The sequence below is a fragment of the Cornus florida genome, unplaced genomic scaffold (assembly GCF_030987335.1).
Source record: "Cornus florida cultivar Cherokee Brave unplaced genomic scaffold, ASM3098733v1 CherokeeBrave_3.0.0_Hap2_Chr03, whole genome shotgun sequence".
Classification (NCBI taxonomy): domain Eukaryota; kingdom Viridiplantae; phylum Streptophyta; class Magnoliopsida; order Cornales; family Cornaceae; genus Cornus; species Cornus florida.
In genome coordinates this window covers 59,995,177-60,067,265 of record NW_026775573.1, presented here as the reverse complement: position 1 = coordinate 60,067,265, position 72,089 = coordinate 59,995,177, and the positions used below count along the sequence as shown (strand labels likewise).

The window sequence follows — 72,089 nt, the reverse complement described above, 5'->3', positions numbered from 1 at the left end:
ATTTGTGACGAAGAAGGATGGTTCGCTTCGCCTGTGTATAGATTACAGGGAGTTGAACAAGGTTACTATTCGTAACAAGTACCCTCTACCCAGGATCGATGATTTGTTTGATCAGTTACGGGGAGCTACATACTTCTCCAAGTTTGATTTGCGTTCTGGATATCATCAGCTGAGGGTTAGGGAACAGGATGTTCCTAAGACAGCATTTCTCACGAGATATGGTTCTTATGAGTTTCGTGTCATGCCGCTTGGGATGACTAACACACCAGCAGTGTTCATGGACTTAATGAACAGAGTCTTCCGGGCTTATTTGGATCAGTTTGTTATTGTCTTTATTGATGACATTTTGATCTATTCTCGGTTGGAGGACGATCATGCTAGGCATCTACGGATAGTGTTGCAGACGCTTCGTGAGCACCAGTTATATGCTAAGTTCGAGAAGTGTGAATTTTGGCAGCGGGAAGTGAAGTTTCTGGGTTACATGGTGTCAGAAGGGGGGATAGTGGTGGATCCAGCCAAGGTTTCAGCTGTGATTGAGTGGGGACAGCCTACTTCACCTACCGAGATTCAGAGTTTTCTCGGATTGGTAGGATACTATTGGAGGTTCATTCAGGGGTTCTCCAAGATAGCAGGACCACTCACTTATCTGACCAAGAAGGGTGTACAATTCATATGGGATGACCACTGTCAGCGACCTTTTGATGGGCTGAAATGGAAGTTGACTTCTGCACCAGTTCTGGCTACTCCACAGAAGGGGATAGAGTATCTTGTCTACACGGATGCTTCGTTGCAGGGTCTTGGATGTGTTTTGATGTAAGAGGAGCAACCAATTTCTTATGGATCTCGGGAACTTAAGCCTCATGAGCTTAATTATCCAACACATGATTTGGAGTTGGCAGCAGTGGTCTTTGCCTTGCGTATTTGGAGGCATTGTCTGTTGGGTGAGTCCTTTCGATTATTTAGTGATCACAAGAGTCTACAGTACTTGTTCACTCAGCGGGAGCTGAATATGAGGCAGCACAGATGGTTGGAGTTTGTAAAAGACTATCATTTTTTTATACAGTACCATCCAGGGAAAGCGAATGTGGTGGCGAATGCACTCAGTCGCCGACCTGTTGGTAGTCTTTCTGCTCTATTCACTACTAAGTGGAATGCTTGGAAGAGTGTGGATGAGTTATCGGATGCTTTTATGGCTTGCATGGTGGTTACACCTTCCATCATTCGCAAGGTTTTACAAGCACAACTCACGGATCAGTAGTGCATTGACAAGGTTACAGAGATAGCTTTTGGAGAGGTTTCATTTTACTATGTTGGGGTTGACGGAAGTTTGAGGTATAAGGGACGTTTAGTAGTACCTTCTGCTGATGGTTTGAGGAAGGATGTGATGACTGAGACTCACCACTTTGAATTCTCTATTCATCCAGGAGGCGATAAGATGTATCAGGATATGAAGCGGCAGTTTTAGTGGGCAGGTATGAAGAGGGACATTGCTCTTTTTATTTCTCAGTGTAGTACTTGTCAGATGGTTAAGATTGATCATCAGTGGCCGCTAGGAGCTCTACAGCCACTACCGATTCCGGAATGGAAAAGGGAGAGCATATCAATGGATTTTGTGGAAGGATTGCCGAATTCTTTCAAGGGGCATAATTCCATATGGGTCATTGTGGATAGGTTGACCAAGTCAGCTCATTTTTTGCCTATTTGCACTGATTTCACTTCGGAGCAGTTGGCAAGGCTTTACATCTCAGAGATTATGAAGTTGTACGGCATTCCATTGTCTATTATATCGGACAGGGATTTGAGCTTTGTGTCTGGCTTTTGGAAAAGTTTTTAGCTGGCTTTGGGTACGGAATTGCACCTTAGCACTGCCTATCATCCTCAGACTGATGGACAAACTGAGAGGGTTAATCAGATCATGGAAGACATGCTACGGTCGTATGTTCTTGACTTCAAGGGATACTGGGAGGATTATTTGCCACTTGTGGAGTTTGCTTATAACAATAGTTTCTAGAAGACTATTGGGATGGCACCTTTTGAGGCGTTATACGGCCGACCGTGTCGATCGCCCGTTTGTTGGATGGAGGTTGGCGAGAGCCGATTCTTGGGTCCTGAGTTCATCAAGGATACTTATGAGAAGATAGCTCTTATACGAGATCGCATGCGTACTGCCCAAAGTAGGCAGAAGAGCTATGCGGATCGTCGCACTCGTGCTTTGGAGTTTCGGGTTGGGGATCAGGTTCCTCTCAAAGTATCTCCTATGAAGGGTGTTATGCGCTTTGGGAAGAAACGGAAGTTGTCTCCGCGGTTTGTCGGTCCATTCATGATTACGGGTCGAGATGGAGCTGTGGCTTATCGGTTGGCACTTCCGGATTACTTGGATCGCGTTCACAACGTGTTTCATGTTTCCATGTTGCAAAAATTTCTGCGCAATGAGGATCAGTCTCAGCATATCGATGTTGGGGAGATTGAGTTGCAGTCGGATGTAACTTATTTAGAGCCACCGTGTCGGATTGTCGACCGGCGGGATCAAATTCTTCGTAACAAGGTTATTCCATTGGTTCGTGTTCAGTGGAGTCATCACAATGAGGTTGAGTCTACTTGGGAACGGGAGGATGTCATTCACTCACAGTTTCCTGAAATATTGGAAAAAGGTAAGAGCGAATTCCGAGGACGGAATTCCTTTTGTTAGGGGGGAAGAATGTAATACCCCTAATTTTAAAAGGATAGTTCTAACATTTATTTAATTGTTTAATCCTTTATTTAATTGTTTAATTGGTTTTTATTTGATTTAATTAGTTTAAATTGGTTATTTTAATTGTGTGTTTATTTCATGGTTATATTAAATTTGGGTTTTGTTTTACTTAATTGATTAATTGTTTTGTTTAATTAGTTGTCTTAATTGTGGATTTAATTGTTTTAATTTAATTTTTTTTAATTGTGTTAATTTTAGGGGTTTTACTAATTTAATTGTCTTAAGTTAATTGTTTTAAGTGACTGGTTTAGTTAATTTAAATTAGTGTTCATCATGACTGTCTTATAGCTTTATGTGCCGACAGTGAGTATAACCTAGGTTTTTATGGGCCGAGTTATACATGGATTAAGGTTTAATCACTAAGCCTATAAGTATGTGTGTCACGGTGGTTTAGGGTTTTAGAATAATTAAACGTAATTTTTTTGTAAAAGCAGAGACTGTGGGATACAGAGGGAGAATGGAGAGAGATAGGCGAGGAAGGATAGGTGGGAGCAAGGTAGAAGGAACGTGGGTTTGTGGAACAGCAGTGGGGAATTGAACGGGTAATACAGAAACTGGGAATTTAGAGTTTCAAGTCTGAAAGTCAAAGGCAAATTCTTTTCTTTCTCCTTCCCTTTGCCTGTGTTCTGTGCACCTAGATAGCCTTTAGGGGATTAATTGGACAATAATTGAACCATGTATAATTGTTGTATGATATATTTGATTTCCTGTTGTCGATGAAATTAATCTGAAATTGTTCTGTCATATATGGTTTTGTATGTCTCTGATTCTGCATAACAACGTCCATCGGTTTTAAATCTTTTGTTGAACCTTCTGCACTAAACCAAGAACTTAATCATCACTAGATGTAAATTAAGACCTGTTAGCTCAAAGTAGAGGAAGAACAGGGAGGTTCAAGTAGTCGGAGATGGAGGGGATAAGCTGAAACGAAGCAACAGGAGGCCGGAAGCTCTCAAAGAAGGGTGAGAGCCGGCTCCTTAGATGTGGGAGCCGGCTCCCACATAAGTAGAGCTGGCTCCAAGGACTTTGGAGCCGGCTCCAAGCATTCTAGAGCCTGCTCCCACAATTTAGAGCAGGCTCTCTCTCAAATACACTTTCTGAAAAAAAAATTTACGAGTAATTTGAGACTGTAGGTGTTGGGGACTGTTTAGACTATGTCTGGGACTTCACAGAATGTTTAAAAAGGTAGTCTTAGGTTTTAATAAGACCTTTAATTAATGAAAGTTTAATTCTAGACAATGGAACAACAGCATAAAATTTATTGGGTTGTCTATACTGTTAACGGAGGAAGGATGGATTAAATTGTTGAATTAAATTTTAGCAATGTATTAGGAGACTGGATGTTTATAAAACCTGTTTTAAATGCATTATAAGGTCCCTTATTTATTCCTTATGATCTATACATGCTTTGGGATGCTACTTGTCAAAATAGTAAGTCTTTTCTACAATTAAGTGGATTACGGTTGAATTTTAATTGCTAGATTGTTAATCTTCTTACTGCAATTATTTGGATATTAGTTTTGGATTGTAAATTACTAAATTGTTATATATATGATGTAATTTACAAGGATATGGAGGATGGTATGCGCCGGTATGGGACGGTGACATACTAGGGACGGTTTAGCTCAAAATGCCTAAACCTAAACTAACGGATTAAAGGAATGGATTAAAAATATATTGAATCCTAATTGGAATTAAGTCAAATCAACTGCAACTAAGTTGAGTGGCTTCTTGGATTAATGGACGGTAGTTAAGTCACATCGACTGAATAAGTTGAGTGACTAACTAGTGGGTTTGTTGTATGTCAGTTTATTAATTATTTGAACTACATACCATGGATTTAGACGGACTTTATGTATATGTTTATGGTACCATGAGTGGAGCTTGAGTCTCAGACTCGTCGGTTAGGGTGCGTATATGCATTGGATGTGTAGCTGGTTATAATAGGTTGAGGTGTACCCTGTTAGGTCTAGGTACTCATGCCCACCTTTGGGTACGTATTCGCATGTTGCCTTCTATTCAGGTTGAGACCCCTATTATAGACTAGTGAATGTCCCTTAGTGTGGATATATTTATACGTATGGACTAGATAGATATTGTGAGGTGTCTATGATGTATCTGCGTATCGGGTCATTGTATGGATTACAGTTAGATTAGAACTTGCTCGTGGGTTTGACCCACTCATTTATTATTCTTTTCAAGTACAAGATGGCTCCAGCCTTAGAGCTTGATCGTGCTTGTCGAGGACAGTCTCACATTCATCTGATTACGTAGGACTTTTTTCGATGTTTCTAGCATTTTCTATTTTTAGTTTTCAGTTTCAGTTGAACTTTTAGTTAGGGGTCCACCAGTTGATTCCCAAGTTGTAACCTTGAAGGTTTTGAGCTGGATTATTGGATCTTTAGTATTTGAGAATTTTATTTTAGTTTCTATCAGCATAAACTTTATTTTTCTTCTTTTGGTTTGTATCATGTGTTCATTATAAAATATTAATTGTTTGATATCCCTCGGGTTTGGGCCTGGGCCTGATCAACCCGTGTCTTGGATCCGAGGGGTATCACATGCATGTCTATGTGTATTAGTGCTATAGATCTAGAGATTATCAAGACATAGTGCTTAATGGAATTGCCTTGTGGTTTATTTGATGGTTCATACTTATTTCTTGATGGATTGTGCCTCTCCCTTAGTTTAATTAGTTTAATTTCATGTCATTAGCTTAGTTGTAGTGTAGTGGTAGCTAGATGTTAAATGGGAGGACAATCCATGCTTGTTGTTTGATGTTCCATACTCATGAATGCAAGTGGCATATTTCTCTAATTTTGTGATGTGTTTGGTTGTGAGCTTAAAGAAAGGATTAATGGCTTACTTTGATATGTTGTGCTATCCACTATGTTGCTTAGACAATGTATGCTTAATTTGTCATCCGTACTTATTGAAATAGCCACACACACACATCATTGTTACAATATATGCCTTTCCCCTCATTAATCATTCATTAAGGGTGTAGAAGAGCTATGCTTAGTGGTGATCTCTAAACCCCAAGATTTCTCTCTCTCCTATTTTTCCTCTATTGCATTATTGTTTACTTTAGTTAAATTGCATCTTAGCTTAATTCAACCACCAACCAATCTTTTGATCACTCGACCTACTAACTCTAATCTTGATTCCGCACCCTTTTATAACCCTCACAATCCCTTGGGACGATTCCTACTTGCCCTAACTATATTTTTAGTGAAAGGTAGTAGTGACAAATTATAAATGTAGAACTTAGCCACACTCATCTTAGTCCTCTTTTTGCACAAATTTGGTTGCACCGTGACGAGCAACACCACACATCGAACAAATTCACTATGAAAAAGATGAAGAATTACAAGGAGAATTCTCTCTCAATCTCTCTCAATTGCTCTCTTTTGTATTGGCACACCTTTATCTCTAACTTTCACCCCTATTTATAGAGTCCCAAACTTGTCTACAAGAACTTTCCTTTTGTAGAATCCAAAACCAATAAGGAAATTAAATCAAATCTAGAAATTGAATTTTCCTTAAACCAATAAGAAAGTCAAATCAAATTAGGAAACTGAATTTTCCCTAACAGATTAGGAAACTGAATTTTCCCTAAAATTCAGTACTCTTGAAGTTTCCATATAATTAAATCTTCCTAAAAATCTTCCACGTAATCAAACTCTATAAAAACCACAACAATGTTCTCCCCCTTTTTAGAACAAAATTAGCAAAAAGTAGTAAAATAACCGAACAGAGATAAAATTAAAATAGAGTCATCCAAAGTATAGTTTCATACATGTCAGAGAGCAAAAATAATATCCAAAAGAACAAGTCAAGACAATGTATAAACAAAGAAAAAAAAACACTAGATGCATGAATGATATGACTATAGAATTAAGCATCAGGATCATCTCCAGCAAACAGAACTGTAGATGTCGGAATGTTCATATCATCACCATCAGTGTCACTCCCACTACTATCCTCATCCTCCTCATCATCCCCCTCTGTCTCATCCTCCTCATCCTGATCATCCTCAGCTACAAGTGACGGATCTGGAGGAGCTAGCTTATAAACGTCCTCAGATGTAGTGCCTGTCCTATGCTCCTTAAGCAAACGAACTTCTTCTTGAAGATTCAAGACAGCATCAATTAACACCTTCTGATTATGAAGAAGCAAGGAGTAGAGAAGGTTGGCATCCGAAGTATTAAACGCTCTCTTGGTAGGAAAGAGCTGAATAACCTCCGGAAGAGATGATGTAGAAACAGAGGTACCCCTGCTAGTTTGCCTTGAAGAAGCTCATGCAGTTTTAGATTTGTTGAACGCCCTTACATCCATCTCAGACATAATCTCAACCTGGTGAGCACGGGGTGGAAGAGTAATCTCAAAGTGCTGATATAACCCCATAATGATCATAGGGAATGGAGATGGCTTCTTCTTGGTGTTGTTCTTGTAGTGCGCAACCATCAGTCGATATATAGACGAATCAAGATATATCTCTGCATCGATAGATAATAGATAAAGTACTTCAGCACGATCTGAAGAGATAACATCTTTATTCCCAAAGTATCCCAAATTGGAGATAGCAAACAAATTCAGAAAGGTAACCTCATCTGTGAGATAGCGATTAGGAATGTAATCAGGAAATCTTGGTGAATCCGGCACACATAGCGCATTACAAACATCATCCCACTTCAACCCAGAATGATCCAGTGGAAGACGATAGCTAGTGTTGGAGATATTCTTGGGAAGGCCAAGAACTTTTCCGATCACCTCCTTATCCACAACATAATCTTTTCCAAACAAGAAGACCTCAAAATATCCCGAATCATGAATGTAACGACCCAGTCATTTGCCTTCCTTTCCTTTTTCCTGAAATTTTACGAATGAAATTTTTTCGTTTAATTTTCTTTTCTGAGCTCTATTTCGTGTCGCTTAGTGTCATCTTGAGTGCTCAGAATTAGTTCCTGAGACTCTTTTTTGTGGATTGATAACTTCCTTTGAGGACCGAGTCATTTTCACATTTTTCATTTTTCGACACTATTCATTTTTCGTCATTTTCCCTATTTCGTCCTTTTCCCTATTTTGTCTTTTCCCCGTTTGACACTTTGTTGGCGTAACCACACTTCTTGCGTTCGGAGTTGGTTTTTGACTTCATGTATCTCCATCTTGAGTGGTTTCCACAAAATACGTATCTTTACTTTTGCAAGAAGGTATTCTGGTAGCTCCCGGTGTCCATAGGGGCATGGATGCAAAGTTCTTTGAAATTATTTTCTTTTCTTGGGGTATTTTTCGTAAATATCTTTTGAAGATATTTTATTTCAGGGGTTTTTAAGAAAATATTTTTGGAAGATATTTTTATTCTGGGCCATAAGTGCAGTTTTCACTTTTTGGAGGGGCCATTGTGCAATTAATGAAAGTTATTGCAAAATGTCTTGTTTGAGCCTGGATCCTCATATGGGATTCATTTTCACATTTCGTCGAGTTGTGTACTCTTGGAATTTCCTCCTGGTCGATGTTTTCCAGTTTCAGGGTTTATAGCCCCAGTTTGCGCCAAACTTGTTTTAGGCATAACTTTCTGCTCGGGACTCATTTTTTGACGTTGTTTCTTCTGTTATTCATATTTTATCAGTTTGAATCTTTTTCATTCACAAAGTTTTGCCATTTGAGCGCGTCTGCTCAAATTTTACTTTTTCGGACCCGACGGGGCCCGTTCGGGGCACTTTTTGAGATTTCTATAAAAGGGGGGTGAGATATTTCATTTTTCATCTCCTTCCCTCTTCATGCACGACCTGGAGCTCCCATGGCAGCCCAAGGGGTGCTGCCATCTTCTCTCTCCTCTTTTGGTTCACTTTTTCTTGATGGAAAGTCTTCGGCCTTAACGTTTGTTATTCCCCTCGCCGTGCTCTACCTTTCCCCCTTATTAGAATTCAGTTTTGACAATTTCTAGAATTTGGTTTTAAGGTCAAGTTATGATTTTGATGGGGCTTTCATGGGGGTTTTGTTCACGGCGTTGTCCCCGACAAAACCTAGTAGTTTCGTCGGATTCAGAGCCGTTCCATTTTGGTGGGCCTTTGGGATTTTCATCTCAAATTGAGGTAGGAGATGTTCTAGGTTTAAATTCTTGTTATATAGCATGCTTGTGATGCTTATACTACTTGTTTGCATGATTAAATATAAAATCGAGAGATTTTATTATTTATTTTTCTTATACGGGATCTAATTTTTCCGGTTACTCATGACTTGGTTTAAACATGTAGCATGATTTTATATTGCCCCTTGATATGCTCATTGTCGTGTATTAAAATTGGAACATTTGAATAAGCATTAAAGATTTTATTTAATATTTATCTTAGGTGAAAGATTAATACACATGGCCTTAACTAGCTTAAAATCAATATGTGTTAGCATATTAAATTAGGCCTTAGCATGCTCTCCAACATAATTGAATTTGAAAGTGATTGGAGGTGTTTTGAAAATTAGTAATTATTAATTAATTTGATTAATTAATTTGCTCCGAGTGCACTATTCACTCTATTTAAATTCTGACTTGATATTCTTGATTTACATGCCATATAGTTTCATATATATTTGATTTAGAATATTCGGTTAGGTTTTGATACCTTTTATTTAATTAAATTCCATGTTTAAGATTTAATTCTCATGGTGATATACAACTTGGAATTGTATTATGGCATGCTAGAAAATTAAGTTTTGGTATGGTTGTTCACATGTATTAAATTGGGATTTATTGCATGAGAATTGTAACTTTTGTTTTATATTTAACTTTAGTGAAGGTTTAATTCGCATGGTCGTAAATTAAATAAAATAAACTTGTAATATGATATTACATTAGTCCTTGGCATATTTTCCAACATAGGTTAATTTGAGAGCATTTGGTTAAGTTTGAAAATCAAGAAATTTTAATTAAAAGAATTAATTAAAATCTATTTTGTGGTCCCATTAGCTTAATTAAGGTTTTAACTTGATATTTATATTGGCCATGACTTGTTTACTAGTATATATTAATTTGGGACTATTAGAAGTTGTTTTAGAACCTTGGTAATTAAATTAGCATGATTTAATTAAAGTTCTACTTTGTTGTTCCAACAACCTAATTAAGTTTTAGAATGGATATAGGTGATGACCATGCCATGTCCTTTAACATGTATTAAATTGAGGTTATTTGAATTGAATCAGAATCTAGAGAATTTAATTGTGTTTATCTATTTAAATTCTATCAATTTGCTCTATGATCTAGTTGTGTTTTAGAAGTGGTTTCTATATTCAAATCGTGGACTTAGACTTGTTGTATATTCATTTGGTTATGTTTTGAACATTGGATAACATAGTTGTTATGTTTGTATTCGTGAGAATATGTTTTCCTTATTGAATATATTGTTGCCTTGTGTAATGATTTGCACACTTCGTGTTTAACATCTTTCATGCATAGCGTGTAACGAATCGCACACTGAAGATTCGACATTCATCATATCATATTAGTTGTGGATTTAGAGCATGTATTGTATAGGTTTCCAAATTTGGTTGTGCTTAGTAGATAGTTGATTATCTTGCATATTCTTGTTGATATATGCGTTGTTGCACAACTTGTTGATTTTGGAAACTTGGGGATGTCGTTGTTTGACTATGGCTAGGATGTGGTTCTAGTACGGGGGATAGTCCCTCTATATGGTCTAGTGCACACATAGGGAGGTTACCCATGGGCTAGTAACCCTAAAGTAACTATGTTGTCGGTCTGATCCAGCGTGACGTCCGAGTATCCACTTTGTTTGATTTAACGTTTCATTTTCAAGTTGATAACTAGATGATGTTGTAACTTGTTGTTTCTTAATTTTCGTTCCATTTTAAGTTACATGATGTTAACTTTGCGAAATTGTGCTTTATGCGTTGTATTGGAAGTTCCAATGTTGGTTAAATTGCATCGATATTGAAAATCGTGTTTTGACGTTCTAATAAAGCTTAGGATAGATCCTATTGATTCATTTATAACTTAGACGTTAGGTGGCATGACCCACTTCTGTTGTTTTCGTGCTTTAGATTTCAAGCTGATAGCTTTAAGAAATTGTATTTTGTTGCCTTATATAATATGCTTTTATATGGTTAAATTGCATTGAAGTTGTAAATTGCGTTTTGATTGTTTAGCATGGCCTAGGATGATTCCTTAGACTTATTTAGAATATAGACGTTAGGTAACATGATCACTTTAGTTGTTTCTGCATTCGAGATTGCAAGTTAATACCTTTAAAAACCTATATCTTGTTGCTTTGTATAACGTGCTTCCATATTATTTAAATGGCATAGATGATGTGATTTATGCTAGAAACACTCTAAGGTAGCTTAGGATGCTCCCTGAGTCTCATTTCGATATAGACGTTAGGTGGCATGAACCCCTTTAACATGTTTCACCTTAAGGTGATAAATTTGTAAAATGCTAGGTCGATGCATGCTCATCTCCTACGAGTAGCTTTATGTTACACACCCCTATGATACTGGGGCATATTTCAGGTATGAAGACTTGGTTCGTGACGCTTAGCATTCCTTAGATATCGTGTAGCTTTCAAGTTTCCATTTCATGCAAATGTTAGCATGAAATGTCATTTTATAGACTTATATGTCAAAATATGTCTATTTGATTCCATGTATGTAATGTGTACTTAAGTACACTTCTTTCAATGTATTTGATATGTATGAGATGAGGCCGGAGGCCAATGACCATTATATTGTGTTCTATGTACTTTTTACTTCGTGAAATATTGTGAAAATCTTAAAAAATCGCAAGTCATTGCTTCAGCATGGTTGCATCGGGTGTGGGAATTCCATTCTCATTCTTTTATAGGGTCTCATAAATCATGTTTGAAGTGTGGCCAAGGGCTAAACGGTCATTTGATCCCGTTTTGTATTTTTGGATTCCGAGTTTTCATTCCAAGTTTCATTTTTGCCTTTTTGCCCGTTGGGGGGTCGGATTTTGTATTGGTGGTATTTTTAAGTCATGGACCATTGTAGCACGTCCAAATAGGTAAGTTACGTTTGCGTGCATGGTCGTTTCTGGGCAAAACCTTATCGTTTGTGTTTTGAGCCTCTTGTGAATTCATTTCACATTTTTTTTGCATATTCTGATCTAGGGGCATTATAGACCTTTCACTTCAGTTTTATTTTCTTCTTTTGACATGGTTGAATAGAAAACATGATTTTAGGGGGGGTTTATTCTTCATGTTTTTCCAGAAAATGTCGTCTTGGTACCGGAAATCCCTCGTGAAGTTTCAGCTTCCAGTTTTCATTTAGCAGCTTTATGACCCTCTTGTTCAGTTCTGATCTAGGGGCATTTTGGGGATTTCACAGTGAGTTTTTTTCGATTCCGTCCGCAGTCGGGTAGAAAACTCGATTTTAGGGGGGGTTTCTTCTTCTTGTTTTTCTAGAAAAACTCGTCTTGACCTCTGTTTCAAGCCTCAGTTCTGGGCAGATCAAAAAAAATGTAGCAGCAGCCAAGGGTTGCCACCAGCCATGTCTTTGGGCGCCGGTGGGCTCGCGCATGGGCGCCGTGTTCGCCATGGCCCTCGTCGGGCCGCCGCGATGTCAACTCTTCTTTTGGGCTTTTCTCCTTCGTCCGGACTCTGATTTAAGTGATTTTTTTTTTAACTTGACTAATTTTTCACTGTCTTTCCAACGATGTGCTCGGTTACACCCGGTTCTTCCTGGATAATTACCAGTTTACCCTTTTTGCCTTAAGTGCTCGTTTTTCTTCGTCATGCCGTTTCTCCTTCGTCCGGACTCCGAATCATACAATTCTTAAGTCCATCTTGATTAGTTTTTCGTCGTCCTTCCAGTGGTATGCTCGATGGCACCCAAATCTACAGTTTTCAAAAATGACTATTTTGCCCCTGGGGGCTTATTTGTCATATTTTTGATCTTTTGCTTCCGCATCAGTTCTTGTTGAGTTCCACAACCTCATGGAAGGTCACTTTGACTTCTTAAAGTCTTATTTTCTGTTTTCGCTTCCACATTCGGATCCATTATCGGATCATCCTTACGGTTCATCACAGGACACGCTGGCCTAAAAACCAGGGTCGTCACAATGAACCTTACGGATATTTGAGTAGAAGTAATAAGCAAGATCTGGACTATATGAACTTGCCATCGTGGTAAAAAACAACCATTTATTCTTCTCAAGATAGTTTACCAGCTTTTTTCTCGGACTCTCTTGAAGCTTCTTCAAATTGGTATTTCATTCTGACTTAATCGAACCATCCTTGTATACTTTATTGTATACGTCCTTAGCAAGCTCATTATAGAAGTGTTCTTGAGCAAACTGAATCTTCTCCGTGTTGGATAGGGACGGATACCCAGGTGGTATCTCAGTAGAAGGAGAACTAGAATGCATAGGAGCATCCTTTGAAACCTTGGAACCCACTTGTGGTTCACGAATAGAGATGGTCATCCGAGCCTTCTTGGGAGGTGACGGAGATGCAATTCCTTCACCTTTGTCCTTGCGAGACAATTTGGGAAGCATGTTGTGTTGAAAGAATTTCAGTTTGACGCTCCGAAGCTCACTCAGTAATTTTGTCGAACACCTTGAAGGCGCTTTACAAGTAGTGCTTGGGCAAACTTGATTTGTAACCTTTAAAACCCCCAACAACAATCAACACTAAGTTTTGAATCACAAGCCAATAAAATCTTTAGTGTCAACACAGCAATTCAAGTATCAACCTTAACCAAATCCACTAAAATTTTGGTAAACCCAACCTCCTCTTTCAACTATCAACACTTCTCTTCAATCTCTAATCTTCAATCTCCAATGATTGAGTTTATGTTCAACCTTACTATATATGATGCGTATGATGCAAGAATGGAACAAAATATGAAGATATATATATGTATGTATATAGAGTTATGTAGAGAGTGAAAGTACATAAACTAGAGAAAGAAGTGAGTATGAAGCAATGCCCAATAAAAAACAAAATGGGTCTCTTTTATGCCGATTCACGCTGCTAGGAACCGGTTGCCAAACTGGGAACCGGTTCCCACTGGGCAGTGACTTTAAAGTGGATCTTAACCAGTTGGGAACCGATACCAACATTTGGGTATCGGTAGCCAACCTTCAGTAACATAAAGCTTGAACTTTTGAAGCTGGAACCTGTAGGACATGGCAGAACCAGTAGGAACATAGTAGTATGTTTTTTTTTTTCCTTCAAAACTTAAAATTTTTAGAAATTTTTCCCTTCACTTTGAAACACTCAATGATGTAAATCCAACCTAAACATAACAAATCTAAAAACAAAAACTCTTTTTGAATTTTTTTATTATTTTTTTTTTTCAATTTTTTTTTTTAATAAATAAAACTAAACACAAATCATTGAGCAATTCAACCAAAGATTTTCAAGTCCATACCTGATCCAATTTTTTCAGAGAATTATAGAGATATCTATGAACACAGATTCTTGACACCACATAGTAGTCAGTTAATTTCAATTCTCAGGAAATAATCACAACATGAATTTTCACTTGCAAATATTAAGGAAACAGTTAGAAATTAATCTAGCAAGTTCAAGTGTGTGTGTGCAATCCATCTCATCAATTTTCAATCAATTATTAATAAATCATTGTCTAAACCATATTGATCGAAAAGTATCAAGATAAAATTGTCTTTGAGCAATTTTTCTAAGTTAGGTGGCTTTCACTCTAAAGAGCAGACAACAATTCCCCAATTCAACTTGTCTCCACTTTTCTTTTTACTTATTTAGCTCCTCTTCAAAGTTTAATGGGAGCTTTCGAACACATCTCGATAGGTAGCCTTTTCTTAAACAAAGAATTCAGCATTTTTTTTCTTTTTCTTTTTCAAGCTAAATTTCTTTTCAATTTTTTCAAGCTCCTATTTTTTTCAAGCAATAGCCTTTATAGCTTTTATGATCAATACACCTTAGTCAACAAATTAAAGATTTTCAATCGAATTTTTCAGATTTGGACCAGTGCACAAAGGTTATGAACTTAAGAGATTAAAATCTAAACATCCCTTAAACAATGCAAATAAACTTTCATTATATAGATTACAAGCCAAGAATCTATTTTTTTTTATCAAAAATCATGTGTCCAAATTTGCATTTAAAGATAGATCATAAAGTCAATGGAAGAATTTTCACAGATATTTCATGAAGACTATGATCAAAAACTCAAAACCCTAACCAAACCCTAACAAGTGATTCAATGGTAACAATTTTTTTTTTTTTTAAACACAAGCCATGATCACTGAATTTCATAGGACTCAGTTTAAATGTGAAGTTCTTTTGGAAACTTGTTCCAAGGACTCAACAGGCACATACTTGATCAAATCAAACTTTTTGATCCAAACAGTTCTCATTCTCAACTCTTGAATTTCTTTAACAATCTTCACCTCTTTCTTAGGCAAAATATCAGCTTTAAAAAACTTAGGTGTCACATTCTTTTTCTTCCTAGAACACCCCTTTTTCTTAGCAAAAGAATTTTGAGAATGAATTTTAGAAAAGTCTTTCTTTTTCCTATGAATACATGAGTTATACTTATGTCCATTCTTTTCACAAAAAGTGCAATGCAACAATTTAAGCACATAAGACATATCAGAATGTGATGCATCAGGCAAACATGGTTTAGGCATAATAGTAAGTTTAACAAAATTTGTTTTACCTTGAATACCAGAAGAACCCTTAACAAACCCTAACCCTGTTTTATCATTCACATCCTTACCCATGTTGATTATCTTATTCAAACTGTTATGACTCAAATTGAATTCTTTCAATTTATCCTGTTCAGATTTCAATTCAATTTCAAGATAATCATTTTTCAAAGCAAGACATTCCTTCAATGAGTTAGCAACACTTACCTTGTCCTCTAGAATAATGGTTTGCTTTTCAAGCTCAGTGATGACAGAATTGCTTTCAAAAGCTTTCATTTTCCCTTCATCAATCTGTATCTTTAGATCTTCATTCTCTCTTGCTTGGATAAGCTCCTTTGCTAACTTATTGACTGCCTGTTTGAATTCAATGGTTTCTTTGACCAACTTCTTCAATCTTTCATCGTCCTTTACAGCCTTTTGCACTTGTTCATCATGAACTTCATTGACTTCATTATCTGAAATATCAGAATCAGATAAAGACACAATATGAGGACCTCTATCAAGAAAAGCTACATAAGAAAACTCATTAGAATTATTCTGAGGAGAATCACTATCACTTAAAGTAGAATTTTCAGACATAGAAACTTTCATTGCTTTTCCTTTATTCCTATCCTTTTGTTCTTTCTTTGGATTTTTCTACTTTCTTTTCATTAAACCTAAACTTTAATGTTTTGTCAAAGTTTTGAGGATTAGTGGTGGCTTACCGTGGTTTCGACCAAATTTGTGTGCAAGTGAGTATGGCCAAGTTTTACATTTATAAATGCCACTACTACCGCTAACTAAAAATATAACAAGGGTGAGTAGGGATTTTTCCAAGGGATTGTGAGGGTCGTAAAAGGTTACGGAATCAAGATTAGGGTTAGTAGGTCGAGTAATCAAAAGATTAGTTGGTGGTTGAATCAAGCTAAGATGTAATTTAAACTAAAGTAAACAATTGAATGCAATAGAGGTAAAATAAGAGAGAGAGAAATCTTGGGGTTTAGAGATCACCACTAAGCATAGCTCTTCTACACCCTTAATGAATGATTAATGAGGGGAAAGGCATGTATTGTAACAATGGTGTGTGTGCGGTTGTTTCAACAAGCATGGATGACAAATTAAGCATATATTGTCTAGGTAACATAGTGGATAGCACAACATATCAAATTAAGCCATTAAATCTTTCTTTAAGCTCACAACCAAACACAACACAAAATTAGAGAAATATGCCACTTGCATTCATAAGTATAGAACATCAAACACAAGCATAGATTGTCCTCCCATTTAACATCTAAACTACTACTACACTATAATTAAGCTAATGACATGAAATTAAACTAATTAAACTAAGGGAAAGGCACAATCCATCAAGAAATGAGTATGAACCATCAAATAAACTATAAGAACATTCCATTAAGCACTATGTCTTAACAATCTCTAGATCTATAGCATTAATATACATAGACATGTATCAATAGCACAAGAAATAGAGACAAACACATGATCATCTATTCTAGTATACATAGACATATGGATAGAATGAAATGACCAATTGGAAGCATTAAACCATACAAATCATTGAATAAACATGATCTATATATATAAGAGTGTCAAAACATGTATCACAATACAAATCCCCTCAAAAATACATAAATCAAGATGTAGAAAGTATGCTTAGGGCTAACTCTATCCCCAAGAAGATGTCTAGCCACTCATGGATGATATCCTCCAACCCTCAAGGGCTAACTCCATGGTAGAAATTGCTCCTCTTCTTGGTTGATGAAAGATCTCCAAGCTTGTGTGTCTAGCCTCCTCTTCCTCTAAGTCTCTAAGTGTAAATGAATGAGAATGAAAAGTCTCTCTAAAAAGTGGCTCATATTCCTTATATAGGTAGGTCAAAAATCACCCCAAATGAGCTGGGTTCGTACAGCAAATATTCCTCAATGATTGGATATGAGACAACTTTGAGTGAGTTGGAATTTGGATTTTCTCGGGATTTGGAAAGTTCGATCGATCGAACTTAAGGTTGGATCGATCGAACATAGCTGAGATCCATCAAACTGAAGTTGGATCGATCCTCAATGGCCGCGCCTTTTTGGATAAAAACAAATCTAAGATATTTTGAAGATATTTTTGGGAAAAGGACAAAAGTGGTTGGTAGGGTAGTACAGCTGAATAAGATCTGGTATGTGGATAAGGACAAAAATGTTCGATCGATCAAAGAATGATGTTTGATCGATCGAACTTTTGGGATCTCTGGAAATGAAGTCATGGCATGGATCTATCTTATAATGACCCGGTCATTTTTCTTCCTTTTCTTTTTCTCAGATTTTAACGAATATTTTTTTTTCCGTTGTCTTTTCCTTTTTGGGTTCGGTTTTTCATCACTTGATGTCATCTCGAGTACTTTAGAATGATTTTCAAGACTCTTTTCCTTAGATTGACAACTTCCTTTGGTGATTGTGTCATTTCCATATTTTATTTTTCCGAACACTATTCACATTTTGTCTTTTTCTCGTTTATCCTTTTTCCTTGCACAACCTCACTTTTTGTGCTCGGATTTGATTCCGGTTTTGCATGCATTCATAATATTTGATTTCTATGATAGTGGTATTTTTACTTTTCTAGAAAAGCATGTTGATTGCTTACTTCTTTCATAAAGGGGCATTAATGCATACTTTAGTGTAATTATTCTTAACTTGTGGGGTTTTAGTGTAATTAAATAAAGTAATTATTTTTCATCTTGGGGACCATTTTGCAATTAAATTTGAAAGATATTTTCAAAAAGGACCTTTTTGTAATTTTTGAAAAGTGTGACAAGTGTCCCACTCTCATTGGTCCACTTGTTGACATTTGTGTGGAAACACTTTAATGCATTGGATGATGACATTTGGAGGGTGAGGATTCACCCACTTGTTGGCCTAGAATTGGTGCACTTGTTGGCTTGGATGGTTGACAAATGTAGGTGTGGGATTAAGCCTAGGAAGGAGCCATGGATTGGTGACAAGTGTAGGTTCACAATTTAGTCTTGCAAATATCTTTGGGCCACTTTGGGATTATGGTTTTAAAGGAGGGTTTTTGTGCAATTGACCATAGATGTGTGTGTTGACCATGGTGTAAGAGCACATAGTGAGTGGAGGATTTCTATTTCCTCCATTCACACTTAACCACATTATTTCATTCTCTTCCTTACAAGAAAACCCTAGCCTCCATGGATGGAGCTTGAAGCCTTGGGCATTGACCTTGATATTTGAGGCCCTTCCACTTACTGTAGACCATAAAGCTTGGAATTCTTTTTGTTCCCCTCATCCTCCTTTTCAAAACCCTTGAAGGATCTAGCCTAACTCCTACTTTTGCTTTGGTATCTAGAGATTCAATTCTCTAGTGAGGTATTGATCTATTATTTTGAAGTATTTTTATGTCATTATTGAGTGTTTTACATGCATGGAAGAGAAGGACTTATATTTTGCCCTTAAACTATTTTTAACTTGAAATTAATCTTGTCAAATTAAATAAATAATATGAAAATATACTCAATTAGCTTTCATTTAGTTTTGGTTTCATGTAATTTGAATTTAAAATGAATTAGTTATGAATTTTTGAAATTGCAAGCTAGTTGCTAGAAATTTGAAGCTTTTCCTTTTTGGTCTGAAAATGAATTTTTATATGGATCTTCCTCCATGGGTTTTACACTACTCAAAATTTTTACTGGAACTTCCCCTATGGGTTTTACACTACTCAGGATTTTTTCACGATTTTAGAGCTGTTCTAAAATTTTTTAAAAATCCGAAACTATCTGTTGTCCATATTTTTATTGCAGATGAAAAACATATTTTTAGATGATTTATTTCATTAACCTTTTGACATTGGATCATGGCTTAAATTTCCAGTTTTACACTCTCATATGTTTACTTCCAAAATAAATTAGGTTTGCCCAATTTGGATGTCAAATGAATTTTTCATGAATTTTCAAAGTTGGAAGCTACAGGCTGAAAATGTGTTTTCTGGGCAGAATTTGTTCCAAAGTTGTGGGTCAAAACTATTTCAATTGGAAAATATTTTGTTAAACTAAATTTATATTATCAAATTACAGTATTTAAGATTTCATTGGGCTTTGGATTCATTCAATTTGGGTTAGAATTGAATTTTTTATGAATTTTACAAGTTGAAGGTAGCAAGCTGAAAAATCTGTTTTGCAGACCGAAAATTTGGGGCGATTTCTTTTCGGTGGTAATTGGGATTTTCATTCCAATTGAGGTAGGGAATGTTTTAGGATTATTTGTGTGTTGTATTGTGTATTTGCCATGATTATACAACATATATGTATGCCTTGTATCAAATCTAGAAAGTTAGTAATTTTTATTTCTTTGTATAAGATTTAAAATTTATGATGATGTATAACTTTGATTTGAATTGTAACATGCCAGGAAATTATGCTTAGATATGTTGGTTAACATATATTAAATTTGGATCATTTGATTAAGAATTATAACTTTTATTTAATATTTATCTTTAGTGAAAGTTTAATTCACATGATTGTATCAAGTATTAAATCAAGTTGTAATGTGGTATTTAAATAGGCCTTGGCATATTCTCTAACATAGATTAAATTGAGGGCATTTGGAATTGTTTAAAAATCTAGAGGAAATTAATTAATTAGCTTGATTAATTTTGTTTTAAGTGTTTTAATCACTTAACTTGTCATTTGATGTTATATATATGATGACCATGACATGTCTTTCAATATATATTAAATTGAGGTTATTTGGATTAACTTGGAATTTAGAGAATTTAACTATTTATTTTTAATTAAATTCTACTTTATTACTCCATGGATTTAATTGCATTTTGGAAGTTGTTTCTATATTTAAATCATGGATTTGGATTTGATGTATGTTCACTTGATTACTTTTGAGCATTGGATAACATAGTTGTTACTTTTATATTCATGAGAATATATTTTTCCTTATTAAATATATTGTTGCTATGTGTAAGGAATTGCACACTTTGTATTTGACATCTTACATACCATAGTAGTTGTGAATTTTGAGCATTTATTGTATAAGTTTCCAAAATTTGGATTGTGCTTGGTAAATAGTTGATATCTTGTATATACATGTACCAATAGATACGTTGTTGCACAATTTGTTGATTTTGGAAACTTAGGGATGTCGTTGTTTGGCTACGGCTAGGACTTGATTCTAGTACGGAGGATTGTCCCTCTATATAGTCTAGTGCGCACATAGGGAGGTTACCCATGGGCTAGTAACCCTAAAGTAACTATGTTGTCGGTCTGATCTGGCGTGACGTCCGAGTATCCACTTTATTTGATTTTGTATTTCATTTCAAGTTGATAACTAGATGATATCGTAACTTGTTGTTCCTTATTTGATTTCCTATTTTGAGCTTAAGGTGTAGCTTTGTGAAAGCATGCTTCATGCGTTGTATTGGAAGTTCCATTGTTGGCTAAATTGCATCGATATCATAATTTGTGTTTTGATGTTCAAATGTAGTTTAGAAATGACCTTATAGATTTATTTTGAACATAGACGTTAGGTGGCATGACCCACACTTGTTGTTTTCGTATTTTGGATTTCAAGTTGAAGACTTTGAGAATCTATATCTTGTTGCCTTGTGTAACATGTTTCCATGTTGTTTGAATTGGATGAACAATATGATTATGATAGAAATGATCTAGGCAGCTTAGGATGCTCCCTGGGTCTCATCTTGACATAGACGTTAGGTGGCATGAGCCCCTTTAACATGTTTCACCATAAGGTGATAAAATTGTAAAATGCTAGGTCGATGCATGCTCATCTCCTATGAGTAGCTTTATGTTACTCACCCCTATGATACTGGGGCATATTTCAGGTACAGGACTCAGGATTTGAAGATTCCATTGCTCCTTGGATGGCTTACAGTTTCTAAGTTTCTATTTTATGCAAGTGTTAGCATAAGATGCCTCTTTGTAGCCCTATTTGTTTAAACTTGTATTCGTTGATTCGTATATGTAAAGTGTACGTAAGTGCACTCTTTTCAATGTATTTAACATGTATGAGATGAGGCCTGAGGTCAATGACATGTATCTCGTTTTCTATGCACTTTTGTTTTCAAAGTTTATTATGAAAATATTGGAAAATGTTAAGTCATTGCTTCATAACTTTCGCATCGGGTGTTGGAATTTCATATCTTTTCTGCCCGAACTTAGAATCAGACGATTCTTGAGTCTAATTTTGTTCATTTTTCGTTGTCCTTCCAATGGTGTGCACGGTGGCGCACCCTTTTCAGTGAGAAATGACCATTTTGCCCTTAGTTCATCTCTTTTCGGGTTAGGCATTCTTACTTCATTTGCTTGGCTTATTTGAGTTCCGTGGCTTCATGGAGAGTCATTTTGGGGCCTTAGGGATGACGTACATCTCTTGAGGTCATTTGGCTTCTTTCGCTTCAGTATTTTGGGTCTGTTATCGGGTCAACTTCCGGTTCATCACTAACGCACCGAGTTGAGAAATCCAGGTCGTTACATATCTTGAAGAGCTGAGATCAATGGAAGTTCGATCGATCGAACTTTTCTTGAGATCAATCGAAGTTACTGAATTTCCACCTTTTTGTTTTCATTTGCTCTACTTTGCTCCTTTCTTTGATTCATCTTAGAATTGCTTCATTTATGCTCTTATTTGGCTGAGTTAGCTTATTTTGGGGATAAGTACCTAAAAATGGAAATAACACGAAATCAATCTAAAGTGGAAAATAAGATAGATAAAAGTCCTAGAATATCTAAGCTTAAGGGGTTAAAATGCGCACTTTTCAGCGCTCATCACACCCCCAAACTTAAATATTGCTAGTCCCTAGCAATGAACTAGAAAGTAAAGGAATGAAATGAACAACTATACAACTATGAATCTAAAAAGCAATAAATGGATAATGCCATTTTCGTAGGGAACACGATTGCATTTAGCATATGCAACAAGCCTTTTAAACCCCTAGGTTACCCCTAGTGGACGAGTGAAGTCTCGTGAGGGTTTCCAGAAATGATACCCACAAACGTTAAGCTCTTTCTTTCAAAAGAGGCACCAATAATGCAAACAAGCTTTGGGAGAAAACTACCTCAAGTATACAATGTTTCAAACATTTCTAAGTAATCGCCTAAAATTTCAACATCAAGCAAGCAAGTATGGTCCTCCACACATCAAGAAAATGATCATGCAAATCAAAACAACTCAAGAATCTTTTTTGAGTGAACCGGCATCAAGTGTGTTACTATCTAAGCCAACTAAAGAATTAATCCATCCTTACCCTCAAACTAGCACACAAATCTAGTACCGATCATCAAGACAAAAAGTGGACCTTTTATTAAAGCTTTATTGTTCTAGGTGCGCTTATTCTTTTCACTCAATTTTTTTTTTTTTTTGGATAGGATCAAAGATGGAAGTATGGTGCAATGTAGTGATCTATTAAGCTTTCTAGCAATTCATGAGGTCGAGCGTTAGGTCAATGACTCCCAAACCAGACAATTTTAGGGCATTAGGCGTTCAAACACCCCTACAGACTTACAAGCTCAAATCAACTAGACTACAAATCAAAATAACCACCATCTAACCATTTCCTACTTCTCACCTTTTGGGAGAAGTCCTCACTTTTATTACTTTTGCAATTTTTTTTTTTTTCAAAAAAAAACCTAGAGTTTGGGCCCTCTACCTTTCAGCGCAAGAAGTTCAATGCTTGATGAGGCTAGAATCTTGGCTACTTAGTGAAAAGGAGTTGTTATCCACCTTTATCAAGAATGAAAGCTTTCAATGCATTACTAGCCCAATTGGGATATAACCAATTCAATAATCAACAAAGCATGTACCCCACAAATGAATATTAGTGTGCACCTGTGCTAGTGTAGAATCCTAGAGTGAATCTCAAAACAATCACAAAATGAGGATTATGTGGACCACAAGTGCAAGCAAGATATCAATCTTTCAAAAAATTTACTCCTAAATGGCATCCACAAAGCATACAAGGAGTTTTGGACTCTCAAGTCAATCAATTTTTAAATTTTAAGCAATATAGTCCTCAAAAGATCAAAATCATAACTAATCATGGACCAATTATAGAAAATCCTCCAAATACATAAGTCATGTTCAAAATTTTGAATTTAAAAACAAACACTGCAAAGCACCATTACCCCCAAACTTAAATGGTACAGTTTCCTCAATGTGAAAAGAGAACAAAAGGAAAGAGTATACCAGTGCAACAATAGCAAAGAATAGCCGGAACAGAAGTATCCAAAGTAGGTGGCATAGCCCCCCCAAACTTGGGATTAACTGTGGTCCTGAAATTTTGGTACTTGGATAAAGCTCATCAGATAACAAAAGGGATAATCACAGTGCACAGTGGACATGCAAGTGTAAATAGGATAACGACTGAAAATAGAAAGAGGTATAAGGGTGGTCCTGAAAATTTTGGGCAGTACTCTCTCTCATTGAAGTCACTGGGATGCACCTGATGGAGTCAAATAGATAACTATAAGAATATGAAAATATGACATCCATACAGAAAACATATATATAAAAAAATAAAGTACAGTACATCTAATATCAAAGCCGACAGACACGGCTGCAAAAATAATAGTATAACAGTGACAAGAATGTGCAGAGATCATAAATATATGAGAGGACAGGAGGAAAGGGATAGAGAGGTTAGGAGGATGAGGTAGGATGGGCAGGGCGCGCTCCGCGGATGTCTCTAGATAGGTCTCGAAATGCAGTCATGACATCTGTGCGGAAGGAAGCAATGTCAACTCTAATGGTAATAGTCTCAGCTCAGATGGATGCCACAGAGTCCTTTAGAGTCTAAAGCCGTTCTCCAAAGCTGGGGATGTGGTCTGGAGCCTTAGGTGATGGATCTAGAGAGTAATGCTCCTAAGTCTGCTCCTTATCCTGAATAGGTGACCCAGCTGGAGAATGCTACTCTGTGTCCTCGGCATGCTGCTCCAAATCGATATCAATATGCATGGCAGCCGGATCGACTGGTATATCATCTGCTGCCAGGTTTGCTGCTATTGCTGCTGCGGCTGCGGCTGCGGCTGCTGCCTCCTCAGTCTCTAACTCCTCTGCCGCCACTACCGCGTGATCCTGGAGTTGGCTGATAATAGCGTTGTAGCTCTTATCCCAATCCTTCTTCTGGAATGAACAGGATCCTCTCTCGAGGTGCTCCCGTGGCTGGAAGGGATAGCGCTGATCTCGTAAAATCTGGGTGATGAGGTGGCCAAATGGGAGGAACTTGGGTTGCTTAGGCCACTCCCTACTAATATAATCATCGTATAGCTTCCTCATCACACACCAGATGAGAGAAGGAATGGACAGCCAATGCCTTGAATAGAAAGCATATAAAGCTATAAGAAAATCGCTTCGCCGCTGGATCTTATAGCCGGCCATGAAGATGTTTCGGTATAACACCGAATCAAAGAACCACAGATCGTCTAGAAGATAGGTCCGGGTGGCGAAGGTCTCGCCAGTGGCAAAGTGGCCTGTAAGAAAGACAGCCATGTCTGCATAGGTAGGCCTGTAGAGAGTAAGATAGGCCTCGTAAAGATCTGGTGGGTAGAGATGTGGACATTGACAAGATCTAGATAATGTGTCCATGGTGATGCTGATCGGGTAGCCGTCAATGGTAGTCCGCATCTCCTTCGGGTTACGCGGGGCAGGCCGGAGGTTCTGGTAGAACATCCAGATGAGCCTCGGGTATGCCGGGTAAGTGACAGGGGCTAGGATAGCTGAGATGCCCCTACGAAAAATATCATCATATGCTGATCGGGTCAGCACTGACCGAGAGAAGTAGTCGAGGTCAAAGACCGACTCATGTGCCACCTCAAGGCTTGAGTATCTTGGCAATGGCCGGTCTAGATCAAGATCTGGCTAAGCTGGTGGAGATGGAATATGTGCAGTCTCAGCATCAGCCTGAGGGGAATGAGCTGCCTCAGGAAAATAATGGAGTTTGCTGTCGGCTGGAGACTGAGGTGGAGTAGGCTCATGTGAGGGCTCTGCTGGCACCTCTATCCGTTGTCGGACTCTCCTCGGAGTGTCATCGGGGATGGGATCCTGGACATGAGACAGACCGGCCTCGTCGCCTGGTCTGCGTCTATCTCTGCTGTGATAGTGTCTGCGATTTACGGTCTTGACTCGAACCAAAGTCTACAAATGAAAATTCAAATGGAAGTCATTGCCAGAATGAAGAATATAAAGCACAGTTAGAATCATGTATGTCAAATAAGATAGACAAAACCGGTAAAGCACATAAATCTATACAAGTGACAAATGATGATGTGAAACATGCTAGACAAGATAAGTATGAGATGTATCCGATGTGGAAAACACAGGCATTGGCACATATAAGGTAGCATGGCACACAATAGATGATATGTAAAATGTATGCAGAAAATCTATGAAGTTCGATCGATCATAAAAATATGAGATCGATCTGACAAAGAGTAAAAATATGCAGGTTTTTGGGTTCAAAATTTTTTCTAAGTGTTGGAACTCAAAATCGATCCAATAATGGAGTTGGATCGATTGAAGAACTTTAGATTGATCTAAGAATGTTTTCGATCGATCTAACAGAGAGCTGAAAGTATGCAGCTTGATGAAGGCTCAAAATTTTTCTAAGTGTGGGAACTCAAGATCGATCGAAGTGATGTTTGGATTGATCGAAGGTATTCTGATCGATCTAACAGAGAACAAAAATATGTAGATTTTCTTAGATCGATGGGACAGAGAGTGATTTGGATGCAAGTTTGCTGCAAGAATGAAGTTCGATCGATCGAACTCTAATTTGAGATCGATCGAACTTATGCAAAATGTTCAATTATGACATGAAAGTGCATGCAATCATTATCACAGTTCCTAGCAATACATATGAACCCAAAGCTAATATCTAGACTTCGCAAGAAATGAAATTAAAGATAGAAATAGGGGAAGAATAGGATTTTGACACCCTACGAAATGCTTTGCTAGTCTTTAACGTCTCTAGCAAGACGTTGGGCTCTTTTAGCCCGGATCAAACATCTTGTAGTGCATCCCCTTTTTAATAGGGTGATGGATGCCTTGAGCTCCAGCCAACAAATGGTTCCCTAGAGAACTTGTTGGGTTAGGCTCAAAGGAACTTCTTGGTCCTTGGTCAAAACAAACTTTAGGCTTCCATGCCCTTTCAAAACAAGATTTTGAAACAACTTTCTTTGATTTCAAGGTTGAAGATGGACTTTTTGAAACTTTGGTCTCACACAAAAACTCAAGTCCTTCACATTTAAGGTTATGACATTTCTCCACAACATTAACTTTTTCATGCTTGTAAAAAGAATTGGGGGTTGGATTAAAAATATTCAACTTCACCTTCATGTGGCCAAATGAGATCTTCATTATCCCAGTCCTACGCGGTTGCCAAGAAAGAATGGCCAAGGATAACGGGAATTTGGCTCTTAGGATTTGGGACCGGTTTTGTGTCAATGACAACGAAATCAACGGGGAAGAAAAACTTATCAATCTTAATTAAGACATCCTCAATGATACCCCTAGGCTTCTTGATGGATCGGTCGGCAAGTTGTAAAACCACCGACGTCGGTTTCAAGTCTCCTAGGCCTAATTTAACATACACCGAGTATGGAAGAAGGTTAACACTTGCTCCTAGGTCTAGAAGAGCCTGATTAATGACATGGTCACCAATGATGCAAGAAGTAGCAGGTGAACCGGGGTCCTTAAACTTTGGAAAAGTGTTATGTTGCAAAATTAAGCTTACTTGCTCGGGTATAACCACTTTCCTAGGTGCTTGGCTTTTGTTCTTCCTCTTTTGGGTGCATAAGTCTTTTAAAAACTTGGTATAAGCCAGAATTTGCTTGATTGCATCCAAAAGTGGAAGATTGACTTTAACTTGCCTAAACACATCCATAATTTCATTTACTTTGGCCTTTTGCTTGTCATTTGAAATAGATCATTTTAAGGCATCAGGAAATGGAACTTTTGGTTCAAAAATCTTTTCAAAATTTTTCTTTGAAGTCTTTTCAACACAAGAAGTTTTCAAATCATTTTGCAAATTTTTCTTTTCAAGATCATTTGTCAAATCATTTTTCAACATATTCTCATTTGAAAAATCATGTATATGCAATGAAGGAGGAATAGGATGTGACATGGGACGGGTGTCAACTTTGAGTTACACCAGTTCACTTTCTTCATTGGACATACCCACTTGGTTGTCCACAATCTTCCCACTTCTCAAGGTTGTCACCACATTGACATGCTCTATTGTGTGACCTTCCGATGAAGAATGAGTCTCCACAACACATTATTTCTTTAGTGGGGCATTCAAAGGCATTTTCCCTTTCTCTCTAGCATTTAAAGTGCTAGCTATTTGCCCTATTTGGGTTTCTAGCTTTGCAATGGATTAAGAGTGAGAATGGAGCAATTGAGTGTTAGCCTCTAAAGTGCCTAAAGCGGCTAAAACTTTTTCTTCAAAGGCGGGACTCCTAGAATTTCCTTGAGAATAAGATGGTTGATTAAGAAAATGAGAATTAGAGAATTGGTTTCCTTATGATTGGTATGATCTAAATCCTTGGGAACCTTGGCTTTGCATTGGAGGTGAAATGTATTTCCCTTAGAAACTGCCTTGGGGAGGGTTTGAGCCTTCCCCTTAGTTTTTCCAAGAAAAGTTCGGATGATTCCTCCAACTTAGATTGTAATGATTGCCATAAGGATTGTTCCCTTGATTAACAAAAGTTGCATTGACTTGTTCATGATACTCACTTTGCACATGTCCATGATGGGATTCATTGGAAGTAGAATGTAAAATACTTGAATAAGTCATACACGATTCATTGGATGTATGATGGGAATGGTTAGGAAGGGAAGATACTTGATTTGCCGAGTTTTGGTTGATCAAGAATTAATCAAACCTTTAAGATAATGATTTCATCTCGGCGGCTATTTCATTGGAATGGTCGACTTGATGTAAGCCAACACTCTTCCTTCCACTTGAATTCCTACCATTCTTAGAAGATAGAGTTCGATGCAAAGAATTCTCACTCATGCTCTCATAAAGACGCCACACGTCATCCTCATGCCTATCAATGTAAGAGCCACCCATGGAAGCATCAACCATGCCCTTGTAATTGTCAAATAAACTCTCAAAGAAATATTGAACTAATTGCCATTTGGGCATGTCATGATGTGGACACTTCCTAAGCAATTCATTAAAGCATTCCCATGCCTCATGAAATGTTTCCCCATCCCCGTGTGAAAACTCTTGAATTGAGGTTCGCATGGCATTGGTCTTAGAAACTGGATAGTACTTCTTTAAGAATACTTGTTACATTTCTGTCCAAGAAGTTATTAAAAAAGGCCTAAGATTGTTAAACCATAAGGTTCTTCACTTAGAAGTCCATGATAGTTAAGAAGCAATTGAATGGTTTGTGGCTTGATCTTATAGTGGTGTGCTCTAAATGGTGGCAATTGAATGCATGTGGGTGCATTATATTCATTAGGCACATAGTGATCTCTTAAAGCAAGGGGAGGATTAGCAATTGGAGGTGCAACATGGGCACCTTGATTGCCCTGAATGATGGGAGGTGGTAGAGCATAGATTAGCCTTGGCATTCCCAATAGAACTTGGCCTTGTTGTTGTGGTGGATGAATGAATGGCCTTGGCATGCCTAATGGTACTTGCATGTTATCATGATGCACATTGGGGTGGAGGATACCTTGTTGGTCTATGTGACCAAGGTCCTCCACATGGTCCTTATTGTGTCCTTCTATTGATGAAATGGATTGACTAGAACAACCTCTTCCCCTAGGGTTTCGAACAATGGATTCAAGATGAAAATTTAAAGGGACAAGAGTGGGTCTCAATGATCTACGACCATGCATGCACAATGCAACACAACAAGAAATAATGACAAACACTTCACCTTCACAACAAATCAATAATCAACGAACTTCCTCCATATACAATAATCCCATACTCCCATGCTTGAACAATCATGCAAAGAAAAATAAAATTGCCTCCACGTGGGCTCACGATTTATTTAAGAATTGAAATACAAGCCTCCATGCGGGCCAACGATTTAATTAGAGATTGAGTTAGAAAGATCTCACAAAGGTCCTATAGCACTTCAACTCCAAAATTTTTAGCTTTTAGCTTAGCTTAGCAATTTTTTATGATTTTAGCTTTTTTCCATGCTTTGCTTAGCTCCTTTGCTTGGATACTCCTTTGCTCACCTTCTTGCTCAGTGCTCCTAGTCAAACAAGAACCAACACAATAAGTAACCAAAATAAAAATGAAAATAAAGTAAAGACACGATCAAAAAGTACTAATTCCTAATTGATTCCACAAATACGACGTCGTCAATCAATCAATCCCCGGTAACGGCGCCAAAAACTTGATGGCTTGCCGCGGTTCCGACCAAATTTGTGTGCAAGTGAGTGTGGCCAAGTTTTACATTTACAAATACCACTACTACCGCTAACTAAAAATATAGCAAGGGTGAGTAGGGATCGTCCCAAGGGATTGTGAGGGTCGTAAAAAGTTACGGAATCAAGATTAGGGTTAGTAGGTCGAGTGATCAAAAGATTGATTGGTGGTTGAATCAAGTTAAGATGCAATTTAAACTAAAGTAAATAATTGAATGCAATAGAGGTAAAATAAGAGAGAGAGAAATCTTGGGGTTTAGAGATCACCACTAGGCATAACTCTTCTATACCCTTAGTGAATGATTAATGAGGGGAAAGGCGTGTATTGTAACAATGGTGTGTGTGTGGTTGTTTCAACAAGCATGGATGAAAAATTAAGTATATATTGTCTAAGCAACATAGTGAATAGCACAACATATCAAATTAAGCCATTAATCCTTTCTTTAAGCTCACAACCAAACACAACACAAAATTAGAGAAATATGCCACTTGTATTCATAAGTATGGAACATCAAACACAAACATGGATTGTCCTCCCATTTAACATCTAAACTACTGCTACACTACAATTAAGCTAATGACATGAAATTAAACTAATTAAACTAAGGGAGAGGCACAATCCATCAATAAATGAGTATGAACCATCAAATAAACCATAAGAACATTCCATTAAGCACTATGTCTTGACAATCTCTAGATCTATAGCATTAATACATATAGACATGCATCAATAGCATAAGAAATAGAGACAAACATATGAACATCTATTCTAGCATACATAGACATATGGATAGAATGAAATGATCAATTGGAAGTATTAAACCATACAAATCATTGAATAAACAAGATCTATATATATAAGAGTGTCAAAACATGTATCACAATACAAATCCCCTCAAAAATACATAAATCAAGATGTAGAAAGCATGCTTAGGGCTAACTCTAGCCCCAAGAGGATGTCTAGCCACTCATGGATGATGTCCTCCAACCCTCAAGGGCTAACTCCATGGTAGAGATTGCTCCTCTTTTTGGTTGATGGAAGATCTCCAAGCTTGTGTCTCTAGCCTCCTCCTCCTCTAAGCCTCTAAGTGTAAATGAATGAGAATGAAAAGTCTCTCTAAAAAATGGCTCATATCCCTTATATAGATAGGTCAAAAATCACCCCAAATGAGCTGGGCTCGTACAACAAATATTCCTCAATGATTGGATATGAGACAACTTTGAGTGAGCTGGAATTTGGATTTTCTTAGGATTTGGAAAGTTCGATTGATCGAACTTAAGGTTGGATCGATCGAACATAGCTGAGATCCATCGAACTGAAGTTAGATCGATCCTCAATGGCGGTGCCTTTTTGGATAAAAATAAATCTGAGATATTTTGAAGATACTTTTGGGAAAAGGACAAAAGTGGTTGGTAGGGTGGTATAGCTGGATAAGATCTAGTATGTGGATAAGGACAAAAATGTTCGATCGATCGAAGAATGATGTTCGATCGATTGAACTTTTGGGATCTCTGGAAATGAAGTCATGGCCTGGATCTATCTTGAAGAGCTAAGATCAATGGAAGTTCGATCGATCGAACTTTTCTTGAGATCGATCAAAGTTGCTGAATTTCCACCTTTTTGTTTTCTTTTGCTCTACTTTGCTCCTTTCTTTGATTCATTCCAGAATTGCTTCATTTCTACTCTTATTTGGCTGAGTTAGCTTATTTTGGGGATAAATACCTGAAAATGGAAATATCACAAAATCAATCTAAAGCAGAAAAATAAGATAGATAAAGGTCCTAGAATACCTAAGCTTAAGGGGTTAAAATGCGCACTTTTCTGCGCTCATCAATTAGCCATGTTGCTATTCCATTTTCTCTGTTGTCTCTGCAAAATCTGACTGAATTGTCTTGACAAGAATGCAAGATCATCTTCAGAGTTGTCATCCATAGAATTCTCAACCTGTGTAGATTTCAACGCAAGTTTTTTCTCCTTTTTACTTAAATCAAAATTCTACAACTCAAAAGTTTTTACTGAACCTACTGATAAGCGCAGAAAAGTACGCATTTAAACCCCTTAAGCTTAGGTATTCTAGGACCTTTATCTATCTTATTTTTCCACCTTAGATTGATTCCATGTTATTTCCATTTTTAAGGTACTTATCCCCTAAATAAGCTAACTCAGCCAAATAAGAGCAGAATTGAAGCAATTCTGGGATGAATCAAAAAAAGGAGCAAAGTAGAGCAAAAGGAAGCAAAAAGGTGAAATTTCAGCATCTTCGATCGATACAACATCATTCTTCGATCGATCAAACTCCCATCGATCTCAGCACTTCAAGATAGATCCAGGCTATGATGTCATTTTCAGAGATCCTAAAAGTTCGATCGATCCAACGTCATTCTTCGATCGATCGAACCTTCTTATCCTTATCCAGATGCCAGATCTTATCTAGTTGTACCACCCTACCACCGCTTTTGTCCTTTTCCCGAAAATATCTTCAAAATATCTTAGATTTGTTTTTATCCAAAAGGCGCCGCCATTCAGGATCGATCCAATTTCAGTTCAATAGATCTCAGTCATGTTCGATCGAACCAACCTCAAGTTCGATCGATCGAACTTTCTACATCCCGAGAAAATCCAAATTCCAGCTCACTAAAAGTTGTCTCATATCCAATCATTGAGGAATATTTGTTGTACGAGCCTAGCTCATTTAGGGTGATTTTTAACCTACCTATATAAAGAATATGAGCTACTTTTTTGAAGAGATTGATATACTCATTCTTAGACACACTTAGAGAGCTACAGCCTTAGAGAGGAAGAAAAGAAAGGAGGATGCTAGAAACACCATTGGAGACTCTTCATCTACCAAGGAGCAAATCTCTACATGCAGTTATCCCTTGAGGGTTGGAGGACACCATCCATGAGTGGCTAGACATCCTCTTGGGGCTAGAGTTAGCCCTAAGCATACTTTCTACATCTTGATTTATGTATTTTTTAGGGGATTTGTATTGTAATACTTGTTTTGACATATTTATATATATAGATCTTGTTTATTCAATGATTTGTATAGTTTAATGCTTCCAATTGATCATTTCATTCTATCCACATGTCTACGTATACTAGAATAGATGTTCATGTGTTTGCCTCTATTTCTTGTGTTGTTAATGCATATTTATGTGTATTAATGCTATAGATCTAGAGATTGTCAAGACATAGTGCTTAATGGAGTGTCCTTATGGTTTATTTGATGGTTCATACTTATTTCTTGATGGATAGTGCCTCTCCCTTAGTTTAATTAGTTTAATTTCATATCATTAGCTTAGCTGTAGTGTAGTGGTAGTTAGATGTTAAATGGGAGGACAATTCATGCTTGTTGTTTGATTTCCATACTCATGAATGCAAGTGGCATATTGCTCTAATTTTGTGTTGTGTTTGGTTGTGAGCTTAAAGAAATGATTAATGGCTTAATTTGATATTTTGTGCTATCTACTATGTTACTTAGACAATATATGCTTAATTTGTCATCCATGCTTGTTGAAACAACCACACACACACCATTATTACAATACATGCATTTCCCCTCATTAATCATTCATTAAAGGTGTAAAAGAGTTGTGTTTAGTGGTGATCTCTAAACCCCAAGATCTCTCTCTCTCTTATTTTACCTCTATTGCATTATTGTTTACTTTAATTTAATTGCATCTTAGCCTAACTCGACCACCAACCAATCTTTTGATCACTCGACCTACTAACCTTAATCTTGATTCCACAACCTTTTGCGACCCTCACAATCCCTTGGGACGATCCCTACTCACCCTTGCTATATTTTTAGTTAGCGGTAGTAGTGGCATTTATAAATGTAAAACTTGGTCACACTCACTTGCACACAAATTTGGTCGGAGCGGCGACCACCCGCCACCTACCATCTCATTAACTTGACAAGTAGCCAAATTCCAATGTTCAGAGATGGTTTCAACCCTAATATGAAATCTTTTAGGTAAAGACCTTAAGATTTTCTCACAGATTTTTTTATCACTAACTTTTTTCCCTGAGTGGCGCAGTTTAGAAATTATTTCAAGAAGATTAGAATAAAAGTCAAAAAAGGATTCATTTTCCTTCATCACAATGTTGCCAAATTTATAAGAGAGCAACTGGATTTTGGACAACTTCACTTTTGAAGTTCCTTCATGAGTAACCTACAAAATATCCCAAGCTTCTTTAGCAGTTTTACAATCAGAAATTCTAGCATATTCAGATGGAACAACAAAATTAATAATTGAATATAAAGCTTTGCCGTTAGCATCATTACGCTCAGTTTCAATAGCAGTAAAAGCAAAAGTATCTTTTAACTCTTTGACTATCTTTCCATCCACAGTTGTATCTATTGTAGGAGCTGTATAGTCATTTTCAACTATAGCCCAAGTTTTACCACCAGAATTTTGCAAATAGGCTCTCATCTTTGATTTTCAAAAATTGTAATTATCTCCTTTAAATAAAGGACCACGTTGATTAGAACCACCTTCTTTCAACGCATAAGACATGATGTCAAAAACAATTTTTGAAAAACACAACAAAACTAAACTTTCCAACAAGGATCAACTCAGTGTATAGAGATCTGCTCTGATACCAAATTGTGAGTCGTATGCAGCGGAAATTACTTAGAAAGTTTTTGTTTGTTCTAGAAAACAAATTTATGTCCTTAACTTTGCTTATTTTATGTTTTAACATGTAAACAGTTAATCACATGTAGATAAAATAATACAAAGTATAAAGTTAAAGATGACACTAGGATTTTAGCGAGGAAACCCCAGTTGATAAAATATGTCAACTGTTATGGGAAAAACCTCGTGAACTATGCAGTCCAAAGTAAACCAATCCATTATATATGCTTGAAACAAAGTATACCGAACTTTGACTCTGGCGCACACCCTATCGTTCTACACCACACCAACCGCTGACGATCCTCTGGCTTTGCGACTTCTCGTCCAACAGCAACTTGATCTCAGACTGACACTTGATATTTGTAGAAAAGTAGTAGATAGATTAGATAACACTCCACGAATGCTCTAACCCTTTCAAAGTGTGACTGCGCTTACTTCTGTTCTTCAATCGTCTGAATGATATAGAAGAAAATCTACTTTGTCTGATCGTTGTAGATACAACAGTATGATCACGATCAGGATTCGAACTCCACAACTCAAACCTAACTAGGTGACTATGTGTATGTTTTAGGAAGACTACAGAAAAATCAACTTTGATTTTCTGAGAGAAAGAAACTTCCTAAGGCTTTAAAAATATTGAATCTGTATAACAAAGCCATGAGTAAACCTTATATATGACATGGCTTATATAGAGGTTGCAAAGTCCTATTCCTTCATAAAATAAAGGAAATCTTGTGCATAGGACTTTGGAAGGAAAATAGAATCAAAAAGGGATTCAGCAGAACAAGGTAACAAGGAAACCTGTTGTCTTCAGGACTTGTGGAACCAGTTCCCATTTTTGCTACCGGATCCCAAAGGACAATGAGTAATCTTCGAAGTGTAGATTCTGGAACCAGTTCCCAAATCTTGAACAGGTTCCCACTTGACAGAATCCAACCTCAATGTGGATTGTCTATATTTTTGGAACCCTTATAATATACTCTGTATATTATTGTCCTAAGTGGGAAACAATGTCCTACATCAGTGTTCTTTCCTTTTGATGATCAACCAATACTTTCCTTTTCAGTGCAAACTTCCAACTTCGCAGTGGAGGTCAAGTTGAATATGGTAACTGGAATTACAACTTGACTAGGACTTGTTTTGTTAGTGAAATATGCCAATTTACAAAAATATATCTCACATTGTTTAAATAACCTATATAATACATTCCTCTACATTGAATTCAATCTACTGCAAGTGTTTGAATTTAAGTTTTACATGAATAAGAAATGACGTGTTACTTTCCAGAGAAGAATGCGAATTTTTTCTTTATTTCGTAAAATACTAAAACTAATCCTTACAACGGCTGTTTACTCCAAATTGTCACAAAAGCAATGACATCTCAGAAGTTGGAATGAATGAGAAAATGCTTTCACCAAACAGCTCAAACAAGGACGACAAAAGATGGCCAGAGTTCAGGTCATCCTTCCAAGCCCGAGCAAGGAAAGCTGACATCTTCAAAGACTGGTTGTCACCCTTATCTCTTCTACCTCTACTAACTGAAATGTTGTCGTTCGGGTATTGTCGAAAAGATGAAGATGGCCCCACATCAGAATCAGATAAAGAAGCAGGAACACTTGTTTCTATCTGCATGTCAGATGTTGAGTTATTTGACAATGCAACCATTGGGCCATCCGTTGCAACTCTCTTCAAGGGAGGCTGTTGCTCCAACTGCTCATCGCTTGCCTTGCGTTTATCTTGATGAATTAAAAAGAAAAAATAAGGGCCAACCTGAATATATTATTTCTATTCCTTAGAAGGTATCATAATAAATCTCATTTAAACAATCATAACGAAGCCACCAAACATTGGTTAAATACTTTGATGTCTAAACTGCTACAAGGCATATGAACACAGTAAATTTGTACGTGTAGATGGTTTAACAGTTCATGAAACTCTTACCCAGTCTTCTAGTTATAACCCTTCCATTAACCCTCCAGACAGCATCTGTGGATGGGGTACTAAAGGGGGAAACATCTTGAGCCGATCATATACACATTGACCGGAAGCACGCTGAAAAGTGAGCAGCCTCGTGGTATCAATCACATACCTAAAAGACATCATACCATAAATTAATACAAGCAGTGTACTAATAAATTAATACCATTTTAAGGAATTGGTTAGTTGTCGAATAACAAGTAATAGTAGTAGATAGTTTTTGAATGAAAGAAAGAGAACAAAGAATAAAATAATTGTAATTAGTATTCGTGATGCATTGTTGTATTAGATCGAGATCCAAAGGTTCATTCTAGATCTAACTTTAAGGATGAGGCTTTATAATAAGGAAAGATAGAATGTCTAACCTATAGAAGAAAAGATAATAGGAATTAGTAGTGGAATCTAGTTGGACCAAAATAAAGATTTTATTTTTTTGAGCGATCGTGTGATCATTTTTTCCTCTCATTCATTTAAGATATTATGTGAATGAATCTAATGAGTTAAAATGGAAGTAAGGGAAAAACTTTTATAAGGTCGTGGTTCATTCTAAAATTGAAAGTAGATTCAATACAATTCAAAACTGAAAAAAAAAAAAAAATGATCAAAATATAAATGATTTTCCAGTTTTATTCCATAGTGATTCAGAAAGAGTTTCATTTTTGAATGAAGTTCCACGGCACGGTTCTTATTCTTAGAAGTTTACCCAAGAGTTGTTCAACGAATCCGTTGGTTGGAATCACGGTATGGGTAGACGTCACAGATGATAAATCAAAATTTTCAATTGAACTTCTTCTTTCAATTGGTCTTTTTGCTTATCCTCTTATCTTGCAAAAACAGAAACTTAGGTAAATGATTTATAAACATATGTATAAAAAGAACATATTTTATTTAGCTCTTTTATGCCTACTATAACTAGTTATTTCGGTTTTCTACTAACGGCTTTAACTATAACCTCGGCTTTATTTATTGGTCTGAGCAAGATACAACTTATTTGAAATTAATTCAATGAACAATTCATAGTATTCTATAGTTACTTACCGCATCAATTGTCAATTCTTAGTTATTGAGATTCAGGGGAATTCGGATTAATATTTAGGAATAGATATTACCTCTTTTTTTTTCCTTTCAAACAAATTGAAATGATTGAAGTTTTTCTATTTGGAATCATGTTAGGTATTCCTATTACCCATTTTTTTTATTTCGTTTAACACCCTTAGAAAGAATTCGATTCTTTCTTTTAAAACTCTTAGAACTATAAAAGACTTATTTTTCAATTGACCAATTTGATTTTCAAGTTCCTTAAAAATGGGTTCAAAAAAAGAAGGCCATTTTCGAGGAGAACCAAAAGGAAGGTCAGTTTCCATTCCCCAAACTGTTAAAAAACAAAAATCGGCTTTTTGTACTTTTCCTTTCTTTTTCATTCGATCTTTATGGAAGGGCCGTAGCTTTGGTTTGTGCCAAGGTTTTAGACAGAAAGGGAATAAGATTTTTATTTGAATACCATCTAGTAACCAATTTTTCGGAAATTCTGTTTTTGATAATTAAACACCGTTATAGGTGCATTTAACATGCATTTTGCCAACCCATTCTTTTAAATCCTTAGACCACTCGGGAAATTGCAATAATAAAATACGGCCAATATTTTTAGCTATTATCAATGAAGGTAATATAATATATTTTCTAAAAATCGATTGAGTTACTAACATGGAACCTCTTATTACTTGAGAAAGCGGAATGGTATCCCAGGCTTCTGCTATTTCTATCCGCGTTTTCTCCTTTCATTTGTTCTCTTCTTCTTTTTTTCCCTTCTTTTATTGGTTCTTCTGTATAATCTAAATTTTTGAATTCTTCTTTTTTTCCCATCCCATTTTTAAAAATTAGTTTCATTAGTATGGAGATATCAAAAGAAAAAAGGAGAGATTTGTCTATTATGTCCAAAAAAAGGGGGGAATGCACATTTGCTTGAAATAGTTCCTCAATAACTATTTTACGTCTTTGAGCGCGTATAGAACCTTTGATTATGTTTCGATGAAAATCTGATTGTTGTGAATAACGTATTAAAGCCATTTCATCTTTTTTATTAGAATTTTCAGTCTCAATATCGATATTTTGTTGGTTATTAGTAAAAATCACTACACGTTTCGCTTTTCTTGAGCAAATCTGCTGTTGCACCGTCCCGTCTTCTTCATTTTCTCTTTCTTGCGGTTGTTCCAAATCGTTGATTAATTTGTATGACCATTGAGGAACTTTTTTAATGATTTCTTGTATTTCAATAGATTTTTTTCTCATTTTTTGATCATTAGGATCATTTATACTTCCATTGAATAAAAAATTCAAAAATTTTGCTCCGTCAATTCTTTTGTCTATTGATAATTATTTTTTTATCAAATGTATTTATTTTTTGTTCAAATTCTCGATAATCTATATTAGTAAAAAGGATACTGTGAATCTTATTTATCCAAAATTTTCTATGTAAGTTTCATTTATGATTGAAGGTGAAAACCATTTTTTAATTGTTCCACCTTCAAAAAAGGATCATACATTTTAGGCAAATATTCTTGCCTAGTTTCATCATTACACAATCTAATTTTTTTTTCAAGTAGATTCAAAGAAAGGGATCCTCCATCTAGAACCTCGATTCATTTTATAAATTCGTTGCTTAAGTTCTTACTTTTTTCTTCATTAGTATAAATCCAATTATTGTATAGTTCGTCAGGGGAGTTTTCTATTGTGTACAAAGACATCTTTTTTTTTTTTTGTATCATTTCCCAAAAGGTTGACAAACTGGCATGTATAAAAAAAATATTGTGACATTTCATTTCTTACAGCCTTTTCAAAGTGTTGGTTTTTTATATATCGCAATGGTCGATTCCATCAGTTATAGTCGAAAAGAAGAATCACAAGCGATTTTTCAAACCAGAAGGGGTATTTATTTTCTTCTGTATAATTTTCTTTATTTTCAAATATTTTTAACTTCGAATTTTCTTGATTCCCATCCAAATAAGAAGTCTCAGAAATTGGGCTATGTTGATAGCATGTCTCTTTAAAGTGAATGTGGAATTCGTCCGTTGTTTTTTTCCTTTCCATTCACTCGGATCTCTTCCGTTTTACCGATTTTGTCCGGATCCTCCTTTTCTTCCGAAAAAAGGAAAGTATACTCACCAGCAAGGCCCCATAAACACGCCAAGCTTCATGCCTTTTCATCTCATTTTTTTGCTACTCAAGAAGCATCTCTGGTTCAAGAAATTGCACGTATGTTTCAAGATTTGGCAGTATAAGAAGGCGGACCTGCTCATGACTTGAGAAGCATCAGAAACTGCTTAAAATTTTATGTACAAATGAAAAAGATGTCACCACTTCCTCCCCCAAGAAAAATTTGAACAGAAAGCACATATACTGATGTTAATCAGTACTTTATTCATGAGAACAAAGATACTGATTGAAATGATAAGAAACAAAGGCAATCATTACAAAATTATCCATTCTTATTTCTGTAATTTGATGGTGGCAAAAGGAAAAGAGAAGAAGATACAGAAGAAATTTTTTTTAAGATATTCTCCTTTCAGGTTAAAATTATATTCCAAAGCTAGAGAGTTTTTGAGAGAAAAGAAGGAAGAAGGAAAAACACTTCAAAGTTTTAGAGTTGTACAAAATCTTGCACTATTGTTTTCCTTGGTACAACATGGGAGAAATTCAAAAACTCTTCCCTTCCTCTCTTCTTCTCTCTATTATTACTCTTCTCCAATTCTTCCCTTGAATTGAAAATGGGTTCACTTAATATTAATGAATATCACAAGCAGGTTTGATCAATGGTCCTTACAACTAGCTTCCAAATAGACATTTAACACTTAGAATTATTATTCATGACAAGAGTATGAAAGCAGAAAATACCACATTAGGTCCTAGAGCCGCTAATCCTTGAATAGCACCATAGTGTTGTGTCAATGCCCGTTTTGGGTCCAAGAAAGCAAGAAGCAATGTTTTTGTCAAACGTGTCTGGAGATTATTATAAACGTGTCCAAATCTGCAAAATGATAGAAATTAAATTCCAAGAGCAAAACATCAAATCTAAAGATAAGATTTCTGAATAGACATGAATGGCAAGTATATTTTCTTTCTTGTATAAGTAAAAGACATGTACCTGTGTTTTAAATGCGACGAACCCTAAATTTCCACTTTGGGGGTGGCAGGAGATACCACTCAAGCTATGAAACGCCGATATGAACACAAGACACAGGTATGACACAATATGGCACAGCGATACGCCAAGTCCCAAAAAAATAGGACATGGCCACAGAAGGGATCTAACAAGAAAATAATATTGTATATATACTAAGTTGGAGCTTAGAGTTGGATGGATGTTGTTTCTAATTTCTGAACTTCATATTATTTTTAATTAACCTATTATATGTTCTAAAATTGCATTGGAACTCTATTACTTTTAAAATAATTGCAAAATTGCCTCGTCATGTCCAACTATAAAATAAATACATAACTAAACAAATTCAAACTCAAAAACACTCCAAGCATTATCTGAATCCGCCACAGCACGCACTAGAGGGGTGCCTTTGCTTCCTAAGCTAACAGCTGATGGTACAAATGGCAAATATATATTAGGGCGCTATTTTGTTTTCTTTCTCTTTTTCGTTTTTCCCAAATCTCTCAAGGCTAATTTATGCAGTAGTCAGTAAACCAGTTAGGGAAGCATGTTGGTTGACTGAGTTTTGTCAGGTCAATTAAAGCATTTGTCTAATTCAGTCTTGACATATTTAGACAGTGGCATAAAAACCTCGAGTTGGTTCACCATTTGAACAAATTTTATTGTTTGGGTCACAACAAGCAGTGTAGTTGCGCCAGATTTATTTGAACCAATCATGGCATAGGACAATTGACGGTTCAACGATCCGTTCATTCTGAAATTGTATCACTGACAAAGATAAAATTTAAAATCTTGGCAAGTGAAGAAGTTCTTAAAACTTATGGACATTTGCACAAGGTCAAAAGCGAAATCACAATCAAGTGTACTATATTAGATCTGTAATATTAAAATAATGCCTGTTTGGTAGGAAGGACAAGGGGGCTTCCATAGTTTGGAAGAGTGGAGATAGGGAGGGAAGAAATGATGGATGAGCCATCGTTCCTACCCCACCAAATTTGATCCATCGAGTGGACGGAAGAGAGGAGAGGAGCAGCAAATCTATTATAAATTTATTTATTGAAATTACTACCCTTCATAATTATCTGATATAACTAACCCCTATTACTACCTAGTACCTTCAAATGAGTACCATAGATATTGATGGATGTAATGGTAAATAGATTTTAAAACTCTCTTCCCTTCTCTCCTAACAAAGAAAGTAAGTTATTACCTTCCCTTTACTTCCGTTCAACCAAACAAACAGAGGGAAAGTCACTATCCCTTCCCTAGGGATGCCTCGTGTATCCCTCTTTCTCTCCCTTCCATCCATGTCTTTCTTTCCTACCAAATGGAGCATAAGGCACTCACTTCCTCTGTATCCACAAAATAAAACAAAAAGTCTCACCTTTTGCATATTGAAGCAACAAGGTTTGCTGTGAGGTCTCTAAGTTCCCAGTGGTTGTCTGCAAATCCATTCCCTAATCTTTTTGCAACAAGGCAGGTAACAACTGAAGGCATCAACTGGTGAAGCTGATAAAGAAAAGAATGCATGATAAGATAGATATGGTAATTGGTGACAGAGTAGATCAATTTTCTATTTTATTTATTTATTATTTTTTAATGCTCTTATAGTTGGTGTGTGAACTTTACTACTAAATTTGTTCACTTAAGCACGTCTAACTTGATCAAGCTTCAAAGTCAGGTTTTGCTCACTGACTTGAGCCCTGAAGTTGACTTAGTTGAGCAGTATCAGATCGGCATCAGGAGATGCGCAAAGATAAACTACATAAAAGGCAATTCTAGAAAAGAAACTATGAAATTAAAATTTCATCAATATTACAGAACAGTTGAATAATCAATTACAGATGCAATCCCAAACTACAAAATAATGTGATGAGCTAAATAAATACAAATCAGTAACCATCCACATAATCTTCAATCCTCTGACCATCCTCATTATTCCCCTCAACCCCACTCTCATCTTCAATACCCTTTTCAGAACATTACACCATGCTCGCATCCAATGTCAATTTTGAAGCCATTTTATAATATTGATTACAAATGAAAACCAACTATGAGAAATAATTGTCAACATTTGTTCACACTTCACAAGCATAAGTTATAAACATTTTTCAACAAATATTACATTTATTCAACTTTATTTTAGTCTTATTTACCTTTATACTACAAGGTTATATACCTAGATCTAAGATTATAAGTTCACATAATGATATTAGGTAAAAAAAAAAAGTTGAAACAAAATCTTGCCTGCACGTTTGATGGAAGAGAGTAGTAAAACCTAACCTAAAAGAAGGTTGATTAAAGCTTCAATGAAGATTCGAACCATAGTTGTTAAAGGCTCAAGGCGCACAAAAGCGTAAATGCCTCCTAGAGCCTTAAACCCTTAAGGGCTATCTTTATAGTAGGAATGACCTCCTTCTTGATGGAAACCCTAGAAAAATGGAAGAACTCCCAAAGATGTGTAAAAGCTCTTTAGTCTCTAGCCTTCTCTCTAAGATATGAGATGTACATGCTATCTTCAATTCTTTTTTCAATCCCCCTTGATATGAATAGCTCAAAATCCTTATATAAGAGACTTAAGAGTCACACCCAATGTTCTGGATTCGTGTACTAGGGTCCTTGCAATGATTGCACCATGAGCCAACTTTTAATGAGTTGAAATTTATTTTATTTTGAACTTGAGGAGGTTCGATCGATCGAATTGTGTTGAGATTGATCGAACATAGGTGAGATTCATCTTATGCTGTAGAGATCGATCATCCTTGGTGGCGCCTTTTTGAATAAAGACAAATCTCTGAGATATTTTGGGATATTTTGGGGAAGAGACAAAAGTGGTAGGTGGGGTGGTAGGTGTGGATAAGATCGAATAATTTCGATCGATCGAAGAAAAGTTGGATCGATCAAACATGGTGGAATCTTTTGGATAAGGACAAAGGCTTGGATCCATCTTGAAGTGTCCAGATCGATCACATCCAGATGAATCGAAGAATTGTTGAGATCGATCGAACATGCTGATTTTTCACACTTTGCTTCATTTTGCTTCCACTTTGCTCCTTTCTTCCATTCAACTTGAGATAACTTCTTTAATGCTCTTATTGAGCTGAATTAACTTATTTTTGGGATAAGTACCTAAAAAGGACAATAACATGAAATTAATCTAAGACGGGAAAATAAGATAGATAAAGGTCCTAGAATACTTAAGCTTAAGGGGTTTAATTACGCACTTTTCAACGCTCATCACACTCCTAAACTTAAATATTGATAGTCCCTAGCAATGAACTACGAAGTCAATGAATGAAATGAATGACTATACAACTATGAACTAGAAAATAATAAAAAGGATAGCGCCACTTTCGTAAGGAACACGATTGCATTTAGCATATGCAACAAGTCTTTTAAACTCCTAGGTTACCCCTAGTGGACGAGTGAAACCTAGTGAGGGTTTTTAGAAATGATACCCACAAACATTAAGCTCTTTTTCAGTAAAGAGGCACCAATATTGCAAACAAGTATTGGGAGAAAACTACCTCAAGTATGCTATTTTTCAACCGTTTCCAAGCATTCTCCCAAAATTTTAACATCAAGCAAGCAAATATGATCCTCCACACATCAAGAAAATGATCATGCAAATCAAAACAACTCTAGAATCCTTTTTGAGTGGACCAGCATCAAATATATTGCTATCTAAGCCAACTAAAGAAGTGATCACATCCTTACCCTCAAATTAGCACACAAATCTAGTCCCGATCATCAAAACAAAGAGTGAACCTTTTATTAAAGTTTTATTAATCTAGGTGCGATTGGTCTTTTCACTCGATTTTTTTTTTTTTTGTTTTTTTTTTTTTTGTTTTTTTTTTTTTCAAATCATAAGGATCAAAGATGGAAGCATAGTGCAATGTGTTGATCTATTAAGCTTTCTAGCGATCCATGAGATCGAGCGTTAGGTCAATGACTCCCAAACCAGACGGCTTTAGAGATTAGGTGTTAAAACACCCCTAAGGACTTACAAGCTCAAATTAACTAGGCTACAAATTAAGACAACTTCCATCTAATCATTTCTCACTTCTCACCCCTTTTTTTTTTTTTTTTTTTTTTTCAACATTCAATTATTAACCTAAAGTTTAGGCCCTCCACTTTTCGGCGCGAGAAATTCAGTGTTTGATGAGGCTAGAATCCCGGTTACTCAATGAAAAGGATTTGTTATCCACCTTTATCAAGAATGAAAGCTTTCAATGCACTACTAGTCCAATTGGGATATAACCAATTCAATAATCAACAAAGCATATACCCCACATATGAATGCTAGTGTGCGCCTGTGCCAGTGTAGAATCTTAAAGTGAATCTTAAAACAATCACAAAATCAGGATAATATGGACCACAAATGCAAGTAAGATATCAATTTTTTGAAAAATTTACTCCTAAATGGCATCCACAAGGCATATAAGGAGTATTGGACTCTCAAGTCAAGCAATTTTTAAATTCTAAGAAATATAGTCCTCAAAAGATCAAAATCATCACTAACATCAATCTCAAATCTCAATCATTCATTTAAAGTTCAACTCTAAGTAGAATGCAACAAGACACCTTACCCCGAAACTTAAACCACACATTGTCCTTAATGTGCAATGAGAACAATGGAAAAGATGGAAAGAGTATACCATGGTGGCGAAAACATGAAGCCCGACAATAATTCACTATGAAAAGGGTTTCCCCCAAACTTGGAATCAATAAGCTGTTTGAATAACCACACTAGCAAACTCATATCAAATATCAAATGGGATAAAAATAATCAAATCATGCATTCTAAGGCAATATAATACAAGATGAAAGAAATATGAGATCAAGCCCGGCACTAAACATGAAAGCATGAATACACACAAGGGCATAATGGTAATGGTAATGGTAAAAAGGATTTTTTTTTTTTTTTTTTGAATGAAAGCAAGATTAAATAAAATACAAGAAAATATGAATAATGATTGCTAAGTTTAACGACTCTAGCTAAACGAAATGCTGCTTTAAAAGATGAAGAAGGTTTTTTTTTTTTTTTTTTTTTTTTTTTTTTTTTTTTTTTTTTTTCAAGTAGCTTCAGGTCGATCTGAACTTAGATCGATCTAAACTTCGATCGATTGAAAAGGTGAAATCTTGCAGATAAGTTTGATCGATACACAGAGAGTTGAAATATGCAGAGATCCAAAAATTTTTTAAGTATGGAACTGAGGTCGATCGAAGAGAAAGTTCGATCGATCTTGGAAGACTTAGATCGATCTAAAATGAAGTTCGATCGATACACAGAGAGCTGAAATATGCAGGAAGTTCTCGATCGATGGGACTGAGAGATGATTGGATACAGAGATGATGTTCGATCGATCGAACCTATTCCAAGATCGATCGAATAGGAACAATTAAGGAAGAATTCGAACATCTCATTGAAAACATTGAATGTATTACTAAATCTCTTCATAGATTGGATCTACCAAAAGGGCAGCTTCCATATGCCTTTGAAAAACTTGTCCCTCAGTGTAGGGTTTCAACCTTTGTCCATTCACCTTAAATATGTTGCCATTCTTTAAGCTTTGAATTTCAACCGCCCCATGTGGCGCAATAGAGATGATCTCATAAGGGCCTTCCCATTTGGTTCGCAATTTTCCGGGAAAGAGTTTTAACCTAAAGTTAAAAAGCCAAGCTTTTTGACCCGACTCAAAAGATTTCTTCACAATGTGTTTGTCATGAAAATTTTTAGTTCTCTCTTTGTAGAGTTTGGCATTATCATAGGCATTGTGTCTCAACTCTTCCAACTCATTCAATTGGAGTAATCGGTTCTCTCTGGCTTTGTCAAGGTCAAGATTGAGCTTTTTAATTGCCCATATAACTTTGTGTTCTAGCTCAACCGGGAGATGGCAAGGCTTTCCATACACAAGTCTATAAGGAGACATGCCAATGGGAGTCTTATATGCCATTCGGTAAGCCCACAAAGTGTCATTCAATTTGCGTGACCAATCCTTCCGGGTTGTGTTAACCATTTTCTCAAGAATATGTTTAATTTCCCGATTTGACACTTCTACTTGCCCACTTGTTTGAGGATGGTAAGGAGTGGCGACTTTATGAGCAATGGAGTACTTAAGAAATAATTTCCTTAAGAATTAATTGCAAAAATGCTTTCCTTCATCACTAATCATTGCTCTTGGCATACCAAAATGAGTAAAGATATTGGATTTGATGAATTGGATAACCACAGAGTGGTCTTTGGTTTTGGTAACACAAGCCTCTACCGACTTAGAAATATAGTCAACGGCAAGCAAAATGTATTGATATTCATAAGACATAGGAAAAGGACCCATGAAATCAATGCCCCAAATGTCAAAGATTTCAACAACAAGAGTATTTGTCAAGGGCATCATATCTCTTCTCGACATTGAACCCATTTTTTGACATCTCTGACACTTTTTGCAAAAATTGTAGGCATCTTTATGGATGGTAGGCTAAAATAACCCATTTTGAAATACCTTCAAGGCAGTCTTCTTCGCACTAAAATGCCCACCACATGGAAGGGTATGGCAAAACATAACCACACTTGGAATTTCACTCTCGGGAATGCACCTTCTCACAATTTGATTTGGACAATATCGAAACAAAATAGTATCTTCCCAATAGTAATTCTAGATGTTAGCTAAGAAACGCTTCTTCGCTTGCTTTGACCAACTGGTCGGAAGTTTGCCAATTGCTAGAAAATTCACAATGTCGGCAAACCAAGGCATTTGTCCATTAGAAACTTGGAATAATTGTTCATCCAGAAATGAATCATGAATTGGTGGGCTCGAGGAAGATTCTACCACTAATCTTGAAAAATGATCGGCAACCACATATTCGGTGCCTTTCTTATCTTTCTTGGTCAAAAGATGCCTCAAAGCCGCATGATCAGAATAGACAATGACTTTTAACTCTAAGAGGTAGGACCAAAATTTATCAAGAGCATACACTACAACAAATAATTCCTTCTCGGTGGTGGAGTAATTCAATTGAGCTCCCGAGAGGGTCTTGCTAGTATAGTATACGGTGTATGGAAGTTTTCCTACCTTTTTTCCCAAAAGTGCTCCCATGGCATAATTAGAAGCATCGCACATTATTTCAAACGGTAATGACCAATTAGGAGGTTGCATAATAGGAGTAGATGACAATAAGTCATGCAATTTATGAAAAGCATTCATGCATGCTTGATCAAAGATGAATGGTGTTTCCTTGGCAAGAAGATTGCACAAGGTTCTAACAATCTTGTTCAAGTCTTTGATAAAACGGCATAAAAGCCGGCATGACCTAAAATGGAGCGAACCTCTCTCACCATTGAAGGTGGAGGCAATTCAGAAATAAGCTCAACTTTTGCTTTATTGCCCTCAATTCCCCTTCTTGAGATGACATGACCCAAAACAATACCTTCTTGAACCATGAAATGGCTCTTTTCCTAACTAAGAACAAGGTTTGTTTCACGACATCTTTTAAGCACCAAAATTAGATTTTTAAGGCATGCATCAAATGAAAACCCAAAGACAGAAAAATCATCCATAAAGACCTCAAGATACTCTTCCACCATGTCCACAAAAATTAATATCATACACCTTTGGAATGTTACAGGAGCATTGCACAAAGCGAAAGGCATCCGTCTATAAACAAATGTGCCAAAAGGATAAGTAAAGGTGGTTTTCTCTTGGTCTAAGGGGTCAAAGGCTACTTGATTATAACCCAAATAGCCATCAAGGAAGTAATAATATTGTTGTCCAGCCAATCTCTCTAGAATTTGATCAATGAATGGCAAAGGGAAATGATCTTTTCTAGTTGTGGCATTTAATTTGCGGTAATCAATACATACACGCCATGAATTGGCAGTACGCTTAGACATTGCCTCACCTTTTGCATTTTCAAGCACTGTAATCCCTCATTTATTGGGAACTACTTGAGTTAGGCTCACCCATTTGCTATCAGAGATTGGATAAATGATATTGGCATCTAAGAGCTTAACAACTTCCTTTTTAACCACTTCTTTCATGTTGGGATTCAATCTCCTTTGGGCGTCTCTAAAAGGTTTTGCATCCTCTTCCATAAGAATGCGATGCATACAAATGGAAGGGTCAATTCCCTTTAGATCCACCACACTCCATCCAATAGTTTCCTTATTTTCTTTAAGCACATCCAAAAGAGAAATCTCTTGATCTTTTTCAAGATTTGAAGAGATGATGACCAGAAGAGTCTCTTTCGAGCCTAAAAAGGCGTACTTAAGATCGGGAGGGAGAGTTTTAAGGTCAAGAGTGGGTGGAGATACCAAAGATGGGATCGATGGAGTACTAGAGAGTGGAGGAAGAGGTTCTTTTGGAGCTTTCCAAGGTAAAAAATCCAAACTTACAACGGATTCCATTAGATCATTAACCTCGCTCATTGATCCTTCATTATCAAACCCACAACTTTCATACATTTCAAGAAGACAAGATGCAAAAGGATCCTCGGCTAAAAGAGATGAAAGATTGTCCTCGGTTGGTTTTTTTATAACCATGGAAGGAATAGACTCCTCCATAATCTCATCTAAGACATCTATGAGGCAATACTCGTCTTCATTAATGGGATGTTGACTTGCATTGAATACATTAAGCTTAACCATCATGTTACCAAAAGAAAGGTCCATAACCCCGGATATACAATTGATAGTTGCATTTGCGGTAGTAAGAAATAGCCTTCTCAAGATGATTGGAATGTGATTAGTAGGATTAACAACCAGTTCGATATCAAGGACCACAAAGTCAACTGGGAAGTAAAATTTGTCAACCTTGATGAGAATGTCCTCAACCATGCCCCTAAGAGTTTTTATGGATGTATCGGCCAATTGAAGCACCACCGAGGTTGGCTTTAACTCATTTAAACCTAGTTGGACATACACGAAGTAAGGAATCAAATTGACACTCGCCCCTAAGTCAAGAAGAGCTCTACGAACTTCATGGGTTCCAATTACACATGAAGAATACTTAAACAAAGAAATTACCAAAACCATATTGAAAAATATCCACAAAACACAATATTCACAATCAAACCAAATGTATCTTTAAACCTCGGTTACAAAACCGTTTGCAATACCCGGCAACGGTGCTAAAAATTAATGGCTACTATAAATGTCTACCAATTATAATCAACCTTGCAATAGCACAAATTACTGTAAAATAGGGCTATCGAAGGGGTAAGTCGAACCACAAGGACTACAAGTTTATGGCAACCAAGGTCTTAAAATAACTTTGTTTGATGAAAGAGGTATAAAGTTTGGTTTTGTTTGTCACTTAGAAACTAGAAATGAAATTTGCATAAAACCGTAAATGAAAGGAGTTTAAGAGGAGAGGAACTTATGTAGAGAGGGCTAGGGAAGTGAATCCACCACCAATCTTATAAACATGCTGGCTTGTGATTAACTTGAGGAACAACTTATATATATGAGCATGATATGTAGCAACATAGGATTGCTACATTATCTTTAAGAAATTCATAAAATCAAGAAGCAAGTATAATCTATCAAAGTTATACATGCTTGAACTACCTAAACTAGAGTGTAGCCTTTGACATGCTCACTAAGCTAGAGACTATCAAACTCCTCAATCAAATGATAAAAGCACATGAAGTCAAAAACCAAGAATAATCCATCAAAGGGAGGCCCTAAGCTATGAACTATCAAACTTCTCATATAACATGCCATGAAACTCATTTCATAATCTCATTTCCATTCTCACTATGAAGATGCAAGCTATATAATCATGAGAAAATATGATCTAAGATAAGATGATAAACTCAACATAATCATTTATAGAAATTAAGATCCATTACAACTTGTGTAGAGCTCTAGGATATTCAAACAGAAAACAACTGTTAGACTAAATCTTAATTTACACTTATGCACAGTTTGTTTGGGCGTAAAAATGTTTTTTTTTTTTTTTTTTTGTAAAATAGTTTTTAAATAATTTTTTATGTAATATATATATATATATATATATATATATATATATATATATATATATATATTCCCTGCGTAGATGCGTTTAAAAAAAAAAATTGTGAGAACCGGAAGTTGAGTGTACAAAGTGGACAATATCTATATGATACGGGGCGGGTCGTGACATGCAACCAAAAAGATAAAACCATTTGAATTTACCGATAAAGATGAAATTATGTTTCATTAATACAAATAAGAAAAGGAGAGGTATTCAATGATGAAGAAGCATGACAACTATGAACAATTTCATTTAACTATTCACAAGCTCTCTATAATTTTAAACTCGATCGTACACAAGTAGTAGGAGACACCCTCATTTTGCACGCTTAATGTTCAAACAATCATAATTTTATATCAAAAAGTAATTGTCAATGCATTTTGGGTCCCAGGTAAAAATAATAATTATGACTATTGGAACTAATTTAATTTTTCTTCCTTATTTGTACTCACCACCTACCTCTCCAAGAAAATATTTGTACCTAGTAATAATCGATCCTGAGACCCAACGCTTCATGGGCACCAAAGACAAAGGCGGACAGAGGGGTGGGCAAAGGTGGGCTGTAGGCCACCCAAAAAAAAATAAATTAAATTAAAATTAAAAAAATTAAAATTAAAATTACTATAATAATATTAGCCCAGCTCAAATAATAATAATAATAATAATAGTATTAGCCCACTTCAGCCTCCCATCCAAGAATTTCAAAGAACAAGCCATCATCAGTTAGGTTTTGATCTCTTCACCAAAGGAAAAAGAATGCCTCGATTGGCTACTCACACTCATGTTGGTGAGTCAATTCAATACCCTTTCACATTCTCAAATTCTTTTTTTTTTTCTAATTCCCCCACATTTTCCTCCAAATTCTTGAATTGAATCACACAATCTTTTTTTGTATCTCACGTCAGGTAGTAAATTGTTGTTAATTAATTTAGATTGGGTGGACAAATTTTAATTTTAATTTTATTTTATTGTCATATCGAAGTATAATGTATGGGTATGAATTCAAATATTTATCTATATTATGTTATAATTTTTTATTTTTTATTTTTTGCTTAAGAAATTTTATTATTAAATTTATGTTTAATATTAGCCCACCCTAACGAAAAATCCTGAATCCGCCCTTAACCAGAAGTCTTTTCCAACTAGACTAACCCGTTGGGATTGTAACCAAATTATTTCCATTACAGTGATATAAATCATCCACATGTGCAACTGAACGATGGATGAAAAACCAAAACTAAAGCAAACCACATTTGTCTTGTGAACTCTTATCCCCATCATCATCATATTCCCGTTGCAAATGTGTTTTGAGGAAGATTGTGAGCATCGAGAGTAGAAAAGTGGGCATCTAAGTAACTTAATTATCTATGTATTTTGGGCCCTATGTCAAAAAAACTATGACTAGGATAATCGATTTCGTTACATTCCAGCTATATAAATCTGCTTTTTTGCATCCGCGTCTACAACTGTGAACCGTGATCCTAACACATTTCACCACATGTATGGATTGAGTTACTTAGATCCCCACTATCAACAGAACAACAATCTAAACACATTCTGGAGGTGGTGGTCTCAAAGGAAGTCTCAAAGGAAATGCCTCGCAAAATAGTCAGTTCATTGAATGAAAAAATTTTCGAGTCCAATACTGATAAAGTTGAAGTTATATTTTAGTTAATACAAATCCAAAAATGTTGGGCATTCAATGTTGAAGAAGTATGAAAAATGTAACCATTTAAGTATTCATGAGTTCTCTATATTTTTAAACCCAATCATACACAAATATTAGGACACACCCTCATTTTGCACGTATAATATTTAAACAATCACTATTTTATATCAAAACTCAATTATCGATGCACTTTGGGCCCTAGTTCAAAAACATTACGACTAGGGTAAACCGATTTCGTTACATTATAACGATATAAGTCCCTTTTTGCATTCACATCTACAACTGTGAATAATGATCCTAACACATGTCATGACATGGATGATCGAGTTACTTAGATGCCCATTACCAATAAAAGTACAATCTAGACGCACTGTGGAGTTTGTGCAGCCATAAAAGAAATGCCTCACAAAATGGTCAGTTCATGAATGGAAAAAGATTTGATTCCAGTATTTATAAGGAAAAAGATATGATTTTTTAATGCAATTCCAAATGCATTAGGTATTTAATGATGATGAAGCATGAAAAATGCGACAATGTGAGTAATTTTTTTTAATTGCTCACGAGCTCTCTATAATTTTAAACTGGAGCACCGGGATCTTTGAACTTGGGTGGAGTGTTATGTTGAATGATGGAGCTCACTTACTCCATGAAAAAAACTTTTTTAGGGCCTTGTCCTTTGATCTTCCTCTTTTGTGTGCAAAGATCTTTCAAAAATTTTGCATAAGGCGGAATTTGCCTAATTGCATCCAAAAGAGGAAGATTTATATTGACTTGTTTGAAGACTTCCATCATGTCATGGATTTTTCCTTCTTGCCTCCCAAAAGGTGAAGTTTTTCTTAATGTATATGGAAATGGAACTTTTGGCTCATAAGACCTTACAACTTGAGGAGATGATGAAGAGGGTTATGAGTTCTTGATGGTAACATTTTCATTCAAGGAAGTAGGAATAGAATTGGGCACGGGACGGGTGTCAACTTTTGGTTACACTGGTTCACTGACTTCACTTGGTTGTTCAACCCTATTGTTAACTTGCCTACCATTTCTCAAAGTGGTAATTGCTTGCACTTGTTCTTGGGAAGGACACCCCGATGTAGAGTTTGCTTCCATAAAATGTTGGGCTTTTGGGTTCCTTTCGGGTTAGCTAGGTAATTTACCAATTTCTCTCGCATTCAATGCATTAGCTATCATCCCTATTTGGGATTCAAGCTTTGATATCGATTGAGAATGAGAATGCAACAAATTTGTATTCATTTCCAAACTACCCAAAGCCACTAGGACCTTATCTTCAAATGTGGAATTGCTAGAAAGTGCATGAAGATGATTAGAGCTACTTTAAGACTTATAAGCTTGAGGATGAGAGAAATGATTCATGCTTTGATGATAAAAAGGAGAAGGTGAAACAAACCCTTTTGAACCTTTATTTTTTTGATGAGGAGGAATGTATCGGTTTTGAAAATTTTTAGCTTGAAAAGAATTTGAATGTTCGTTCCACACCGGTACATAAGCATTTTGAAGAGGATGAGCAAATGCGGCATTGACTTGTTCATATTGCTCATCAAGCACATGTCCATGGGGACAATTAGAAGTAGTATGCAATACACTTGAATAAGTCATGCATGGCTCACAAGAATGATAAACGTGATTAAGAAGAGGAGATGATTAGGTTGCCTGTTTTTTACCTCTATTCTTGTGTTTGGCATGGCTCCGCCAGATACCGCACAACAAGATAGGTTGAGAATAGAACATAAACTATTACATCTAAGACAAGGGAATAATAGTTTATATTATACTAAAGCGTGAAAACCACTTGAGTTGTCTCAAGTGCTCATAGTCATATAATCAAGAAAATAATCATATATTAAAATAAACCCAGAGTTAAAACAATCAAACCATAATATTAGGTTGGGTTACATTAGTGCCCTACAGAGGAATTAGCTACTCATGACGAGGCTGGATATCATCTATGTTGAGTTCATCTCCATCGTCACGGACGACACTTCTTTTCTTAAGATCTTCACTTTCAAGGTTTTAAGAACCCTAAAAGCCACCACACCTTCAGCTTTCTGAATAACACCATTAAAAGAGATTAAAATTTTGGACCCTTTCTATCAAGGCTTACGCTTTTGTTTATAGAAGAAAATAATTATTTGGTGGGCTTTTAGGTCTTCTGGCCCAACTGGGATGAGATACGGCTGGTAAAGAAAGCAATCCCGCAATATTAATCTGACATGTCATGGAAGGCTCGAGCATTAGGAACAAAGGCTCAAGCTTTAAGGATCAGGTTCAGGCTTAAGCTTAAGGAACAAGGCTCGAGCCTCTCTAGATGGATGCTCGAGCTTCAATAAATGGCTCTCGATCTTTACTTTGACACTTAGCCAATTTTCTTCAACTATTTTCCGAAGCGTCTTTTTCTTCAACACTTATAATATTTTTGGGGTTGAACTCTTTTAACACTGCTCGATCCAAGCTTCGTAAGCTCAACTACTAGGCACCAGGCTCAAGCATTTAGGACCCAAGGCGCGAGCCTCAAGTGATGGTGCTCAATCCTTGAAGTGAGGCACGAGACCTGGGAGCATAGCCTTTCAATTAAATTAACTCTTTTATTTCCGACGCCTTATGCTCGAGCTTGAGGATCAAGGCTCGAGCACCCTTGGTTAAGGCTCGAGCACCCTATGGTAAGGCTCTAGCACCTTATGGTAAGGCTCGAGCACTAAGGTACAAGGCTCAAGCTTTTGGGTCTTGTTGGCTTTTTTTCTTTTCTTTTTTGTGATGCTCGAGCCTTAAAATTTGGGCTTGAGCTCTAGGGCTTGAATTTCTACAAACTTCACCATTTAAGCTCTCGGCTTGCTCTAAATGACCAGCAATGACTCTGTAAGCTTCAATATCATGATAAAGTCCCGGTTTTAACCATTATTTTGGGAAATTACCTACAAACACACATTAAACATAAATTAGTCTAATTATGGATAAAAGTATCACTTTTGGCCTTAACATATACATATTTAGGGGCCCGAATATGCATATATTCAACGCTCATCACACCCCCAAACTTACATATTGCTAGTCCCTTAGCAATACAGAACTAAAAAGCCGCTTTCGTGGGAATCACGGTTGCATTTAGCCTACACAACAAGCCTTTAAACACCTAGGTTACCCCTAGTGGACGAGTTATAGTCTCGTGAGGGTTTCCAGTGAAGCTACCCATAAACTTCTCAAGTCAGTGCCTTAAATGCCCATCAACCTTATTTAAGCCTATTTTCAAATCATATCATCCCTGCAGTTCATTAATTAGCTAAATACAACAAGTATACCAATGATGTAGTCAAGAAAAACTTTAAACTTCCAATTTCAATTAAGCAACCATAGTCCCCACATATCAGTTTAATCATTTATTCAACAATTTTAATCTCTAAAACACTTTTTAAAAGTGATCCTACAATTCATCGTGTGGCTTACAGTCCGTACTTGCATTTATTCCTTGTTATTCCTCAATTCATAAGTAGACTCTTCAAATTCTGACTCCCAAGGCATTTTTTTTTTTTTGGGTATGCATTTTTTCAAAAAGGATACTGTACAATGTTCAGGTTTATTAAGCTTTCTAAATCACCCTTGTAACAAACTTTCAGCCAATAATTCCCAGACCAAATGTTCTTAGGGCATTAAGTGTTAAAACACCCCTTAGGACTTAATTGTTCAAGTAATCTAGGCAACCTAAACCCCTTATGTAACAAGCTTTCAGCTAATGACTCCTAGGCCAGACGATCTTAGGGCATTAGGTATAAGAATACACCTCAAATGACTTAATCACTCAAGCAATCTAAGTACAAACCTGCACTTGATCCTTTTCTACTTTTCTTTTTCTTTTTCTTCTTCTTCTTCTTCTTTTTTTTTTTTTTTTTTTTTTTTTTTTTTTTTTCATTTTTCATTCACATTGGTGAAGCATTTTTTTCTTTGTTGCTTTGTATACATACCAAATTTTGCTATTTCTTTTTATTTTATTTTATATGCCTTTGTTTTCAAAATTATCAAATTTACCCGATCATCTCAGTCAACTCAAAACAAAACAAGACTTCCAAATTCGACCCCACAGAATTCATGCAAGTGTGAATATGTGCAAAGTGTAGCATCTCAGAGATCAACATCATTAAACAACAATCATCCTAACAAAGTGAACCATAGGCCACCAACAGATTTCAAAAATGTTCAAGTAATCCCTTTCACAGTAATTTAGCATACAAACCATTTCTAACAAACATCAGACTACAAACAGAGTATATAACCATCAACAAACTCAAACACATACGTATATCAACAAATAGCAAATCGCATCCTTATGTAAGTAGATTAAACCAAAAATTAAAATTTCTTCCAAGCCAACCTTACCCCCAAACTTATTGTGCCCATTATCCTCAATGTGGGAGAACAAAAGAGAGTAAGAAATATATTACCATACAAGTAGACCAGCAAAGATATGACAAAATACTGCACAGATGGGTAAATATGAGTTTCCAGCATCGTCTCCTTCAAAATAGTGGTTCCCCCTCAAAATCACCCCCAAACTTATTATGTTGTATCTGGCAAAATCAATAAACTTCAACACATATCAAAGTATCAAGCATATGGAGTAAGCATACAGAAATATCACAATGAACTACAATAGCAACATAAGGAGAATATAATCAAAAGCATGTATATATATCAAAAATAAGTACAATCCTTTTTAAAATAAAAACTTAGGGCAGATATACATCATTTGGAAATAAAGACAGCAAAAAGACTGCCCTAGTCAACAAAAATATAGCAAAGTCTTAAAAACTAATCTATGGGTGGTGGTGGATTGGAAGAAGTGGTGGAACGGATGGAGTGCGATGAAGTAACTGCTTAAATATGCTCTGCTGCGCAGTCAACATCTGCCACAGCACCATCTGACCATCCTGTAGCTCAGCCACCTTGGCCTATAAAACTCTAATCTTAGCTTGAGAAGAATTCTCATAATGGGTTGCAGGAGTGGGCCTCCTCCTAACCTGAGGCCTGGAATCGGAGAGATCCATCTCCTCATCCGTAGCCTCATCATCATCATCGTCGTCCTCGTCCTTATCCGTTACTACCATCACCACATCAGTAGGGTCGGTAGAAAGAATAGTAGGCGGGGGTGGATAAGGTGGAAAATGCAGCACATATGGCATACCCCTTACCTCAGCATCCATGCGTTGTCGATCCTCTCGAATCTCATCGTCAACACCCCATTCCAGCTTCCTTGTCCTGGGCATACACCAGAAGATGTTGTTCCACTGCGTGAAATGGTATTGGGTGAAGACGATAACATTAGCCTCATTTGAGGGTATCGGAACCCCTGCTATCTCTATCTAGCGTGTGTCAAGCCTGGGAAAATGAAAATAGTGGATAGGAGGGCATCGGGCCTCTCCCATCTCGTCGTAAAGCCGGCAGAGCTACATAAAAACTAACTGGGGAATACCAGTAGTTGGCCTGAAATGCGTTGGTCGCATGCACCATCTTAGTATATCGCACTATCTTGTGTTCGATAGGGCAAGCGTTGGCCATAAGGACCGTATCCAAAAACTAGAAACTTCTCAGAAACTGTGACTTCCGGATCGTCTCCCAGGTGGTGGCATGTCGGCCCATATGATGAGCGCTGAAAAGTGCGTATTTAAACCCTTAAGCTTAGGCATTCTAGCACATTTATCTATCTTACTTTACTGTTTTAGATTGATTTCATATTATTTTCATTTTTAGGCACTTATCTTGAAAATAAGCTAACTCAGCCAAATAAGAGCTTAATTAAAGCAATTCTAGGATTAAACAACGAAAGGAGCAAAGTGGAGAAAGAAGAAAGTAAATGAAGCCAAAGGTGGGAAGCAACAAAGTTCGATTGATCCAACTTCAAGGTTTGATCGATCGAACAATGATCGATCTTAGCACTTCAAGATAGATCCAAGCCTTGGCCCAAAAGCAAAAAGTCCAAAAGTTCGATCGATCCAACACCACCCTTCGATCGATCGAACACTTTTGTCCTTATTCAAATGATTGATCATATCCACAACTGTACCACCTACTAACTACTTTTGTCCTTTTCCCATAAATATCTCCCAAAATATCTCAGATTTGTCTTTTCCCAAAAAACTCAACCAGTTGGATCGATCCAGCCTATGTTCGATGGATCTCAGCCAGTTCGATCGATCGAACTTTTTCCAGTACGAAAAAGTTAAATTTCCATCTCATTGAAAATTGTCCATTATCCAATCATTAGGGAATATTGTGCGCACGACCCCAGCTCATTTTGGGTGTTATTTGACCTACCTATATAAGGATAAGGATTGCTTTTTACAAAGGGAGGCCAATATCATTTTCACATCATCTCTTGGAGAAGAAGCATAGAGGCGGAGACTAGAGACATCATTGGAGTTCTTCATCAACAAGGAGTAGATTTCAACCATGGAGTTAGCCCTCGAGGGTTGGAGCAACATCACCATGAGTGGCTAGACATCCTTTTGGGGCTAGAGTTAGCCCCAAGCATGTTTTCTATATCTTAATCTGGTGTATTATTGAGGGATTAGTGTTGTAATTAATGTTTTGACACTTTGATATATATATATCTTGTTTATTCAATAATTTATGTGGTTTAATGCTTCCAATTGATCATTTCATTCTATGCATATGTCTATATATGCTAGAATAGATGTTCATGTTGCCTCTATTTCTTATGTTATTGATGCATGTCTATGTGTATTAATGGTATAGATTTAGAGATTGTCAAAACATTATGCTTAAAAGAATGCTCTTGTGATTTTCTAGATGGTTCATGCTCATTTCTTGATGGATTATGCCTCTCCCTTAGCTTAATTAGTTTAATTTCATGTCATTAGCTTAATTATAGTGTAGTGGTAGCATAGTTGTTAGATGAGAGGACAATCCATGCTAGTTGTTTGATGTTCCATACTTTTGAATGCAAGAAGCATATGTCTCTAACCTTGTGGTGTATTTGGCTTGTGAACTTAATGAAAGGATTAATGACTTGCTAGATATGTTGTGCTTTTCACATGCTATTTAGACAATATATACTTAATTGCTAGATATATTGTGCTTTTCACATGTTGATTAGACAATGTATGCTTAATTGGTCACCCTTGCTAATTGAATCAACCAAACACACATACACACACCATTATTACAACACACATTACCCTCATTAGTCACTAGTTAGAAGTGAAGAAAACATTGCTTGGTGGTGACCTCTAAACCCCAAGATTTATTTCTCTTTTACTTACTCTTTGTTACATTCAATTACTTAGTTTAATTTAGTCGCTCTCTAGTTTAATCAACCAACCAACTATTTGTTTGATCACTCGACCTACTAACCCTAATTGCGATTCCACAACCAAGTACGACTCCAATCCCTTGGGACGATCCCTACTCACCCTTGCTATATTTTTAGTGAAGGTAGTAGTGACTTTTATAAATGTAAAACTCTTGGCCCTCGCCTTAAAATGCACACACACTCTCAAGCTTGACGGTGGTGCGACAACCTCCGGTCAGTTTTTGGCCCCGTTGTTGGGGATTCGGCAACGTCGTATTTGTGGAATCAATTAGGAATTAGTACTCTTTTGATCGTGTCTTTACTTTGTTTTTAATTTTCTTAAGCTTACTTATTGTGTTTGTTCATCTTTGACAAGGAGCATTGAGCTAGGAGCCAAGTAAATGAGCCATCAAATAAATGAGCTAAGCAAGCAAGGAAAAGTGCTAAAATAAAAAAAAAAAAAAATTGCGAAGCTAAGCTTTAAATTTGGAGTTGAAGTGCTAAAGGACCTTTGTGAGCTTTTTCTTACTCAATCTCTTACTTAAATCGCCGACCCGCGTGGAGGCTAGTTTTTAATTTCTTAGATAAATCGTGAGCCCGCGTGGAGGCAATTTACTTTTCTTTGCATTGTTATCAAAGCATGGGAGTATTGGAACATTGTATGTGGAGGAAGTTTGTTGATTGTTGATTTGTTGCGAAGGAGGAGTGTTTGCTTATTTTGTTGTGATTTGTATACCATTTGTAGTCTTGTATAGATCTTGTCATATCATACATTCTAGGCATTCACATGGAAAATCTAGAGGGTAATCTTGGTTACTTAGGCCCACGCTTCATGCAAAACCTACCTTTTAATCAACATGACCCCGGAGTTCAAACTCCAATTCCTCCAATGGTCATTCGTGATCATTATAATCTTCATACATACCATGCACCTACTTGCATTATGTTGCCTAATTTTGAGGCTAATCAATATGAAATCAAGCCCGAGACTATTCAAATGTGTCCACTCTTTTATGGCTTAGATGAAAAGGAACCATATAGGCATCTTAATGAATTTCTTGAACTATGTTCCACCGTGAGGTACATAGATGTCCCGGAGAAAGTTCTCAAATTAATTATCTTCCCTTTCACACTTAAAAATAAAGCAAAGCATTGGTTCAATACTTTAGGGGTAAATTCAATAACATCTTAGGCACAAATGCAAAATGAGTTTTTTAAAAAATTTTATCCCGTAAGTTTGACCAATGTAATGTGCGCTTCAATTAGAGAATTTTCTCAAAGGGAAGGAGAGTTGTTGCATGAGGCTTGGGAGAGATTAAATGACTTGCTAAGAAAGTGTCCACACTATGGTATTCCAAAATGGCAAGTTGTCCAATACTTCTATGGAAGCCTATCCGACATGCAAAAGGACATAGTTGATACCTCATATGGAGGTTCATATTTTGGAAAACATGAAGATGACATTTGACACCTTTTTGAAAAAATGAGTGAAAATTCTTTGCACAAATATTACACTTCTCGGCTTGATCATGGTTTTACTAAAAAGGAGAAAAGTGTAACAGTGTGTCAAATTGAAAATTCAAGGGAAATTGTAGCCGAGGTTAAAACTTTTTCTTAAAAACTTGATCAATTCTTATTGAATCAAAAACCGGCTATCAATGTATCTCCTTTTCATCATACAACTCATCTTTGTGAGCCTTGCATGACATGTTCAAGTGTTTTGCATACTACTTTCAATTATCCCCATAGACATGTTGTTAATGAACACTTTGAACAAGTTAATGCCACATTTGCTCAGCCTTATTCAAAAACATATGTTCCATTATGGAATGAAAAGCCCTTATCAAGCTAAAAATCTTCAAAGAAAATACATTCCACCTCATGAAAGAAATGGAGGTTCTCAAGGGTTCGTCTCTTCTCCCTTCCAACATCAAAGAATGAATGACTTTTCACATCCTTAAATGTATGATTCCCAAGTTGGCTTCCATTATCCTTAAGCACCTTCTAGTAATTCCACATTTGAAGACAAGGTTTTGATGGCCTTGGGTAGCTTAGAAAAGGATACCAACTTGTTGTATTCCCACTCTCAATCAATATCAAAGCTTGAATCCCAAATTGAAGCCATAGCTAATGCATTGAATGCAAGAGAAATTAGGAAATTGCCTAGTCAACCTGAGAGGAATCCAAAGGTCCAATTTTGTGTGGAAGCAAACCCTACATCGGGGTATTCTTCCCAAGCTCAAGCATAAGCCATCACCACCTTAAGAAGTGGTAAGCAAGTGCACAATAGGGTTGAGCTACCAAAGGAGAATAGTGAACCGGTGCAACCTAAGGTTGTCACCCATCCAATTCCCAATTCCACTCCTACTCCTTTGGATGAAAATGTTCCTAACTGGAATTCTCAATCTTCTCCATCATCCTCTGAAATTGCAAAGTCTTGTGAGCCAAAAGCTCCATTCCCTTATGCTTAAAAAGAAACTTCGCCTTATGGGAGGCAAGAAGAGAAAACACATGACATGATGGAAGTTTTTAAGCAAGTCAACATCAATCTTCCTCTTTTGGATGTCATTAAGCAAATCCCACCTTATGCAAAATTTTTGAAAGATCTTTGCACACAAAAGAGAAAGAGCAAGGGACCAAGCCCTAAAAAAGTGTTCCTCACGAAGCAAGTAAGCTCTATTCTTTAATAAAACACTCCACTTAAGTTCAAAGATCCCGGTGCTCTGACTATTTCTTGTGTAATCGGAACCCATGAAATTCGTAGAGCTCTTCTTGACTTAGGCACAAGTGTTAATTTGATTCCTTACTCCTTATATGTCCAATTAGGATTGAATGAATTGAAGCCAACCTTGGTGGTGCTTTAAATGGTCGATAGATCCGTCAAAACACCTAGGGGCATGGTTGAGGACATTCTTGTCAAGGTGGATAAATTCTACTTTCCAGTTGATTTCGTAGTTCTTGATACCGAACCGGTTGCTAATCTCTCCAACCATATCCCAATCATCTTGGGAAGACCATTCCTTACCATCGCAAATGCAATAATTAATTGTAGATCCGGGATTATGGACCTCTTTTTTGGCAATATGATGATCAAACTTAATGTTTTCCATGCAAGTCGACATCCCATAGATGAAGATGAGTGTTGCCTTGTAGATGTGTTAGATGAGGTTGTTGAGGAATCGATTCTAACGTTGCTAATGAAACAACCAATTGAGGATAGTCTTTTATCTCTTTTATCCGATGATCCTCTAGCTTCTTGTCTTCTTAAAATGTATGGAAGTTGTGGGTTTGATGATGAAAATTTAATAAATGAAGTAAGCAATCTCATGGAATCTGTTGCAAGCTTAGATTTTCCATCTTGGAAGACTCCAATAGAACCTCTTCCTCCACTCTCTAGCACTCCACTGGTCTTATCTTTAGTCTCTCAACCAATTCTTGAGCTTAAAACTCTACCTTCCAATCTCAAGTATACATTCTTAGGACCAAAAAAGACTCTTCCGGTTATCATTTCTTCAAGTCTTGAAAAAGACCAAGAAGATGCTCTCTTAAGTGTGCTTAATGAAAATTAGGAAGCCATAGAATAGAGTGTGGCAGATCTTAAGGGAATTGACCCTTCTATTTATATGCATCGCATACTTATGGAAGATGATACAAAACCCTTTAGGGATGCCCAAAGGAGACTTAATCCAAACATGAAGGAGGTAGTTAAAAAGGAAGTTGTCAAACTCTTGGATGCCGGAATCATTTACCCAATCTCCGATAGCAAATGGGTGAGTCCAACTCAAGTAGTTCCCAAAAAATTAGGGATTACGGTGGTTGAGAATGTAAAAGGTGAGGAAATTTCTAAGCGTACCACCAATTCATGGCGTGTATGTATTGATTACCGCAAATTGCATGCTGTCACTAGAAAGGATCACTTCCATTTGCCATTCATTGATCAAATTCTAGAGAGATTGGCGGGGCAACAATATTATTGCTTCCTTGATGGCTATTCGGGTACAATCAAGTAGCCCTCGACCCACTAGACCAAGAGAAAACCACCTTTACATGTCCATTCGGCACATTTGCTTATAGACAGATGCCTTTTGGTTTGTACAATGCACCCGCCACATTCCAAAGGTGTAGATGTCAATTTTCTCAGATATGGTGGAAGAGTATCTAGAGGTCTTCATGGATGATTTTTTCTGTTTTTGGGTCCTCATTTGATGTATGCCTCAAAAACTTAGATCTAATGCTTAAGAGATGTCGTGAAACCAGCCTTGTACTTAGCTGGGAAAAGAGCCATTTCATGGTTCAAGAGGATATCGTTTTGGGTCACGTTATCTCAAGAAGAGGAATAGAGGTTGATAAAGCGAAGGTCGAGCTTATTTCTGAATTACCTCCACCTTCAACGGTGAGAGAGGTTCGCTCTTTTCTAGGTCATGCTGGCTTTTACCGCCGTTTTATCAAAGACTTTAGTAAAAGTGCTCGACCCTTGTGCAATCTTCTCGCCAAGAAAACTCATTTTGTCTTTGATCAAGCATGCCTAGACGCTTTTCATAAATTGCGTGAATTATTATCATCTGCTCCTATCATGCAACCTCCCAATTGGTCATTGCCATTTGAAATCATGTGTGATGCTTCTGATTATGCCATGGGGGATGTTTTGGGACAAAGAGTGGGTAAGCTTCCTTGTGCCATATACTATGCAAGTAAAACTTTCTCGGGAGCTCAATTGAATTACTCCACTACCGATAAAGAATTATTTGCCGTAGTATATGCTCTTGATAAATTTCATTTCTATCTCTTAAGGTCCAAGGTTGTTGTTTATTCCAATCATGCCGCCTTGAGGCATCTATTGACGAAAAGGGAAACAAAACCTAGGCTAATTAGATGGATTTTGCTTCTTCAGGAATTCGATTTTGAAATCAAGGACAAGAAAGGCACCGAAAATGTGGTTGCCGATAATCTTTCTAGGTTATCGATAGAACCTTTCCCTAGTCTACCAATCTGTGACTCTTTTCCGGATGAACAACTCTTTCAAATTTCTAATGGAAAAATGCTTTGGTTTGCCGACATTGTGAATTATTTGGTAGTAGGCAAGCTACCAACTTCTTGGTCGAAGAACGAAAAGAATCGTTTTTTTGCCAACATCCGGAATTACTATTGGGAAGACCCTGTCTTATACCGATATTGTCCGGATCAAATTGTGAGAAGATGAATTCTAGAGAGTGAAATTCCAAGTGTCCTAGTGTTTTGTCATACTCTTGCATATGGTGGGCATTTTAGTGCAAATAAGACCACCTTGAAGGTTTTTCAAAGTGGGCTCTTTTGGCCCACTATTCATAGAGATGCCTATAATTTTTGCAAATCATGTGAGAGATGTTAAAAGATGGGGACAATGTCTAGAAGAGATATGATGCCCTTGACCAATATACTTATTGTTGAGATCTTTGATATATGGGGCATCGATTTTATGGGTCCATTTCCTATGTCCTATGGTTTTCAATACATTCTTCTTGCTGTTGATTATGTTTCCAAGTGGGTGGAAGCATGTGCTACCAAAACGAATGACCACTTCGTGGTCATTCCTTTCATCAAATCCAATATCTTTGCTCGTTTTGGTATGCCAAGGGCTATAATAAGTGATGGAGGAAAACATTTTTGCAATCAATTCTTGAGGCACTTATTTCTTAAGTACTCCATCACTCATAAGGTAGCCACTCCCTACCATCCTCAAACAAGTGGGCAAGTTGAAGTGTCTAACCGGGAAATTAAGCATATTCTTGAGAAAATGGTTAACACTACCCGTAAGGATTGGTTAAGAAAGCTTAATGATGCTTTGTGGGCTTATTGGACGGTATACAAGACTCCCATTGGCATGTCTCCTTATAGACTTGTATATAAAAAGCCTTGTCATCTTCCGGTTGAGTTAGAGCATAAAGCCTTATGGGCAGTTAAAAAGCTCAATTTTGACCTTGATAAAGTGGGAGAGAATAGGTTACTTCAATTGAGTGAGTTAGAAGAGTTGAGACACAATGCTTATGATAATGCCAAAATCTACAAAGAACGAACCAAAGCCTTCCATGATAAGCATATTGTGAAAAAGTCTTTGGAACCCGGTCAAAAAGCTTGGCTTTTTAACTCTAGACTGAAACTCTTTCCTGGGAAATTGAGAACCAAATGGGAGGGTCCTTATGAAATCATCTCTATTGCACCTCATGGGGTGATTGAAATCAAAAACTTGAAGAAAGGGAACATTTTTAAAGTTAATGGTCAAAGGTTGAAATCTTACATAGAGGGTCAACTCTTTCAAAGACATTTGGAAGCTACATATCTAGTTGACCCGGTGTATGAGCACATAGAAGATTGCATTGATAAGGAACCAAAAGTTCATTTTGAGCTTAATCCAACAAGTTCTTCAAAGAAATATTTATTGGGTGGAGTTCAAAGCATCTATCACCCTAACAAGGAGGGGATGCATTATAAGATCTTTGATCCGGGCTAAAAAAAGGCCAATATCTTCCTAGAGACGTTAAATACTAGCAAAGACATTTCGTAGGATGTCAAAACCCTATTCCTCCCCTATTTCTATCTTAAATTTCATTTCTTACGAAGTCTAGATACTTGTTTTTGGTTCTTATATGCATTGAAAGGAACTTTGGTGAAGATTGCATAAGCTTTCATGTCATTATTGAGCATTCTGCATAGTTCGATCAATCTCAAACCTGAGTTCGATCGATTGAACTCCATTCTGCATCCAACACTTAGAAAAATTTTCGACCTGCAGAAACCTGCATCCAAATCACCCCTCTGTCTCATCATTCAAACTAACTCTTAGATCGATCAGGAGACCTTCAATCGATCCAACTTCCAAGTCCGATTGATCACATGATTTAACACTTAGAAAAAATTTTAGCCTGCATCAGCCTGCATATTTCAGCTCTCTATCTCATCGATTGAAACATTCCAAGATCGATTAAGAAGTTCTTTAATTGATCCAACTTTCAAGTTCGATCGATCTTCAAGTTCCAACATTTAGCCAATTTTCTGAACCAAAAACCTGCATATTTTTGCTCTCTGTCTGATCAATCAAATTCTTGTTCCGATCGATCTCAGTTCTCCATTTCATTGTTTGACTTTGTTTTGACTTTTCAAAATTTCAAAAATCCAAAAAAATATTTTCATTTTATTTTATTTTATATTCAATGGAAAAAAAAAAAATTAAAAATACTTTATGAAGAGATCATTCAAAGTTCGATCGATCTGAGATTCTAGTTCGATCGATCGAACTTATGAGCAACAGTTTTTAAATAGAGGATAAGATCTTAGTCTCCCCCATTTCCAAACCCTAGATCCTACGCCGTCGTAACCTAACCCATCTCCTCTATCTCTGGCAAGATCTCCATAGTGAACCAGGTGTCGATCTCTCCCTCTTCTCAGATCTTCTTCCTCTTCCCATTTCATCTCTCCTCTCTTTGCTTCAAGGTAAGATCCGAGACCCCATTATTGATTTCACACCTCGATTTGTTAAGAGTATGCTTTAAGTGTTTGATCTGTTCCAATATTTATCATAATTGTTGGCCATGGATGAAGTTTTGAACTTTTCATGTCTATATGTCCATATTCGTCTTTATGCCATATCCATTGTAATGAGTTACTTTGATTTTTGGGAGTGTGAGCCATTCTAGGTGATTGGGATTGATGATTATTGTGTTGACGGGCCCACGAACATGTTCGTGTGGGTCCCATGCTCCCACAGTCACAGATCTGTGACTTCTCATTTTTCACAGAACACAATTCGATCGATCGAACTTGTGTCTCAGATCGATTGAAGTTATGAGATCGATCTCACTTATTTTCGATCGATCCAACTTTTGTGATCGATCTCACTTCTTTTTCTGATCAATCGAATTTCACAGATCTCATACACACACTTCATTCATCTTATATTCACTTCATCCTATCATATCTATGCCTAATACCCATGATATTCCATATTGGATGCATTTCATACTTATATTGCTTAGCATACTTCACATCCTATCACTTGCATAGATTCATGTCATATATGTTTTGTTTATCCTATTTGACAAACATGTTTCTATTATGCCTTCAATTCATTATTCTAGCACTTAATCCCATTGTAAGATTTCCTTTTTGCAGACCATGACTAAGAATGATAGTTCTTCTACTTCAGCCACACCTAAGGCTCATAATCAGATATGTCGCTCAGAGGAGCACCTTCAGAGTTTGGAGGATATGCTGGTTGCCCTTAGAGCTGACATTAGTACCCTTCGTCTGAATATGATGGCTGCCATTAGAGCTAACATTGCTTGCCTCCGTATGGAGATCTTGACTGCCATTGATGACTTAGCCAGGGAGATCCACGGAGTTCCCTCTGCCTGAAACTCCCAGTCTCTTTATCTTTTTATGCTCGCTATCTATGTTATGTGTCTACTATACTTGTGATATTATTATTTTTGCAGCCGGGTCTGTCGACTTTGACACTGGATGTATTGTACTTTATTGTTATTTTTTTTTATCTATGATGGATGTTGTATGCTTTTATTGATACATCTGTCCTTTTAACTCCATCAAGTGCGTCACAGTGACTTCAGTGAGAGAGTGCTACCCAATTTTCAGGACCACCCTTATACCTTTCTCATTTCTTTATCTGTTTATCCTATTTACACTTGCATGTCCATTGTGCACTAATTATCCCATTTTGTTATCTGATGAGTTATTCAAGTGCCAATTTTCAGGACCACAGTTCATCCCAAGTTTGGGGGGGCTATACCACCCACTTTGGATACTTCAGTCCCGATCATTCTTGCTTAGTTGCACTGGTATACTCTTTCCCTTGTTCTCTTACACATTGAGGACATTGTGCCATTTAAGTTTGGGGGGAATGGTGCTTTACAGTGTTAGTTTTAAATTCAAAATTTTGAGCATGACTTGTGTATTTGAGGGATATTTCTATGATTGGTCCATATCTAGCTATGATCTTGATCTTTTGAAGACTGTATTGCTTAAAATTTAAAAATTACTTGACTTGAGAGTCCAATACTCCTTGTATGCCTTAGGGATGCCATTTAGGAGTACATTTTTCGAAAGATTGATATCTTGCTTGCACTTGTGGTCCACATCATCTTGATTTTTGTGATTGCTTTGAGATTCATTCTAGGATTCTACACTAGCACTGGCGCACACTAGCATTCATTTATGGGGTACATGTTTTGTTGATTATTGAATTGGTTATATCCCAATTAGATTAGTAGTGCATTGAAAGCTTTTATTCTTGATAAAGGTGGAAAACAATCCCTTTTCACTAAGTAGCTGGGATTCTAGCCTTATCAAGCACTGAACTTCTCGTGCCGAAAGGTGGAGGGCCCAAACTCTAGGTTAATAATTGAACTTGTTTATTCAAAAAAAAAAAAAAAAAAAAAAAAAAAAAAAAGAAAAGAAGAAGTTGCAAAAGCAATAAAAAGTGAGGACTTCTCCCAAATGGTGAGAAGTAAGAAATGATTAGATAGAGGTTGTCTTGATTTGTAGCTTAGTTGATTTGAGCTTGTAAGTCCGTAGGGGTATTTGAATGCCTAATGCCCTAAAGCCGTCTGGTTTTGGAGTCATTGACCTAACGTTCGACCTCATGAATTGCTAGAAAGCTTAAGAGATCAACACATTGCACCATGCTTCCATCTTTGATCCTATAAAAAAATAAAAAAATAAAAATAAAAAAAAAAAATTGAGTGAAAAGAATAAGCGCACCTAGAACAATAAAGTTTTAATAAAAGGTCCACTTTTTGTCTTGATAATTGGTACTAGATTTGTGTGCTAGTTTGAGGGTAAGGATGCGATTAATTCTTTAGTTGGCTTAGATAGCAACACATTTGATGCCGGTCCACTCAAAAGAATTCTAGAGTTGTTTTGATTTGCATGATCATTTTCTTGATGTGTGGAGGACCATATTTACTTGCTTGATGTTGAAATTTTAGGGGATTGCTCGGAAATGTTTGAAACATTGCATACTTGAGGTAGTTTTCTCCCAATGCTTGTTTGCAATATTAGTACCTCTTTTGAAAGAATGAGCTTAATGTTTGTGGGTACCATTTCTGGAAACGCGAGACTTCACTCGTCCACTAGGGGTAACCTAGGGGTTTAAAAGGCTTGTTGCATATGCTAAGTGCAATCGTGTTCCCTACGAAAGTGGCGTTATCCATTTATTGTTTTCTAGTTATAGTTGTTTAGTTATTCATTTCATTTCTTTACTTCGTAGTTCATTGCTAGGGACTAGCAATATTTATGTTTGGGGTGTGATGAGCGCTAAAAAGTGCGTATTTAAACCCTTAAGCTTAGGCATTCTAGCACCTTTATCTATCTTACTTTACCGTTTTAGATTAATTTCATATTATTTATATTTTCAGGCACTTATCCCAAAAATAAGCTAACTCAGCTAAATAAGAGCTTAATTGAAGCAATTATGGGATTAAACAAAGAAAGGAGCAAAGTGGAGAAAGAAGAAAGCAAATGAAGCTAAAGGTGGGAAGCAGCAAAGTTTGATCAATCCAACTTCAAGGTTCGATCGATCGAATAATGATCGATCTTAGCATTTCAAGATAGATCCAAGCCTTGGCCCAAAAGCATAAAGTCCAAAAGTTCGATCGACCAACACCACCCTTCAATCGATCGAACACTTTTGTCCTTATTCAAATGATTACTCCAATCCACAGCTGTACCACCTACTAACCACTTTTGTCCTTTTCCCATAAATATCTACCAAAATATCTCGGATTTGTCTTTTCCCAAAAAACTCAACCAGTTGGATTGATCTAGCCTATGTTCAATGGATCTCAGCCAGTTTGATTGATCCAAGTCCAAGGTTCGATCGATCGAACTTTCTCCAGTGCGAAAAAGTTAAATTTCCATCTCATTGAAAGTTGTCCTTTATCCAATCATTAGGGAATATTGTGCGCATGACCCTAGCTCATTTTTGGTGTCATTTGATCTACCTATATAAGGATAAGGATTGTTTTTTACAAAGAGAGGCCAATATCATTTTCACATCATCTCTTGGAAAGAAGCATAGAGGAGGAGGCTAGAGACATCATTGGAGTTATTCATCAACAAGGAGCAGCTTTCAACCATGGAGTTAGCCCTTGAGGGTTGGAGCAACATCACCATGAGTGGCTAGACATCCTCTTCGGGCTAGAGTTAGCCCCAAGCATGCTTTCTATATCTTAATCTTGTGTATTATTGAGGGATTAGTGTTGTAATTATTGTTTTGACACTTTGATATATATAGTTCTTGTTTATTCAATGATTTATGTGGTTTAATGCTTCCAATTGATCATTTCATTCTATCCATATGTATATGTATGCTAGAATAGATGTTCATGTGTTTGCCTCTATTTCTTATGTTATTTATGCATGTCTATGTGTATTAATGCTATAGATTTAGAGATTGTCAAAACATTGTGCTTAAAAGAATTCTCTTATGATTTTCTAGATGGTTCATGCTCATTTCTTGATGGATTATGCCTCTCCCTTAGCTTAATTAGTTTAATTTCATGTCATTAGCTTAATTGTAGTGTAGTGGTAGCATAGTTGTTAGATGAGAGGACAATCCATGCTAGTTGTTTGATGTTCCATACTTTTGAATGCAAGAAGCATATGTCTCTAACCTTGTGGTGTATTTAGCTTGTGAATTTAATGAAAGGATTAATGACTTGCTAGATATGTTGTACTTTTCACATGCTATTTAGACAATATATACTTAATTGCAAGATATATTGTGCTTTTCACTTGTTGATTAGACAATGTATGCTTAATTGGTTACCCTTGCTAATTGAATCAACCAAACACACACACACCATTATTGCAACACACATTACCCTCATTAGTCACTAGTTAGAAGTGAAGAAAAGCATTGCTTGGTGGTGACCTCTAAACCCCAAGATTTCTCTCTCTCTTACTTACTCTTTGTTACATTCAATTACTTAGTTTAATTTAGTTGTTTTCTTGTTTAATCAACTAACTAACTATTTGTTTGATCACTCGACCTACTAACCCTAATTGCGATTCCACAACCAAGTACGACTCCAATCCTTTGGGACGATCCCAACTCGTTATTGCTATATTTTTAGTGAAGGTAGTAGTGGCTTTTATTAATGTAAAACTCTTGGCCCTTGCCTGAAAATGCACACACACTCTCAGGCTTGACGGTGGTGCGGCAACCTCCAGTCACCTGGCCCAAAGAACGGACCATCACCTCCCGAGTCATGCCCGGGGGAATCTCAGGAAATCTCCCCTGAAGATCAGCTGGGCACCTGTAATGGTAACCCATAGCCTGAGCAATAGTATCACAGCTCACTATTAGTTGTACACCCTCAATAGTGGCTGTGAAATGATCCTACTCATCCTACTCCTCATCCCCCGCTTGAAACTGTAAGGATTTATAGAATGCTCTCACCAGCCTGGGATAGCCAATTTAGACTGGA

At 36.6% G+C, this 72,089-nt stretch overlaps 2 pseudogenes; one reads left to right on the top strand and one right to left on the bottom strand.

Moving 5' to 3' along the window:
* Positions 1-28,584: 28,584 nt before the first annotated feature.
* LOC132302049 (small nucleolar RNA R71) lies at positions 28,585-28,683 on the top strand (annotated as a pseudogene).
* Positions 28,684-35,839: 7,156 nt separating this feature from the next.
* Positions 35,840-42,978, bottom strand: LOC132301654 (transcription initiation factor TFIID subunit 6-like; annotated as a pseudogene).
* Positions 42,979-72,089: the final 29,111 nt, after the last annotated feature.